Raw genomic sequence first — 70,020 nt, forward strand, 5'->3', positions numbered from 1 at the left:
TATCAGTGGCGGATTTACTACTCCGCACGCCACTGATAGCTGACCTGCGGGACTTAGGATTTTGGAAATTTTTGGTGACCTATCAGTGGCGGTTTCTAGAACGAAACCCGCCACTGATAGATCTCTGGGATTGTTTTGTTAAATTCATATTTAATTCTCTATTCACTCAAAAACTGAATGGACTGTACTTTTGTTTGAGTTTAGGCATGTTTCTATCCGAACCAAAAAATGAATCCAAAATTCCAAAAAAAACACATATTTGTATGATTTTGAGGGTTACTTTATAAAATTCATTTTTGATCAAAATATTCTGAAAATTGGCATGGAAACAATTATTACAGTAATGTAACTACACAAAAAAATTGGTGTGAAAATATGAAATGAAGCACATACTTCATTCAACTTTAGCTCTTATGAGTCAATATCTAGTATACTTTTAATCTGAGATTCCAATTTGAACATATTTTGTACTTAAATTTCTTATTATTTTCCAAAAATTTTTTGTGTATGTTCAAGTGGACAAATTGAGATTTCATACCAAATTTGAGCTATTTCTGATGTCAAATGAATTTTATAAATTTAAATTACTACAAAATGGCTCAGAAAATCATACAATTATGTGTTTATACTTTGAATTTGGGATTGATCTTTTGGTTGGGATAGAAACATGACTAAACACACCCAAAAGTACAATTCAATAATTTTTTGGATTAATAGAGAATATATTAGCAATTTAAGAAGGAAATGCAGAACATCTATCAGTGGCGTGTTTTCTGTAAACCACTGATAGCATGTTTACTATCAGTGGCGGGTTTTCCTTAGGAACCGACACTGATAGGCTGATAGTATAAAAGGGCGCGGGACTTAGCCAAAATTTCCACTCGTCGCCCACGCGTCTCATTCGAGACTAGCAACTGGCGCATCCTAACCCTAAGCGGCGTAGCCCTGCCGCCGCGCCGCCCCGACCGCCGCCCGTCTTCCGGCCCCGACCCTGCCCGTCTTCCCGGACCCCGTCCCCGACCGTCGCCGCCGTCCCCGACCCCACGCGTCTTCCCCGACCGCCGTCCCCGACCCCGCGCGTCTTCCCCGACCCCGTTCCCGACCGCCGCCGCCGTCCCCGACCCTGCGCGTCTTCCCTGACCCCGTCCCCGACCGCTCTGTGCTTCTGTGCCTCATTAATCCCTGGGATTGGCAGGTGAGGTGCTATTAGTTCATTTTTCGTTCGACATTGGGGGACTCTATGTGCTAATGTTTTCACTAATTTCCCTGTAGTTTTCTGGGTGTGGTTTCATGGGGATGTGTCTGCTAGTGTTACCTATTAGTTGCTAATGCTTTCACTAATTTCCCTGTAGTTTTCACGGTGTGGTTTCATGGGGATGTGTCTGCTAGTGTTACCTATTAGTTGCTAATGTTTCGGTTACTTTTGGGAAATTCATTGCATAGTTTTATGTATCCTGCATGTAGATGCATGAGTTGCTGGGCTTCATATAGGATATTGTCTAACTAGTTTAGATTGTGCCGAGGGGGTAATTAAATCTGAGGGTGGGGGCTTTCCAATGCAGGTACAAATTTCCGTAGTCTAAATCGCTAGTTTTATAGCATAGGTCATGCCGATTTTTTTCATTTTCCCAACTAAGTTATGCCCAAATTTTCCATATACTATATATGTTTACGTTGATGATATAGGTACTCAAAATGACTAGGAATAAACAAACCCATCGAAAACCAACCCCAATGGTTGAAGAACCAGTTGTTCAAGCATCACCCCCGCAAGATCACAGCCAAGAAGCACCTCTGCAAGATCACAGCCAAGAAGCACCTCCGCAAGATCACAGCTAGGAACCGGAAGAAGGTCTGAATGAGAGATATTCAAGTGGATATTCTTCTTCGGGCTCATCACTTAGTGGTGTTGGCTCTTCAAACCCAAGTGACGAAGCGCAACCCACTGATGGGGAAGTAGAACCTACTCTCTCGGCTAGTAAGGAAAAGAAGGTTACCAGGTGAGGGAGCCACATTTTGAAGGACGATGTCTATGTTGTCACTAGGATTTCTGCTAGAGGCTGGCCTTTGAGTCCTCAGAAGGCAGCTGATACCTTCAGCAACACCCTAGGAGCCATTGTCCGGCGAAATTGCCGTATAGTTCACAAGTGGACCACCGTTCCTAAGACGATAAAAGAACTTTGCTTCACGGATGTCTGGGCTAGGTTCAAGGTTAAGCCCGAGCATGTCAAAGAAGTTCATAGAGCCGCCAACCAAGTAATGCGTAGGGGCATAAGTAACTGGCAATCCACTGCTAGAAAGCATGGGCTCGATGTTCCCATCGAGAAGGTTAAGGAAAAATGGCCTTCCATTACCCCAAAAGATTGGGCATCTTTCAAGAAGGAAGCAAAGGACCCGGACTTCATTGCGAGGCAAGAGAAATATATTGAGATGCTCAAGAAGAAGAAGCACAACCACCATCTCGTAAGTCGTGGGAAAGAGGGCAAGAAGAAGGTTTGGGACAAGGAGGACGCGCAGATGGCCAAAGATGGCATAGTGCCTCCTTTGAAAGGGAAGCTTAAGCATCAACGCACTGAAGATTTCATGCGAATGCATATGAGAAAGGAACAGTGAGCGGGGCAAGAGGATATGCAAGAGGACCTCCAAGAAGTTTGGGTAAGGCAATGATGACAAGTGCTCATGTTATAGTGTAGCTTCCTATAACACCGTCAATACTCACTTTACCTTTGTCTTACTATTACAGGACCGAGCTATTGGTTACGAGCAGAGGAAGGAGAAGGAGATGTCAGATGGCTCCAACGACTCGGTCCATAGCAAGAGGTGGGAGTCGACTCTGATCTATAGCTTAAACATGCCCGAGCATATAGGCCATATACTTGGGGAGGGAGAAGGTGCACCATGGAAGAAATTTTTCGCCAAGGATGATTCCAAGTGCCGAAAAAGGAAGTGTTGAGACAACGATGATATACTCGAAAGGGCGGAGGAGGCCGGAGCAGTTGGCGCAGCGAAAGCTCTCTCTGTGCTACTCAATGGCTTACACGAAAGTGGCGTGGACGTTAATGCGGTGCTGCAAAAGTCCGGTGCGCAAGGCATTCAGGGTCTATTGCTTCAAGGTCTCCCCACACGCAGTCGGGGTCTGCAACGTCCGCCGAGGAGCAGTAGCGTTGCTTCCGGGTCTGCCACTACCGATGTTCCAATACCTAATCCGGGTCCAAGCGACAACATCACGGTAAGCATCTTTGCCTTACCTACTTCACTCATTTCATTGCTCAACATGCTTTCACACAATGTTACATTGTTACGCGCAGGATGGCATCCCTTGCCGCATTCTTGTGGACAAGGATGGCACGGTTTAGGTGGCCGCACACGGCATCTTGATGCCCAGACAAACACCGGCGCTTTTGCATGGAATAGTCATGCCTGATGACCACGTGAAGGTGTAGGTAAACTCCGTCGTCGAGCAACATGTTCACTACATAGTCCCTTATCCTCCAGAGGAAGACGTGGATACTCTAGGCGCATGCGAGAGCAACTTCATTGCATGGCCTAGGAGGTTGGTAGCGACACGGAGCATGCCTTCTCCTACTCCATCTCCATCAACGAGAAAAGGTGTGTCTCCAGCTCTTTCAAACAAGCGAGCTCCTTCTTCATTGCCTCTTGGCTATTCCCCAGGTATGCCGTCCCCTGTTGACTCCTCGGATTCCCAAGACCCTGAATTAAACTCGTGCCCTGCTGACGTCAATGGCGCAAAAAACACTCAAGTGTCGCCGCCATATGAGAGAGCACGCCTATCCTCTAGGCAACCAAGCCTCCCTCCACCTCAGATGGAATCACTGTTGGGGGCCGCAGAGTCAGCGTTTGGCCGCAAGATCCCCCAGGTCTACAAAGATGAGGAGATGAAAGTTTTCAAAAGCAGGCGAGGCAACAAAAAGAGAGGGAGTAGGGGAAAGGGCTGCAGATAGGACACCGAGGAGAAGGGCAAGGATCCATTTCATGTGCCAGAAGTCGATGAGAATTGGGAAACAAGGCCTGATATTTCAAGCTTGGACCGCTTCCCTCAATATGGGTCCAGATTGGATGATGGATCCTATCTCGTGAGTAGAATGGGGGACAAATATCTCATTTACTACCCTGGACGACCGATGGTAGGGCCCAATAACCTTCGTGGCTTGCCACGAGAGATGCAAGAACTTCACGAGTTTTATATGAGCCAATCGAGAGGTTCTGCACAACACGCCCAGCAACTAAACGTTCTAGTACCAGAGGACTATGGCTTCTTTAACCCAGTAGAGGGGGGCATGCAGAAAGGTTCCTTCACCTTCGCACTGGATTTCGTGGATATGTTTCACCTTTTCAACCGCCAGAAGCTTGACGACAGCTTGCTAAGGCTGTGGTGTGTGTACTACATAAGGGAGGCCATGCGGATAAAGAAGCACGATGTGGTCGTATTCGACCCATTACCATTTTCCTACCAAATGATCGGTCCTGGAGAGCATAAAGATGTTTCAAGAGATATGTCGCAATTGTGCCTTCAGTAAGCAATGCTGAAATACCAAGACCACGACTTCATCCTTTTAACCTACCATTTGGAGTAAGTTTATTTAATAACATATATCTATTTGTTGATCCACTACATTGTTATCCTTGCCTATAACTATTTGTTTCTTTTCAAAATTGGGAACATTGGATCCTAATAATCATTTGTGTACCGTGGGGCACGGTCGCATACTTCGATTCACTCTGAAAAGGCAAAGATGAAGCACAACGCCATTGGGGACCCATCAGAAATCTGATCGATTCGGCTTGGGATTCAGCAAAGAAAGACGGGTTTCCTCCCTTTGGCAGGCCTAGGTTCCAACACAATTATAGGTTCCCCTGCCTGCAATAGCCTCGAGGCACCGTGTACTGCGGCTACTACTGCGCCCACCACATCGAGAATTGGATCACCAACTTCAAGCCCGCATGGAGGATGTCATTGAAGGAGCTGCACAAGAAATGGAATGAGGAGATGCGGGATATACACGATTCAGGTTGGTTTGTCTACAACATCCAAAGGAACATGGCCAAGGTAATCAAGAGGGAGGTGATTGATGACGCGGGCGATTTCTACGCAGGACCTGTTGTTCGGTCATATCTTGCTTAAACTTTGTAATCCATTCATGTAATATGATGATTTGCTTTTGTTGTCTCTAAACCTTAACAATGTAGTGCTGCATGAAGGTTTTTATTATGCATATGGATGCTGTTCTGATATATATATATATATATATATATATATATATATATATATATATATATATATATATATATATATATATATATATATATATATATATATATATATATATATATATATATATGCTCTGGAATGAACTGTGTGATTTCTGTGTATAACTCTGGTATATTGCTATGTATATTAACCTGGGAATTAAATAAATTAAACAAACTTTTTTCAGTGCCGTAAATCTATCAATGTCGGGCACTGACCGCCACTAATACTCACACTGCAACCGCCACTGATAGACCATCTGGGCCTGTCGCGCGGCTCGTCGGGAATCTATCTCTGTTGGGCGTAGTGCCGATCAGTGTCGGTCAGGGAAACCCGACACTGATAGGTCTCCCTATTAGTGGCGTGTATTTCACCCGCCACTGATAGCTCACCTATCAGTGGCCAGAAGTCTGTGGTGTGCGGCGCACACGCCACTGATAGGCAATTTCGCACGACACTGATAGCCTGTTTTGTACTAGTGAAGTAAGATTTGTCGTTTATGTTCTCTGGGCCCGTTGCTTTCAAGGAAGGGCTAATCATAAAAAAACGTGCTTTTTTACCCGTCACCGTCAGCGATGACATTGCGTTTTTTTAAATAAAAGCAATGAAATTTTTTTATGAGGCCATGGCCACATGTTATAAATCAATGTTGCGACATAGTAAATCAGCCAACCATTACATGAGCATCCTTCAAATAAAAGAAAATAACGCACAACTCCTTGTAGGAAAATCACGCGGCGAGCGAACCGCCGGTTGGAGCCCGAAACGTCGGTGACGGTGATCTGAGAAACAGACTGTTGTCCTGAAGAAGAAGGCAAGGAAGAGATCAGCTAGATGACCACCCCAGATCCACCCAGACAGATCCAGGGAGACTTGCCCTGTCACTAGTTCCGCGAAGAAGTCAAAACTGCCCGAGCCTCTTGGACGAAGAAGAAGCATTAAGACACGAAAACCAACTACAAAACACGAAGGCAAAACCAGTACGTACCTATTGACCTTGACAACTCCGAAAGGAGATGACCGAAAGTCCATGCACGCGAGATCCGCTGGGCATGCGTGATCTAAAGTGTTTGAGGTTTGCCAAAATTTGTAAAGTTTTTTTTTCCAAGGGAAGCGCCCCATTTCCTCTCATTTGTTCATTTGGGGGTGTGGACAATAAAATGAAATCCAGTTAGGGGCAAATATTTGTCCAAAACTGTCCACACTCCCATTTCTTCCCAAAGTTGAGGTGAAATGGGTTTTTTTTTCGTTCATCGCGTCATCCATTTGTTCCTTTTCTACCACACTATTTTTTCCTCTCTCTCCTCACTGATATTTACCTTTAATTTCTTAATGTTGTTCAAATCATATATTACAAAATAGAAAATAGTGAATCGACAAATGGGGAGGACAAATGGAGGGCCATATTAGATAGCATGTCATCTAGTTCATTCTCATTTGTCCAGATAATCTTCAAATGGACAAACGGAAAATATGCCCTAATTAAGTCCGTTCGTCGTGCCTAAGGCATGCTCTCCAATTCCAAGGAAGAAGAACGTTGCGAGCGCCGGCTCGACCTGGTGTACTTGTATATGCATGATTCATTAGGTCGATCATCGTCCATGAACTCTCACGCGGCACTGGTGGAGGCTTAATACAAGGTTCCACCTCACTTAATTTTTGCGCACACGTTGATTTTTTTTTCTTTAGAGAGAAGTATATATTTCGTCCTCTAACTTGATACTCCCTCCGTTCTTTTAATCATTTTTATATTTTTCGTTTCTCAATTGTCAATTCTTACAACTCAATTGTCAAAAAACCGTACAACGATGGTACCTCATCTCATGTGAATTTTGATACTCCCTCCGTTCAATCAAAAATGTCTCAAATTTGTCAAAATTTGAATGTATCTAGATATGACTTACTGTGTAGATGCATTCAAATTTAGTCAAAGTTTAGACATCCTTTGTTGAACGGAGAAATATCAAAATTTCCATACTGACTCGGGCATTGTTATTTTTATTTTGGTTGCAGAAACAAATTGACTCACATAGGGCCCTTGTATTCCTAAGTTCCCAACCACATGGCTTTCTGTATCCTTTGGATAAAGAGACCGAAAAAGATGAACTCTTTCATTTGTCTTAGAACTCTAACACGTACAGGAGAGATCAGAAGACCATTGTACTCCATATTACTCCCTCCGTTCTTAAATACAACGACAATTATTTAAAAATGGACGGAGTACCTATTTTTGTACACAGGTTTAGCGAAGGAAGCATTGACCTGATTCTCCTCTGCATTTGGCAGCTACGTAGACATTGATTCTGTCGACGCTGCAGGCTAATTAAGCCCCCTTAATTATCCAAGCATGCCGGGGCCCGGAGTACCATGCCGCAGTCATGCAGTGTGGTAAGCTGGTAGCGTTGTCTGATGCAAGCCCACAGATATCAGCTCTGCATATCAGTCATTTCAACGTACTCCCTTCACCCACAAATAACACAAATAAGTTTTAACACAATATTTTTTGTCGTAAGTCAATTGTTTTTAGATTTACCAATTTTATTGAAGAGAGTATCAACACGATATGATATTAAATCGGTATATTGTGAAAGTGCATTTTAAAACGGATCTAATGATACGAATTTAGCGTCATAAATATTGCTATATTTTTCAATAAAATCATCAAACTTTAATATTTTTAACTTAGCACAAAACCTAAAACCAAGAAGTACAGATATTTGTGTACGAAGGGCTTTGCCGAGAGCTAAAACAAAAAAGACTCCAGCAAATTCATAGCACACTGTAAAATTACAAAAAAACCGTCAACAAAGAAAAGCCGAGGACAAAGATATGGGCCGAGGCCCACGACGAAGACACACTCTTGGCAGATATGGAGGTCACGTGTCCTTGCACGCCGCGGTTAACAACAAAGGAAACAGCTTCGATTCTATGCTGTAGCTAGGCCCAGTGGCGATTCTAGAACCTCAAATGAGTGTGGGCTCAAAATGACAAAACACTATACTAAATTGACTTCAAAAGAGAGACTATAGTCTAATGTGATTCAGATTCATACATCAATGTGTGATAGTATTGAAAAACACAAAAATACAATTAGATACCTTGCTAAGTTGCTAATATAACGAGAATTAGTCCCCACATAATAGTATGCATCGGCTATCAAGTGACCTGCACGTCAAAATAAGCAAAATCAGTGAATACTAGCTAGGCTCAAAATTATATTAAATTCAAAATAATTATGTATATCTCTAAGTTATTACGTTTCTTTCTTTCGGCAAATGTCCTCTGCGATCTTTCATCGATTGGAATCGCTTCGTAATTTTAGCATCATCAATACTTTTGAATATCTCCCGCTCGGTCATTGAGCCACCCATCTGATAGCTTGTTTCGCAAATCTGTCTTGATGATACTCATTGCTGAAAATATTCGCTCAACAGATGCCGTAGCCACAGGAAGGATCAATGTAAGCTCAATAAGCCGATAAACCAATGGGAATGTTTTATCTTTTTTTGTTTCAACCATCAATTGAGAAAGTTTGGAAATATCAGAACACCCATGGAATTTCTCACTTCTCCTGATATTAAGAATAAAGATTTGTAGCTGACTTCTTAACATTAACCGATTGGAGATGGTGAAATCCGCTTCATAGATCTCAGCAAGTCGAACAAGTTTATCAACATTAAACATAGCGAAGGAGTTGCTTGGATTAAGACAAGACATGCATACCAATAACTCTGAGGAAACTTCATTGAAGCGATGATTTATCTCAGTCATAGTCGCATCAATAGCAACATTGAATATATCGACCTTGTAATAATGGCGTAGAGTCACTTTATTCTTCGACCGAACAGATTCACCCATTGGTACAGTAAGATCATCCATATTTGGCACATTTATGCCATACTCCTCACAAAAACTTTTCACTTGGTCAAGTAATGGTTCCCACCCATTGTCCCTGACATCTTGCAAGCGTGTTTTCACATCTGAGATTAAACCCATAGCTTCAACAATATCTTGATCCTTCCTCTGCAAAGCTTGTGAGAGATCATTTGTGATGGTCAACAGGCCTATTAAAAAGTTCAGGATGAAAACAAATTCATAGCATTCCATCTTCTTTACCAAACCACCAGCTCCACCTACACTAGAGTGTTCACGAGCATCGGTACTTACAATTGTTAGCACATCTACTACCGACTCCCACATCTGATATATACGGAGCAAGGTTTTTAGGTGTGAGCCCCATCGAGTATCTCCAGGTCTTGCTAGGCCAGATTCCTGATGCAGCCCTTTTCCAGATGAGATCTTACCATTTTCTAACTTTTCCAACAAGACATCTTGGTGCTTTGCAATTAGTGTATCTTTTCTCTTGCAAGATGCACTCACTTGAGTAACTATCAATGGAACGTGGTTGAAGAAATCAGAAATACACTTACTGCACTTAGCAACGGTTACAACCACCAGTTGTAATTGATGAGCAAAGCAATGGACATAGAAGGCATGTGGACTATCGTCTCGAATCAGTTTTTGCAAACCATTAAATTCCCCCCTCATATTTGAAGCTCCGTCATATCCCTGTCCACGTAGCCTAGAAATAGGTAAATCATGTAATGCAAGAAGGTGTAGCAGAGCTTCCTTTAACGCAGCGGATGTACAATCTGAAATATGCTTCATTGCAAGAAACCTTTCCATGACCTTCCCTTGATTGTTCACGAACCTACATGTGCCACAAAATTTAAGTGTTACGAGAACTCATGGCATAATAATTTTATAAAAGATAGACAAAATATGTGAAGCTAACCTCACAATCACAGCCATTTGCTCTTTTATTGATGAATCTCTAGCCTCGTCAATAAGCACTGCAAAGTTCCTATCTCCAATTTCACTCTTAATTACAGATGTGACTTCTTGAGCGCAACATTTTGCAAGTTGCTTTTGAATATCTGAACAAACCATAAGTGCATTTCCTGGCCCCTTCTCAAATGCTTCCTTCACTTCACTATTCTTATCTTTGTACCACTCTAACAACTCTTTGAAATTTCCTTTGTTGATGGAAGTAGAAGATTCGTCATGTCCACGAAAAGCTTCCCCCTGTGCTATGAGATATCTTGCACAATCTAAAGAAGCCGTCAAACGGATTGTGTACGCTATTTCAGACTCTTTAGAGTAAGTATGTATTTTACTAGACACACTTGATCGTTGATTTATGAAATCTTCACATTTACCCCTTGCAATGTTATGGAAACTATTTGGACCACCAACATGTTTTTTAAAAGCAGCAGTGGCGGTCTTCCAACGACTATACCCATCTCTTGAGAACACATCATTTCCAAATGTGTTGGGTTGTGCTGTTTTCTTGAAAAGAAAGCAGTAGAAGCAAAAGGCGGCATTCTCTTTCACACTATATTCCAACCAATCATACTTACCAAGCCATGATCTTTGAAACGATCTCCATACTTTACCATCAAGTGTCTGCTCAAAGACATGCCCATTTGCTTCTGTTCGACCCTTCAATAAATATGCCCTCCTCACTTCATCTCTAATTTCATTAGCATAATCTTTGATGGGTATCCGAAGAGCGGGGTCAGGAATAATGTGATTAGGATCAAATTCCAGCCGAAGCCTCTTAGGTCGATGTGTGCTCTCATCAACTGTGGAATTTGTGCTCACATTGGTTGCAGGATTTGTGCTCTCGCTGATTGGTGGAATTGGATCGCTCTCATTTCTCGGGGGATTTGGAATTGTTCTCTCAGTCTCATCGGCGCCATCATCAGTTGGTGGAGCACTTGATTTTTTCGTCAAATACCGACGCAAATCGCCTGTACTGCGATCACCGGATGACACAGAACGTTTCTTCATTTGAAAATCTATTTCAAAAAATAAAAAATATACTACATCATTGATCAAACAAGCTAGTACGAAATAAACTGTAATTACATACACCAGGTCACCAGCAGACAGCAGTAGTCGCTAGTTTACTAGCGTTTGCATGCTTTTTGTACCACGACTTTTCCTGGAAGCTGGCCGTCGGCCGCCTCTGCCTTCAACTTCCGTTCAGGCTCACGATCTGACTGGCGAAGTGGCGAATTAGCGATCCTGGCTGGTGTGTGCCGCGGCGGCTGTGCGAGCGAGACCAGAGGAATCGATCGAATCTGTTGTTCGTCTGCGACTCGTAAATTGGGAATTGATCGATCTGACCACGATTCCTCCCGTAACCCCCCCTCTTGGGCCACTATAAGGCCTCAAGTTAACCTCCACAAGGCCCAGTTAAGTATATTAGTCGGTATTGTTTTTTTTACTGGAGTTCTCTTCTTCCCTTGGCTGATGAACTCCTTTGTTGAAGCGATCCTACATCCCTGCACCTATATTTGACATTTTTTTTACAAAAATGGAGGATAGGCTAGAGCCTGACGAAGCCCACCTGGTGAAACCGCCCCTGGCTAGGCCCATCTTATAACAAAGTTATTTTTCTCTTTCTTTGTTTTCATTTCACTCAAATTATGATGTGTTGAATTTTTCACCCTGGTTTCGTGAGTAATGCGAATTAAAACCACCATTTTTATTATTTTTTGGCGTGGTGCCATAAGCTTGGGATAAATAAGAAAAATCAATATACAAAATTGAAATGGCACGTGCTTCACAAAAATTAGTAGGAGGCCATGGCTTAGAGTATACTGAGTTAGCAAGCTCTTGAGGAAGTTGTCAGGATAAAAAGGATGTGTCTTTACACAGGCACGTATAATGACTTCTTTTGCAATGGTTGGTTTGTTGCGGTGAAACCAGTCCACACAGGTTCAAGTTTCAGACTTGACATGGGTACTCGCATTTTTCTGAATTTATTTCAGAGTTTAACCAGCGTTGTGCTTTCAGTGGAAGTGACGTACCCGTTAACCACAATACGCTTATGGTGATTTTGTCAATCTCAAGATGATCCGTCGGCGCCCTGTCTTTCGGAAGTGGTCATAAGAGTAGAGTGTGCGTTCGTGCGTTCATAGCGTGAGTGTACGTCGTGTGTGTCTGAGTGTTTCTTTTAAAAAAATACCGAATTTTTTTTGCCGGATTTTTAGGCCAATGTCAATTTCCAAGAAATCGACCGCGGGTTTACTGTTAGAACATGTAATTGTAAAGGGAGAGGGGTCTTTCAGGAATTTGGATCTTCAGAACAAAAACTCGAGATCCTCTTTCCCCAGCAGCCGGCGCCGCCTCCTCTCCCTACCGGCCGAGCACGAGCCTCGCCGCTCTTCGTCCCTAGGCTCCCGCCGGCCGCCTCCCAAGCTCCTCCGCTCCGAGTCCCGCCGTTGCCACCCCGATCTCCCCCCACCTGAAGCTGAACAGGCCCTCTAAATCCTCCGCCACGCTGACCCGCAAACCCGCATGCCTCGCTCCCCGGGCTCCGCAGGTATGTTCTTCCGGCCGTGGCGGCGCCTCTCCGACCAGGCCTCCTCAAAATCCTCGTCAATTGCCTGCGCCCACCATGAACCCCGACGACTTGGAATTGCGACTTGAGCTGCTCGATTCGTGTGTTCCTCTTCTTTTTATTCGCAGAAATCAACCGTGGCAGTGGACCGGAAGCCCTAAACGGAGCCGCAACCCGACGGCTCGAGCGCCGCCGGCGAGCGGAGGCAGCCAAACTTAACCCCAGCCCTGCTGCTCGTCTCCCTGTTCCGCCTCTGGACACCGGGATGCAGAACCCTAGCGGCCAACACCCCACCCCGGCCCCGGCAGGGGCGGGCAAGTCCAAATCCTCGGCGCAGGCCGCGGCAGCGGCGTCGAGCCACGATCGTCAGCCTTCTCCGGCCACGCCGGTGACTGCCAAGTCTAAGTCCTCGGCGCAGGTCGCGGCAGCGGCCTCGGGCCATGGCCATCACTCCTCCCCGGTCACGCCGGCCGCGACCAAGTCCAAGTCCTCGGCACATGCCGCGGCGTCAGGCCAACCATCCTCCTCCCACCACCACCACTCTGGTGGTGCCCCCGATGCAGCCGCCTCGAGCCTTAAGCGCAAGCGTGGAATGTTCCAGAAAGACTGTACGCCCTTGTCCCCTTTTACTAAAATTGTGTGATCATTTTCTGTTTATTACTCACTCAGTTCCATTCTTATGTTGTATTTTTCTTTTCCTGTTCTTGCAGTGCAGCACATGATGTATGGGTTTGGAGACGATCCAAATGTAAGTCAACCACCCCTGACCAATTCTCTTTGGTCCTTTCATAGTTCGGTTAGTAATTATGTGGAACAGAAATGCAATTACTGCCTACATGTAAAAACTTCAGATACAATGGACGGTAAGTGATAGTTTGCAGAAATGATGGCACTTGGCGTCGAGGAATGGATTTATTTTGCAAATATTGATTTGTGAACTATCTTTAAAAAGTAAAAGATACTTACACAAAAATGGTAAAACATCTTTGCAAAGACTGTTTATACATGGAGTTATGGTCATTGGTTAGCTCGTGGAACATCTTTACAATCAGACAACAAATGATCCTATCAATGTGTATTGGGATAGAGGTCGCTTGCAAACCGAATAAGGATTTCAGAAAAATCCTGCAGGATTTTTGTCTATGTTATTTTGAATGTGCGGAAGGAATTAATCGCCGGATTTTACCTCACAAGGAGCTACAGACCATTGAGATGCCAGTTCTTATCCAGGAAGAGCTAAGCTGGATGTCTTTCTTTTGGGCTTGTCCTGGAGGACCCCTTGGCTTTTTTGCCGGCTAGGAAGGCATGCCTTGTAATAATTTAGTTTCATTCATAGTAAACATGTGGTGCTCTTGCCAGGCTTCTTAAAACTGAAAAATATATGTAAAGGAGACATGCTGCTCCCCGTTTAAAGCCTAGATCTTCTGGACAGGGATGTAAATGATTTTTTATCTGTTGGTTTTGCAGCCACTTCCAGAAACAGTTACACTTGTGGAGGACATTGTCGTGGAATATGTCACTGATCTTGTAAGTTTTTCTCGCTTTTGTAAAACTATGAATTTTATGTTTGGTCTGCTGAGAGTGCACACTATTCACAGAGGGAGGTTTATGTTTACTGCGATCGTGTTGTGGATTTTGGGTGTACCCGTTGAGTATTTGACCAAGTATTTATCTTTTGTATAGTCCATTAAGTACATTTTAGAAAGTTTAGGCTAGGTTCGTTCATATACAAAGACTTCATTATGTTCTCACTTAGTCTGCGATGGTACTTAGCAATTCTGACCACTATGCTCTTCCCAGGCACATATAACCTTCCATTATCATAATTAATAAAACACCGGTACATGTTGTTAGTTCTGTCCCGCTTAAAAACTTTGAAACAAGTCACTACTGTGACTGACATCAGTCTTCTTTCTTGCGTGATATGGAGCCTTGAGCTTGAGCAGATTATAGATTTAAATTGCACTTGTGTGACATGGGTGGTGATTACTGATTTGCTTGATTGTAATTGTATATTGTATCTCATTTGTCCATGTATGATTTGTGAATACGGCAATGTAATTTTTTGGGTTTGTTTGATTGACAACCATACTCTGCCCAAGTGTGGTGGATAAGAGATATTGTGTTCCGTCCCTCATCTATAGTGCAAACTTTGTCCCTCGACAATTTTTTGGTGCGAATTTGCAATAGTTGAGGGACAAAGTTCGCACTTCTGCAATGATGAGGGACGAAAAATGCACATGTCTAGGTGGATAATCATTTTGTCAAATATAGAATTGTATGCCCAGTGTGATGGATATTCAAATATGTGTAGTTTAGACAAATCACAAGTGAATGCTCCCCTACCTTGCACACATTAAAGCTAACGATTTAGATATACAATTGTTGTTTTTGAAGTGAAAGATCACTCAGATGAACTCGGGGCACTCCTTGGTCTGTTCATGTGGAATGCAGTAGCTAGTTTCTGTGCAAGCTTGTTACAATTTCATGTCTGCTTATGGTTCCTTAGTCGAATAGCTCCATAATGTGCCATTTCTCAGGTCCACAAGGCCCAGAATGTCGCATCAAAGCGGGGAAAGCTGTTGACAGAGGATTTTCTTTACCTCATTCGTAAGGTATGTTCCTGAAACTCCAATTGTGATTATGTGATTGCCTCGTTGCTTGCAATGCATGTCCAGAGTCCTAAAAAAGCTAATATTCCGCACTTCATTTCCTTGTAGGATATGCGAAAATTGCATCGTGCTACTGAGCTACTCTCCATGAATGAAGAGCTGAAGCAAGCAAGGAAAGCTTTTGATGTGAATGAAGAAACACTAGTTGTAACTAACGAGTGATACCTCGACGACAAGCTCTAGAGACACTAAAATTATCTGCAATATTTCATTAACTGATCGTACGATGCATATTGCTTCCAGTGGACACTAAAATTCAGCATCCATTTGTGTACTGGAAGGTTGTTTCCTGTAAAGTTGGCTTCAAGTAGCACTTTCCAATTGAAGAATGGATAATGTTGCGCTTTGCTGGGAATGACTCTGGTTTCTGATCTGATCTGATGTGATGCTTAATTGGCAAAATCAAATGTGGTATTGTAAGATATGGTTCGAGTACAATCTTCTGTGTTCTCAGCCACTGTAGTATTTGTTGCATGCGGCTTTATCATATCGGCATTGTGATGCAATCAGGGCATCAGGCCCTTGTTATCAACTGTCATGTTCTGAGCACTCAAATGAGGATATGAAATACAAACTCTCTTGCAGTACTCGACATGGAGGGTCTGGCGACTGGCCATCCAATGAACCTATACCTGATGATCTACATCAATCCGTGCATATTACTACTGCCAAAGCAAATAGCAATCACCAAAAAGGAGTATTGGAGAAGAAATCAAATCTGTACAGGAAATCCACAAAGGTATCATGAGGATTCTTTTGGTTTATCCTGTCTGGAGTGGGCAATAAACCAATTCCCGTGAATTTATTTTTTTCGGTTCGCAAGTCACAAGAACTGTTTTTAACCAGGAAGAACTGCCACTCAAATCACAACACGATGGATCTCGATGAACAAAATGATTTTGATCCAGCTCACGGTATACATTATAATCAGCCCCTTTGTTGTTGGGGAAAGGCGCATCTATACAGGACACGGACAAACAAACAAAATTATAGCTTAGCCATCTAAAAGAATCGACCGGTGTGGCAGCCCTTTTGTATATATGTAAATGTTTGTTGCCATTTCATTAGGAACATTACATGATTTTGGACACAGAGGTGAAACAGTATCGGACTTAGCTTTTGGATTGTGTGTTGTCATCGCTTGGGATGCCAGCTGCAAGTTTGGCTCTCAGGTCCTTCCTGAGGATCTTGCCGGAAGGACTCTTCGGAATCGAATCCGCAAAGAAAACTTTATGGATCCTCTTGTAGAAAACAACCTGCAACTCACAATTTGTTGGGTTAGAACTGTTTCACCTCTGTTTCTTGCACCATAAATTGAGTACTTCTGAAAACTGGACGACTCGGTAGTACCTCTTTTGCAACGAACTGCTTGATATCGTTCTCGCTGATCTCAGAACCTTGCGTTCGCACAACGAATGCAACTGGAACTTCACCCGCAAGTTCGTCTTGCATCCTGCAACAGTTTAAGATCAATTAGTTTTTTTTTATCGTCAAATCTAATTTGAGATGCACCAAATGGACCCTGAGTTCCTTCCTTTAAATAATCATGATTCATTGAACTTACGATACGACAGCAGCATCCTTGATTTCAGGATGTGTAATCAGAAGGGCTTCAAGTTCCGCTGGAGGTACTTGGAATCCCTTATATTTGATAATCTCCTTGAGCCTGTCGACAATGAAGATCTCCTCGTCATCATCAACATAACCAATGTCTCCAGTATGCAGCCAACTGTCCTTGTCAATGGTGTTCTTTGTGGCTTCTGGATCATTTAGATAACCTGCAATCATAGGCTTGGTCATTTGCATGAACTGTTACCTTTAAGTATTCTGGTGCATATTAAGAAAAAAAAATCTCACTTAATCTACTTCATATCAATGCCTAATCACACGTGACTGGTACGGTTTACATGGATAAAACACAAATGCTGTCCAAGTTAAGAGCTAGATTTTTTGTTAGAATGAATGGCAGATTTCAGGTCTGAAATTTTGGTAGACATGTGCTACATGGTGATAATTACTCTGCCAAGTGCAGCCTAGAGTAAGAAGTGTGTGTTTGTTTGCGAGGAAAAGGAAATGTGGAATATTTATTCGATGTCCTAGTCATTGAGCGCGTAGACAGCTGTCGGTGAAAGCAACATTGTTTTCTGAAATCATATCCAAATTCACATACGAAGTATATATTTTATACTTCTTTTTGGGCTTAGGAGGGTCTTTTGTTTGTGTGTCTAGTTTTCGAATAGAAGAGTTAGCACTCCTTTTTACTGAAGGTACAAAGAAGTCAACAATCCAATAGAACCTCTCGGAAAAAAAAAACAATGCAATAGAAGAATTGGCACTCATTTTTTGGGCTTAGTCCAGTTGATGTTTGCAAACTGTCAAACAAACTTAGACGGTGCTTATGCCCTTATAAAAATAATAATATGTAACGAACAGAAATAGAACCTATATATGGATATTCCTATCAAGTAATTTGCACATGGGTGATCGAAGTACAGCCTGTTGCCATCATGTACACAATCATACTACTACATGGTAGTGATAAATAAGTGACAACAAGCTTAAAATGTCCACATCACCGGACGTCAGGATTAAACATTTAATTTTTATGATTAACATGATTAAACTTAAGTTATTACTCCAAAAAGGATAAACAAAGCTAACTTGCCAATGCATGGGAATTTGTAATTAAAGTCCCTAGAATAATGTTTTCACATGGCCAGCACGCCGCATCAATGAATGCAAGCTAAAATATGGTCCACCACTCCACCTAGATGACGCCCAGCTTGATTCTTCGTACTCAGGGTTGCCGTGCTGGATTGGAGTAAACTTTTAATTTGGAGCTCTCCATATATTTGGGCTATTTGGTTTAAAACTAGACGCTGGACCGCCGCACTGTTCACTTGGTCAGTCAGATTAGGTAGCACTTCGAAAAATATCTCTCTTTTTTTTGTCAACCTTTTCTAGTCCAGTCTGATGATGGGTCACGGTCTCATGTGGGTCGGATTGATGGGTCACAGACTCGAAGTGCTTGATAGCTCAACATACCAAGCAAGAAGAAAAAACTTCATCTGCTTGGTTTTGAACACATAGAAAAAAGAAAAAGAAAAGAACTATCGTCTGAATGCTAGGCGAAATTGGTGGTTGACGCGCTGGACACATCACGCAAGCATGCCAAAGTCTGGTTGGAAAATACGTATATATTCACGAAAATGTCGGCTTTGTTTTCTTCTCGGCACTGCATTTATGCACATGCGTACATGCGCCTGTGTACAAAGCGGCGCGTCTCTGCATCTGACATGCATATGGCTTCACACTCTTCAGCCAGCCAAGACCCCATAAAGCTTGTGCAGGGTGATGTCACACCAAGTCAGGATGTATGTGCTGCCAATGGAGACTGTACAGGATAACGATTGCTCGCTGGGTATCTTGCTCCTGGTTCTGCTGCCGTCGTCATCGATCATGAGCTGCTTAATTGTAAAGCTGGTGATGGTTTGGTATAACGACTTAACTAAGAAGGCTCACCAGCTACCTAAAAGCTAACTGGATATGCACCGGACGTTTGGACAGCAGAAAGGGGGGAAAACTTTGGTGCAATGCAACTACACAGATTATTTAGACTATACTCTATCGTTTGCTAGCATGTGGCCAAACAGAGACAGAACATGAGCACACATGGCTGTGAGGATTATATATGACGCATCTCTTTCGAACTGCTGGATGAGATGGGAACCCCAGGATATGTTCTGTTGTCTGAAGAAAAAATCCAGAAAAAGGGAAGGGTTCACTTCACACAGACTAATGAAGTAATGATTGCGTGCAGAGAGAGCACTCCTAACCAATCGCCCAACTACCCATCTAGGCCTAATTGCAAACTAGTCACCTAAATTAGCTGCAGGCTAGTGGACTACTCAATCAACCCAGGGAGGTTTCCCGGTCATCAATATCATCACCCTGGCAGCCAGAGTCCGGTGACTAATTTCCTCTGCCAAGTCTTATAAGACGACTAATTAAGAAAGTATAAATTTAGTTTTCTTTTATCATGGACTAAGCAAGTTTTTTTTAATCTTGTCGGATAGCGATGGCTGGAACTGGATCCAGAGGAAAGGGACTCAATTAAAGGGCTATACACCGACATGTCTCAGCACTGATAAACCGGATTGCATAATAAATTAGCGGAAGTGACTAAGTGAGCAGAGGTGATAGTACTTGTAATTATATGGTGCAAGCGACGGATGAGCTAGCTAGCGGCGTACCTTTCATGATCTGTTGGCCGCGGATGCAGATCTCCCCCGGCTGGTTCCGGCCAAGGGACGCGCCGGTGTCGGGGTCGACGATCTTGAGCTCCGCGTTCCTGACGACGGTGCCGCAGGAGCCGGACTTGACCTCGAACGGCTCCTTGGCGAAGGCCAGGCACATGGCCAGCACGGGCCCTGCCTCGGTCATCCCATACCCCTGCAGAGAGAACGAGAGAGGTCCCTCAGCAAATCCCCCAAAAATTCAGTCACCAACAGGACTCTGTATTTCCCTCGTTGTTCCAAAATTTTGTACTAACAGTTTTGCCAATTCTCAGTTGACCAATGTTTTCTGTACATCAAAATCGATTACTGAAAAACTGCACATGATTTGATTTCGATTGAAAATTAATTGCAGCGCTAAAAACGTCCATCCGCGACCAGTAGTTGTCCAGGAAAGAACAAAGAATCTGACGACAGGCAGTTGGCAATAATAATTGGAAATGCTTTCTTGCGGACACGGCAACCAGCCGGCCGGCCTGGATCATGGGGGTGGCGTGCGCTTCCGGCCTTTGACGTCGGTCCCGTGGCAGCCATCTCGATGCGTTAAGGCAAGCAGAGAGCATCCATCAATCCATCCGATCCCCCCGTGGTTGAGATGTCGCCGTTGTTGACATACACATCCCAAGCAACTGAAGCAAGCAACAGACACACCACCTCTAGCCAAAGGGGCCAAAAGCTGGACACCACCATGCCACCCACCAACTGGTATTCCCCTTAACTTGCGCGCCCACTAGCACACTAGCCAATCAATCACCAATCCATCCTAGTAGTCCTGCTACGTAGCAGCTCCTCCAGACAGCAGTGAAGAAACGGGAACTGAAGAAGAACTGTACTACTCCAGTTAATTACCTGTCCGAGGACGGCGTTGGGGAGCTTGGCCATGAAGGAGTCCTGGAGGTCCTTGCCCATGGGCGCGGCCCCGGACATGACCATGCGGATGGAGGCCAGGTCGCCGGCGGTGACGCGGTCGCTCTTGGTGATCTCGACGACGATGGGCGGCACGAAGGGCGCCACGGTGACCCCGTGCGCGCGCACCGCCGCCGCCAGCGCGCCGTGGTCGAACTTGCGCATCACCACGATGGCGCACCCGGCCCGGAGCCCCGCCAGCAGCACCGAGTTGAGCGAGTAGATGTGGAACAGCGGCAGCAGGCACAGCACCACGTCCTCCTTCCTGAAGTAAAGGTTCGGGTTCTCCCCGTCCACCTGAAATCCGACATTCCGAACAACAAACAACATTCAGAATTCTCAAATTCAGAAAACCCCGGTTCGGAAATTTCGAAATGTTAATTTAAAAGTTCGGCGCGAATCTCGAGGCGGGCCGGGACGATGGGCTACAGCTGGCGGGTGCTTTCGCTGACTTGTGGGCCCGGTGTGGGCCGTGGGTGGATCGGGATCGTGGATACAATTAATGATGCGGCGTTTAAGAAGGATGGATTCGAAGTGGATTGGGGGCAATTTTGGGCGCCGACAAAAAAAAAAGAAACGCGTTTGAGGATCTTACAGCGTTTTGCCGAGTTCCAAGCTGGAAAGCGTAAAACGGCACCCTGGGAACGCGGAAAGGAATCGGAGCTAGTGGATCGGCGCCGGCGGTGGTAGTAAGGGAGGAGCGGAAGCATGGGAAGAAGAAGAAGCTCACCTGCTGCGCGACGCTGGTGACGAGGCTGCGGTGCGTGAGCATGACGCCCTTGGGGAGCCCCGTGGTGCCGGAGGAGTACGGCAGCGCCACCACGTCGTCGGGGTCCACCACCGCCTCCTCCTCCTCCTCTTCCTCGCCGGCGCCGCAATCCTCCCCCAGAATCGCGTCCTTGAACTCGAGGCAGCCGTCAGGCGCCGCGCCGTCTCCCTCAACGACGACGACCACGGCGACCCCGCGCTCGGCGGCGAACGCGCGGACCTTCTCTGCGGCGCAGGGCTCGGTGACGATCACCTTGGCCCCCGCCGCGCTCGCCTGGCGGTGGATCTCGTGGGGCGTGCAGAAGGGGTTTGCCGTGGTGGCGGCGGCGCCGAGCCGCGCGGCGCCGAGGAAGACGAAGGCGAACTCGGCGCAGTTGCGGAGGAGGAGCATGACCACGTCGCCCTTGCCCACGCCCAGCCGCCGCCGCAGCCCTGCCGCGGCCCGCCGCGAGAGCGCGTCCACCTCGCCGTAGGTGTGGACGGCGCCGCTCTGCGCGTCGATGAGGCACGGGCGGGCGGAGACCTCGGCGAGCCGCTCGAAGCAGTAGGCCTGCAGGGTCAGGTGGGCCGGGATCTCGATGTCGGGAAGCTTCGACCGGAACACCGTCTCCGCCGCCGCCGGGGTCGGCACCGGCGCCGGGAACTCCTCAGCCGCGACAGAACCCATGGTCCTCGCCGATCGGTCTCCGGGGAATCGGACGGGGAAATGGGGGGCCGGGGAATTCGTCGCTTGTGTTCTCTTGCTGCTGCTGGGAGCAGAGGATTTGGGGGCGGGGTTAAATATACCGGCGCGGCGAGGAAGGGAAAGAGGTTGGTGGGGAACAGGTAAGTGAGTCTAGTCTGACTTGTGGGACCAGCGTGGAAGTGGGACGGGGTAAGTTCTCCGGTGCGGGGGAGCGGCTGGGTTGGCGAGGCTGGCTTGGACAGCGGCAGAAGAGGGTGGGGTGTGGGGTTGACTGTGACGTGGGGTCTCATGTCATCGGGTTACGACCTTGTTTTGACTTCTTAACCTGAGCCCGCGCCTGTTGTCACGGAGTGTTAGCTGTGGCTGCTTTTTTTTTTCTGAATTAGGAATGTGGCTGTGGCGAAGAACTGTCCTGTGTGGTGTGGGCTTTTGAATATTGGGTTGCGCTCGAGGCTTGGATGAGTCGATGGGTGGGCCGTCGTGGCATTTTTCTTTCCTGGACCCTCCTTGCGTTCGTTGTATTTTCAAGCCTGGAGTGGTTTCGTGTTTCATCGACTTTCTTACAACTTACAAGAGAAAAAGAAAAACATTCTCAAAGAACAATTTGGTAGAGAAATATCCAACCTACATTCTCGAATTAAATATACAGCGTAACAAGAAAAGTTGTAAATTTGATAGTGCCGGTTATTTAAATTCAAAAAATATGACAAGATTTCTTCGCAAATTTTTTTACAAGACTATCTCTTAGAAGAGACTAAAAGCGGAGCGAATGTTAGAGGGCGTGCTTAAGAACCATTTATAAACCTTATAATTTTTTCCTTTGAGAAACACAGTACAAATGCAGACGTTTACAAACACGCGCATATACTCACTCTATGAACGCACACACGCACATCCTACCCCTATAAGTTTCGCTTGACTTGGGCGGAAGAATAGGCGCCTTAACCAATGTGACGAAAACCACAACTTTTTAGACTATGACGGATATGGGATCATAACTTTCATGTTGTTGTTTCTAGAACAATGACATGTCTTTATTTAAAAACAGATCCATAGAGGCGTAGATCATGGTCCTTATGAATCAACGTCACTAGATCCGTCCTCCACATCGTCTTGATAGTTCTCCAGGTATTAGGTGAAGAAATTGCAGAATATCATTCATCCTCGTGCATGCTAGACTAACCTCGTAGGTTTTGAGTAGACGCATGAGAGCCGCCCAATTCAAATAGTTGAACGCACCATGACTGAGGGCGCACCCCATGCAAGACAAACTGTGAAACCGCTGCTTCCTCGATGAATGGACAAGGAAAAAGACGAAAAACATCGAAAGATGAGTTCTGAGAACCACTAACTCCATGAAGTAGGCCGGAACGCGTACACCAGAACGAGAAAGCAGGCAGGACACCAACCTTCGATATGACATCATCTCCAAAGTCAAGATGTCACCACGGAGAACCTACAACCTAATAAAAAAAATAGCAAAACTAGATGTCAGACATAGATCCGTGGTTCCCCGTCTCTCAGCGCTAGATCGGCTATCCGAGACGAGAGAAACCATTGGAGATGCAATCAAAACTTTCTTCAAGGACGGCGGCTAGGGTTTATCTTCTCTCTCGAAGTGGAGCATGCGAAACTTTGTTTGTAGTAACTGCTATTGTTTGTTATACGTGCTAGCTTGTCCCCGTTTCTTTTCCGATGGTGCACAACTTTCATATTCCATTACAATGCGAAGTCTCGAATCATAAAATGGGTACATCGTCCTACAATTAACTTTACGCTACAATTTTCACCATACGTTAGCCACACTCGATGGCATCTGCCGTGAATATACCACGGCACGTGTCCTGCTTGCAAATCTATCACCTCCTATTGGGGAGTTATGTATGTTCTCCCGTTTAGCAACTCGTCTTAGATGACCGCTTGTACGTAATTATGGTAATGCTAGCTTGGTCTCCGTAAACTTTTATTTTCTTTTTGGTTACTTTTACCAGCCGTATTTTTCTTCAAGAAAGAAGAAGATATCCTAGTGTCCAGTTTAATGTCCTGAAAATTTGAAGAACCTGAGCGGGCTCTGGCCGTCTTGCCGCGCGTCCGCCGTCCGGCCACGAAGGATTGCACGTGTAATTGGTAACTTCGGTTAGAGCTAGGGGCTGCCAGTATGCGTAGAGTAAAAAGTTTCCTTCGATTTGGAGACCTTCTACATCTCAAAGGCCAGCCGTGGGAATCACGTGTATCCTCCTATATTTGAGATATTTACACGTTTTATATATACTCTAGAGTATATTTGATGGAAACCATTCAATGCCTACATAAAAAGATGGCAGGCTTCCGCAAATGGAACCGCTAGCGGGCACTTGTTGGCATATTTCAAATACTTAGACACAACTGGCTCTTTAGAATCTCTTGCCGGCACATGGCGAGTAAAGAGTTTCCTTTCGATGCAAATCTTCTATAACCAGAAGGCTAATTTGTTGAATCGTGCATATCACTGTATATTATTTAGGGATTTATATTTTGGAATGTGAGGTCATAAATATTTGATGGTGGTAACTCATTACCTAAGAAAGACATGGTAGCCCTTCCACCAGGGGCGGTTTCACCAGGTGGGCTTCGTCAGGCTCTAGCCTATCCTCCATTTTTGCAAAAAAAATGTCAAATATAGGTGCAGGGATGTAGGATCGCTTCAACAAAGGAGTTCATTAGCCAAGGGAAGAAGAGAACTCCCGTAAAAAAAACAATACCGACTAATATACTTAACTGGGCCTTGTGGAGGTTAACTTGAGGCCTTATAGTGGCCCAAGAGGGGGGGTTACGGGAGGAATCGTGGTCAGATCGATCAATTCCCAATTTACGAGCCGCAGACGAACAACAGATTCGATCGATTCCTCTGGTCTCGCTCGCACAGCCGCCGCGGCACACACCAGCCAGGATCGCTAATTCGCCACTTCGCCAGTCAGATCGTGAGCCTGAACGGAAGTTGAAGGCAGAGGCGGCCGACGGCCAGCTTCCAGGAAAAGTCGTGGTACAAAAAGCATGCAAACGCTAGTAAACTAGCGACTACTGCTGTCTGCTGGTGACCTGGTGTATGTAATTACAGTTTATTTCGTACTAGCTTGTTTGATCAATGATGTAGTATATTTTTTATTTTTTGAAATAGATTTTCAAATGAAGAAACGTTCTGTGTCATCCGGTGATCGCAGTACAGGCGATTTGCGTCGGTATTTGACGAAAAAATCAAGTGCTCCACCAACTGATGATGGCGCCGATGAGACTGAGAGAACAATTCCAAATCCCCCGAGAAATGAGAGCGATCCAATTCCACCAATCAGTGAGAGCACAAATCCTGCAACCAATGTGAGCACAAATTCCACAGTTGATGAGAGCACACATCGACCTAAGAGGCTTCGGCTGGAATTTGATCCTAATCACATTATTCCTGACCCCGCTCTTCGGATACCCATCGAAGATTATGCTAATGAAATTAGAGATGAAGTGAGGAGGGCATATTTATTGAAGGGTCGAACAGAAGCAAATGGGCATGTCTTTGAGCAGACACTTGATGGTAAAGTATGGAGATCGTTTCAAAGATCATGGCTTGGTAAGTATGATTGGTTGGAATATAGTGTGAAAGAGAATGCCGCCTTTTGCTTCTACTGCTTTCTTTTCAAGAAAACAGCACAACCCAACACATTTGGAAATGATGTGTTCTCAAGAGATGGGTATAGTCGTTGGAAGACCGCCACTGCTGCTTTTAAAAAACATGTTGGTGGTCCAAATAGTTTCCATAACATTGCAAGGGGTAAATGTGAAGATTTCATAAATCAACGATCAAGTGTGTCTAGTAAAATACATACTTACTCTAAAGAGTCTGAAATAGCGTACACAATCCGTTTGACGGCTTCTTTAGATTGTGCAAGATATCTCATAGCACAGGGGGAAGCTTTTCGTGGACATGACGAATCTTCTACTTCCATCAACAAAGGAAATTTCAAAGAGTTGTTAGAGTGGTACAAAGATAAGAATAGTGAAGTGAAGGAAGCATTTGAGAAGGGGCCAGGAAATGCACTTATGGTTTGTTCAGATATTCAAAAGCAACTTGCAAAATGTTGCGCTCAAGAAGTCACATCTGTAATTAAGAGTGAAATTGGAGATAGGAACTTTGCAGTGCTTATTGACGAGGCTAGAGATTCATCAATAAAAGAGCAAATGGCTGTGATTGTGAGGTTAGCTTCACATATTTTGTCTATCTTTTATAAAATTATTATGCCATGAGTTCTCATAACACTTAAATTTTGTGGCACATGTAGGTTCGTGAACAATCAAGGGAAGGTCATGGAAAGGTTTCTTGCAATGAAGCATATTTCAGATTGTACATCCGCTGCGTTAAAGGAAGCTCTGCTACACCTTCTTGCATTACATGATTTACCTATTTCTAGGCTACGTGGACAGGGATATGACGGAGCTTCAAATATGAGGGGGGAATTTAATGGTTTGCAAAAACTGATTCGAGACGATAGTCCACATGCCTTCTATGTCCATTGCTTTGCTCATCAATTACAACTGGTGGTTGTAACCGTTGCTAAGTGCAGTAAGTGTATTTCTGATTTCTTCAACCACGTTCCATTGATAGTTACTCAAGTGAGTGCATCTTGCAAGAGAAAAGATACACTAATTGCAAAGCACCAAGATGTCTTGTTGGAAAAGTTAGAAAATGGTAAGATCTCATCTGGAAAAGGGCTGCATCAGGAATCTGGCCTAGCAAGACCTGGAGATACTCGATGGGGCTCACACCTAAAAACCTTGCTCCGTATATATCAGATGTGGGAGTCGGTAGTAGATGTGCTAACAATTGTAAGTACCGATGCTCGTGAACACTCTAGTGTAGGTGGAGCTGGTGGTTTGGTAAAGAAGATGGAATGCTATGAATTTGTTTTCATCCTGAACTTTTTAATAGGCCTGTTGACCATCACAAATGATCTCTCACAAGCTTTGCAGAGGAAGGATCAAGATATTGTTAAAGCTATGGGTTTAATCTCAGATGTGAAAACACGCTTGCAAGATGTCAGGGACAATGGGTGGGAACCATTACTTGACCAAGTGAAAAGTTTTTGTGAGGAGTATGGCATAAATGTGCCAAATATGGATGATCTTACTGTACCAATGGGTGAATCTGTTCGGTCGAAGAATAAAGTGACTCTACGCCATTATTACAAGGTCGATATATTCAATGTTGCTATTGATGCGACTATGACTGAGATAAATCATCGCTTCAATGAAGTTTCCTCAGAGTTATTGGTATGCATGTCTTGTCTTAATCCAAGCAACTCCTTCGCTATGTTTAATGTTGATAAACTTGTTCGACTTGCTGAGATCTATGAAGCGGATTTCACCATCTCCGATCGGTTAATGTTAAGAAGTCAGCTACAAATCTTTATTCTTAATATCAGGAGAAGTGAGAAATTCCATGGGTGTTCTGATATTTCCAAACTTTCTCAATTGATGGTTGAAACAAAAAAAGATAAAACATTCCCATTGGTTTATCGGCTTATTAGCTTACATTGATCCTTCCTGTGGCTACGGCATCTGTTGAGCGAATATTTTCAGCAATGAGTATCATCAAGACAGATTTGCGAAACAAGCTATCAGATGGGTGGCTCAATGACTTGATGGTGTGCTACACCGAGCGGGAGATATTCAAAAGTATTGATGATGCTAAAATTACGAAGCGATTCCAATCGATGAAAGATCGCAGAGGACATTTGCCGAAAGAAAGAAACGTAATAACTTAGAGATATACATAATTATTTTGAATTTAATATAATTTTGAGCCTAGCTAGTATTCACTGATTTTGCTTATTTTGACGTGCAGGTCACTTGATAGCCGATGCATACTATTATGTGGGGACTAATTCTCGTTATATTAGCAACTTAGCAAGGTATCTAATTGTATTTTTGTGTTTTTCAATACTATCACACATTGATGTATGAATCTGAATCACATTAGACTATAGTCCCTCTTTTGAAGTCAATTTAGTATAGTGTTTTGTCATTTTGAGCCCACCCTCATTTGAGGTTCTAGAATCGCCACTGCCTTCCACTAATGGAATCTTTGGTGGGAACTTCCTCATCTATTTGAAATACTTAAACAATTGCCACTCTGGAATTCGCTGGGCCATTGCATGGCGAGTAAAGAGTTTCCTTTGATTCCAATTCTTCTATAACTAGAAGGCGTAACCTTGTATATTTCAAATACTTACATGATAAGAACGTGGATGCATATATATTTGACAGGAGTCGTTCATTACCTAGCTAAAAGAAAATATGATCCTTTAATTTGGTAAATGGAACTGGTGGTGTGAACATTCTCTCATATTTGCAATATTAACACAATGACCACTCTAGAATGTGTAGCAGAGTCGAAACAGGTTTTCGCGCCATATGGGGCACAATTGTAAAGCAGCACATGAATGTGAGCCGAATCTACGATTGACATGATATTATTTGAACCGTTATCAAACTAACTAAGTTGGATATATTGCTTTTCAAGCCTTACGTGTGCATTGAAATAAATGTTGTTGCAATATTTCAACGAACCCTAATGATCAATGCAATGATAGCCTCCCGCCTTAAAGATGATGTAATATTAGAATTGTTTTTGGCGCCTGAAGTCCAAGCGTTTTTCATGAATCTATAATCTTTCCATCTGTTTAACACCAATGATCATACTAGCGCTAAATGCTTTTCACGCCATACTAACCACACAACAGATAGTCAAATACTGCAGTAAGACAATGATCATCGCGTTTTCACACCATATTACCACAAAGCAGATGCTATCACAAGGTGGCCTCTCGATAGTGGATGACTAATCCTTATTTACGTGAGTATACCGATTTGAACTACAGAATTATAGATGGCCACTCCCATTTCTTCATATATCCAGTAATCGTGCGTATTTCTTTCTTTTTTTCATTGAGTCACCTCCTCCCAGTAAAATACAAAAAAAAAAAATACAACGACATCCCCTCTCATTTTCAAATTTCAAGAACCCGCCTAGCATTCACTTTGCCCTTTTCCACCAACTCTATCCTACGCGGTTGGATATATCTAGTTTGGCAATTAACAGCCCCCTCGTTAAGTTGGACCCAAAACCAAACCACGACACTATATATGGAGCACCTGCCCCCAAGCATTTCCACCACCTCCCTCCATCTCGCGTCTTGTCGTCCTCCTCCCCATCCTCCTCCTCTTCTGCCTGACGGCCGGGGACTGCTCTCCGCTGCTCTTGGGCCAATCTGAAGTCGGAGACATGGCTCTGCAGCAACGTTTTGCTAAGGTGCGTGATTCCAGAATTAATCCAGAGTTGCCGGTGTTTTGGGGATCTGGGGCTTCGGGGAGGGGACAGCGTTGTGTTTGTTGTCGTGTCTTCTCTCGCTGTGTTTCATTTTTTCGCCGGTATTTTCACTTTTTTTTGCTCTGATCCCTGTGGTGAATTTGGCCTGGAAGTGTGGTGTGGTTTTGTTTGGATCGAAATATTGAATTTTGCCGGTATATTTTGCGTGAACCTTGGCTTTTGGTATCTAACTATCGATATCTGATTATGTTATGTGTCGTGGACCAAAGCCACAGGATTTGGGTGCCCGTCAGGTTAATTGGGCTGTTTTGGAGTACATGGTTGGATCAGGTTCACGTTTTATGAGCTTTGCGACCATGTGATCGATTTCCATTCCATTTTCCTCGTGAACTTTGGTTTGGTATTTTGTGTGTTGGATGTGCAGTGGATTGCTTGTCTAATCCTAGGATGCCAGGCAATTAGTACTTTGGACTTCGCTTGAGTTGCATAATTTTTTTATTGGGTATAGCTCATATTCTGCCTCTGATGTCGTGGAAACAGAAGGTATAGTATAGTACTAGTTGATTAATTCAAGAGGTCTCTTCGATTCAATTTTGCTGTAACAACCGATCAGGCTCTTCAATTTTGCTGTAACTTGGCTGTAGAATAAGTTCGTTTTGAAAGACGTCCATACCCCTGGCCCTGGGGCTGCAATTGGCAAACATTTTGTTGTTAGAAAGGTGCCTTCTGTTTTGCCCCTATTATCGGAACACTCTCAGGCTTTTGGTGCTGTCTTGATTATTTTTTTCATGAGCTGTTCAATAAGAAAAATTTCATGAGCCCAAAGCTCTATTGTTACAAATTAAGGGTACCAAGAGCGGCAGGAGGGCAATTCCTCTTCAAAGAAGCGAGCTAAAGAAGGTTTTTCACTTATGATTTTTTCTGTTTTCTCTTCTCCCTTGAAGCAAATGCGACTGACCAAGACTAGTACAACTAACCATGAAGGCAGGTGTGATGTAGCTTCTGTTGGTAAGTTCGGTTTTATCAAAAAAAAAAAGTTTTCCATGCGCACCAAGTCCTTTTTGCTTCCAAAATTACAATAGTCATTATAATAATTTACTTATTTCAAACAGAGAATAAAAATGGTGCCTCCTTACCAATGGACATCTTCTCCGATATCCTCTCACGGCTACCGGCCAAGTGCCTGCTCCGATTCCGGGGCGTGTCCCAGCCATGGCGTGCCCTCATGTCTGATAGGGCATTTCTCACCCGCGCCGAACCGTTCCTCGTTGCTGTGTCCGGAGACCGCTCCACCGGAGGCCTCCAGCTGCAGCTGATGGATATGGAAGGCAACGTCGTGCCAAAGGATGGGCTATGGAATGTGTTTGGGGAGTTCCAAGAAGACTTCAGCTCCGATGGGGAATTCTGCACGAGCTTTGACAACCTCGTCTGCCTCTATCGCCCTTCTGCCACATGCTTGGTCGATCTAGCCACGGGGGAAATCGGAATGTTTGTGGATGAACCATCCGACCACCCTCGCTCCTACATAGGCTTTGGAGTTGGACGTGCCGCTGAGTCCGGCGCTCGCAAGATCATCCGGGACAATTACTTGACCTGGGAGATCCTCACGTTAGGGGACAACAAATGGAGGCCAATGCAATTGCCCCCATTCGATGTCTCGTATGCGTATGACTACTATAACGGCACCACCATCAATGGCGTCGTGTACTACTTGTCTCTCTTCGAAGGCAAGATACTATGCTTCGACCTCGAGAGAGAGGAGTGGACGATGATCCATGGAGGACCCCAAGCTGACGGAGAACCGTGGCGATTTAGCCTGGCCGAGCTCAATGGCTCCTTGTGCTTGATGGAAAGAACCAGGATCTTCGGTTTAGAAAACCAAGAAACAACCACGGTTCACTTGTGGCTCTTGCAGGCTGATTCTACCAAGGGAACCTGGGCCAAGGCATACACGCTCCACCTGGAGAGTTTGGACTCCCGCCATATTGTCATGCCTTTGAGAGTGATACATCCCGGTGGGAAGCTGCTCTTCTACAAGTATTGCAGCTGGCCTTATTCCAGATCAACGCCATTGTTTCAAGTATATGACCCTCTTTCCGGGAAATGCACACGCGTGGAGAAGGCGCCCACCAACGTCGTTGGCAGAATCGGTCTGTGCAGCCTCAGCTTGGATCCTAGATTTCGTGCCAAGCCCTAGTTCAACCATCTCTCTGCATGTTTTTCAATGTACTCCAATATCTTTTTTGCTTGGATTTTGATGTATTTCTTTGGTGGATCAAACGAATGAATAATATGGCATCGAGTCTTATATATATATATATATATATAGAGTGGCGCTATTTGACTCCCTGGGTGCAGAATATTATTCTGCACCCGCGCCAGGTTTGCTGGAGCGACCGCCCCGCACCGCGCCACACGACCCCGCCGCACGGACCATGAATATTAATCTGCATGCGACGTAACAAATTTACGTCGAGGAGTAGTAGCACCGAGCGCACGTCTCGTCTCGGTATCTGCATGCGACGTAACAAATTTACGCCGGAGTAGTAGCAGCGAGCGCACGTTTGAGGCAGCAGCAGCGAGCTCACGTCTCGTTCGGTATCTGCATGCACCGTAATAAGTTTACGTTGAGGCAGCAGGGGGCATAATTTGTGAGGAGTGTCCACTGTGTTTGGATGAGACATAAGAAAGTTACGTTGCAGCTTATAACAACGTAGGATGCTAGTCAGCTAGTACGACCTTAAATTACGGCAAGCGATCGAGTGGTTCAGAAGGCTCTGTTGCTTGGTCACGTTGATTCATAAATCACCGGATTGCTATTTTTTGAGTGGTTAAAAAAATTACGTCGCTGGGGTGCTCGCTCGGTCGGGTGGCCAGGTTGGTCCGGTCGTCCGGCTAGTCAGAACGACCAGGGTGAAGAATAGTTATTCTACACCCTGGGTATCTAATAGAGTTTCTATATATATATATATATATATATATTTATATATATATATATATATATATTACAAAATATACTGATCACTTTTTGACCGGCCTAGATTAATTAGCTCAGCATGAATCTACCGGTCCACCATTTTGTCCCTTTCCCAATCTCTTCATGTACTAGTTGATTTCCATCCCATTTGACACATCAATTTTAGGTTCTATCAATTTTATAACAACTATCTTCAACATGCGTGGACCTCTAGTGATAGCATTCCTAATTTTATTATCACTTTTGGTACTAGCGGGGGCTATTACAATGTTATTAACCGATCGAAACTTATCGACGAATTAGTAGAGATGTCAACCGGCAACCGTATCTGGAAACAACGATCGGTGGATATTGGCACTGTCACTGCACATCAAGCAAAGGATTGGGGATTCAGTGGTGTAATGTTAAGAGGTCGCACTGCTACAAAACGGTCTATATGCAACGGCACATCAGTGTCAGTCGCAGCTGCGACTGTTATTGATGAACAGAGCGGGGTCTGTCCGTCCCCGCCCAGCCATACATCAGTGGCGGTCGCGCGAGGCGACCGCCACTGATGAACCATTATACCTGGCGAGATACATCAGTGACGGTCGGTTAAGAGGAGACCGCCACTGATGAACCATGCATCAATAACGGTCGCCCTAGCGCGATCGTTACTGATGTACCCCCTACTATCAGTAACGGTCGTCCAAGTCCCGACCACCACTAATGAGTGTCGCGGTTTAAATAAACTGGACAGAGCCGCAGCTGGTCGTGCTGCGCGTCTTCACCGAGACCAACTGCGGCCCCTTCTCCTCCAAATCCGGCGGAGCCCTTCCGAATTTCGCCATGGCGGCCGACGGGACAAGCTGCAGGTATTCCCTCCCTCCCTCTCCCTTCTTCCTCTCTCCCCCGGCCGGCCCCCATCTCCATATCCGGCCGTCAGCCTCCGGCGAGCTCCATTATTGGAGCTCCGGCCGCCGGCCGCCGGTGAGCTCCATTTTTCGAGCCCCAAGCTTTCCTCTCACTTGCGAGCTCTCTCTCCCTCCCGATCTTTCTCGTCGGCCTCCAATTTCACTCCGAAGTTCCCCAATTTCAAATTTTCGAGCTCCGGCCGCCGGCCAAAATGCGGCCTCCTCGTCGTCACCCCGAGCTTCCCTCTCCCTTGCGAGCTATCTCTCACTCCTGATCTTTCTCTCCGGCCTCCAATTTCTCTCCGAATGTGCCCAATTTCCAACTCCCTCTAACTTCAAATTTCAAATTTTTAGTAAACCCCTTAATCCCCTTGTCAATGATTAGGCTAACTATTTTGCTTTGTTTGTTTTATTGTGTATTGTGTTGTAGATCGAAGGATCGTTCTTGGATGTACGCCAAGAAAAGAATTAATGCTTGATGGGTGACCGAATGGACGGTCTTTTTTGGAGTCGCGAAAGGTGATATGGAATGAAAAGGACTTGTGATGATGCGTTGTCGATGTCGCAAATGTGAAAACACATGCATGATGAAGCCTGAAGATGTACAGATGCACGTGCTGGCATCGGGTTTTGTGGAAGGTTATTCTCGCTGGACTTGTCACGGGGAGGATGCGGTTGATGTCGGTAGCGGTAGCGAAGATGATGATGTCCTGCAGTATGATCTGGCGAATGATTCCGAGAAAGAAACAAGGGTCGATGAGGAGGCTGATGTGGAAGGTGAAGGAGCTCCACGTGGCAGGATTGCCGAAATGCTAGATGACCCGTACCTACGAGACCAGCTGGAGGACCCTGAAGATGAGGCAGAGTCTACTCAGTTCGAAAAATTGTTGGAGGACGCAAACACACCCTTGTATGATGAAGCTGGCGAAGAAAACAACGTGCTCGAAGTGACGCTCGAGCTTTTGTGGCTGAAGACAGCATCATGCTGGTCCGATAAGGGCTTCACGAACTTGTTGAGTTACCTTGCTTCGGTTTTTCCACAGCCAAACAAGTTGCCCAAGAGCACATAAGAGGCGAAGAAGATTACATGCCCACTTGGATTAGATTGCGTGAAACATCATTCACGTCCAAACGACTGCATGGTATACATTGGAGAGTACGAGAACCATGAGAGCTGCCACATATGCGGTGCATCGAGATACAAGAAGAAAAACACCAGAGCTGGCGAAGACGATGGGGAAGAAGTGATGAAGGGCAGGCCGGCAAAAACTGTCTGGTATCTTACGGCAGGTGGCCGAGTTGAGCATTGGATGCAGAACGTTAAGGACACGAGGTATCTCGTCTATCATGATCCGGCGCAGGCTGCATTCGATCCTGACGGACACTACCGTGTGGAGGAAACTGGGGTCCTAAGACACCCTGCCGATGGGACTCAGTGGAGGAACTTCGACACGGCATTTCCAAATTTCGGGGCAGAGCCCAGAAATCTGAGGCTCGGTCTCAGCACTGACGGGATAAATCATTTCGGAAACATGAACAACAAGCACAGCACATGGCCAGTGATCTTGTTTGTCTATAATCTTCCTCCATGGTTAATCATGAAGAGAAAGTACATCCACATGTGCATGCTCATACAGGGTCCAAAGCAGCCGGGAGCTGACCTAAATGTGTATCTGCAGCTAGTGAAGGATGAGCTGAAACAGCTTTGAAACCCTGGCAGAGTAGTTTGGGACGCAAACAGGAGGGAGTACTTCACGATGAGAGCAACGCTTCTGACCTGTGTGCATGACTACCCCCCGAATGGAAATACTTCATGCCAGGTGACACATGGCTACAAGGCCTGTACAAAGTGCAGGGAAAACACGACATCGGAGAAGTTGCCCGTCTCATCCAAAATTGTTTACATGGGCCACCGAAAGTGGTCGGATGCTAAAGACCCTTGCAGGGATGACAAGGAAAGGTTTAATGGGAAGACGGAGCACGGGACAGCGTCGAAGGAGAAGTCTGGTATGCAAATCCTCGAAATTGTGAACGATCTTGAGATTGTCACCGGAAAGATTGATGCGAAGAAATATAAGGAACCTGAAGGCGTCGTGTGGAAAAGGAGGTCCGTATTCTGGGACCTGGAGTACTGGGCACATTTAGAATGCCGACACAACATAGATGTCATGCACGTGGAGAAAAATGTATGCGACAGCGTGCTGGGGTTGCTAATGAACATTCCAGAGAAGACGAAAGATGGACCCAATGCATGGAAGAACCTGGAACTCATGTCTATCAGAAAAGAGTTGTGGGGCAAAGATCAAGTGTCGGCAGCCGACAAGAATGGTTTCGTGACAGTGACCACGCGGTGTCGTCTTGCATGTTACAACTTGTACAAAGACGAGTTGAATAGGATGCGGCAGTGCCTGCAGGGCATTAAAGTCCCATCGAACTACTCGTCGAGCATCAAGCATCTAGTTGACATGAAGAGTCACAAGCTATCTGGCATGAAGTCTCACGACAACCATGTCATACTCACTCATTTACTTCCAGTCGCAATCAGAGGTATCATGGAGCCGCGCGTAAGGGAGACAATCATGAAGCTTTCTGACTTCTTTGACGGCATCTCGCAGAAGTCAATCACCGTTAGACGATTCCAGATACTGAAGGATAGTATGATACGGATTCTGTGCGAGCTCGAGATGTTCTTCCCTCCATTATTCTTCGATATCATGGTCCATCTAATGATCAACATATGTGATGAGATCTTGTCCCTAGGGCCCTCGTTCCTGCAGAACATGTATGGCCCTGAACAATACAACGGGGTTCTGAAGCGGTACGTTCGTAACAGATCGCGTCCGGAAGGTAGCATCGTGGAGGGCTTTAGGGCAGAAGAGTGCATCGAGTTCTGCACGGATTGGTTAGCCGATCAGAAATCAATAGGTGTTCCCGAATCACGGCACAAGGGCAAGCTTGATGGCGAAGGTGGCCTTGGACATACATACGTTAATGTCTATGGAAGAGGAAGGGAAGATCACTTTGAAAAGAGCACATTTGGTTGTGTTGCAAACTGTCGATTGCTACAGGCCTTATCAGGAAATGCATATGAAATAACTGCGAAATGAAAACCCTAAAAGAGGAGAAGTCTGGATCCACTGGGAGCACAATAAAACATTCGCAGCGTGGCTGAAGAATTATTGGTACGGCAGGGAGACGACCAATGTATCAAAAGAGACAGTTGCATGTTTGTCACGGGAACCTACTTACCACGTCTCTACTTGACAATCATATGCGATCAACGGCTATAACTTCTACACTGCGTCTCAGGACCGTAAAAGCACGTACCAAAATAGTGGTGTAGTCATGACTTCTGAGACTGCGGCCGATGACAACAGCAAAACCAAAGAGTTCTTCGGCGTTATCGAGGAGATCTGGGAATTGGAGTACTCGAACACAAAGATCCCAATGTTTCGTGTAAGATGGACCAAAGGTGACAAAGAAGAAAGTCACAGGTTCACGACGATGGTGCTACCTCCTGAGATCCCTCGTGAACAAGTTGACGTGAGAAAAATCCCAGCAAGAGAGGAACCATAGGTCTTTGCAAAAACAATGCAAGCAGGTATTCTACATAGACGACCCGACAAATAAAGGCCGCATCGTAGTAAGAAGAGAAAAAAGAAGCATTGTTGGAGTGGACGGAGTTACTTCACAAGAAGACTACGAAGGTTTCCATGATCCGACGACCGCCACAGATGACGAAGAAGCGGAACGCACGATATTAACGAGGAAAAGTAGAGGGAAAAGAAGAAGTGATGGGAGCGAGAGCGAGAAAATACCACAAAACCCTGCCTTAGAAGCAGTTCTACGAAGAGTCAAGTTATGACTTACCGAAAGAAGGAGAAGCACTAGTAGTCACATTGTAATGTACTCGTACTGAATCTTAATGCAAACTTTGTACTAAGTGAAATTATGTGTGATCCATGTACTTTTGTGTATGCATGTTAGTACATGGCTTTATGTGATGACTTTTTTAAATTAAATTTAGCACAAATACTAGACAAAATGCATGAATTTATTCATCAAACTTTCACTTTTTTGTTTCATCTATTAAATGTGACAAGTACGTGTCCTAAAACACTCAAAAGGATAGGTTTTAAAATTTTTAAACATTCCTATAATTTAAATTGGTACAAAGCTCAACAAGTATAGATGCACATCAGTAACGGTCGGCTAGTTAATTGCCCATTACTGATGTGCATCTTTACATCAGTAACGGACGCATTCTTACCGGACCCTTACTGATATACATATCATCAGTAACGGTCGCACCGCGGCTCGTCCGTTACTGATGTGCATCTATACATCAGTAACGGTCGCGTGTCACTGCGACCGTTACTGATGTGCTTGGGCATATAAAAGGAAGCGCCGAAACCCTAGCCCGTTACTTCTCGCCTGGACGTCGCTTTCCTCTAGCAGACCAGCAGTGGGCACTCCTCCTCCCCAGGCGAAGCCCTGCCGGATTTCCGCGCCGCCGCCGCCGTCAACCTCCTCTGCGCCGAGCCCGACGCCGCTGTCTCCCCCGAGCCCGTCGACCCCGAGCCCGACGCCTCCTCCCCCGAGCCCGTCGACCTCCGCCGCCGTCGACCCCGAGCCCGTCGACCCCGACCGTCGCCACCCCAAGCGCCGTCGACCCCGAGCGCCGCCACCCCGCGCCGCCTTCTCCCTCCTCCCCGAGCGCCGCCACCCCGCGTCGCCGGCTCCCTCCTCACCGAGCCCGCGCCGTCTCCGTCCTCCCCGAGCCACAGGTGCGCGCCTCCTCTGCCTCCTTCTCCTCTGCCTCCCTCCCTCTCCTCTGATTTAGCTTGATTTAGGGTTAGGGTTAGGGTTTGTTGCTGTTAATTTAGGGTTAGGATTTAGGAAAAGAAGCATGTTAATTTAGGATTAGCATTGTAGTTTGTAGTAGTGGATAATTGAGTTAGATGGGCACACATATTGTGAATTTGATATAGGGTTAGTACATTGTAGGGTTAGTACATTTCCCACCACACACTAGGGCATGTATACATTGTGAATTTGATATAGTATTGAGTTAGATGGGCACACATATTGTAATAGCTAATTTGTAACATGGATACATTTTATTTACCACACATGAGTATATGCATTTGATAATATATAGCACACATGAGTATATGCATTGTAGTTTTTTATATGCTATATACATGATGTTTTATAAGCTATATACACATGAGTATATAGCGGTTTTATATGCTATTTTGGAGAATTGAGTAATGAATTGTGGGCCCGACCATCGTGTCGGGTCATTGGAGAAGGGGCCGGCCATCGTGCCGAGCGGGTACATATGCGGGTGGGTTTTTTATGCAGGTTTCAAGCTCCTAGTAGAGAAAATTTGCTAGTTTTTTTAGCATAGGTCATGCCAAAATTTTCGGCCGATATATATTTGATGGTTTTGATGGCATAGGTACGAAATGGGCAAGAGTAGCCAGAAACCAGTTCTTGATCGGGAGGAGGTAAATCGTATCGATGAAGAGTCTTCATCGGGAGAGCAAATTGCCAGCTCTGGCTCAGGTAGCTCTCGTTCAGAAGAGCGCGACAACGAGCGACGGGTGGAAGAGAGTAACCCGCAGCATTCTGAAACTCCCGCTAAGAAGCCAAGGAAGAAGACGCCGAGGGGGAGCCACAACTTGAAGGAGTTATGTTATGTGGTCACCCGGCACTCTGAGAGAGGCCGCTCGGAGTCGCCTGAGAGGGCACAGAAGGCCTTCGCAACGACCTGTGGAGCCGTTGCACGTAAGTATTGCAAGATCACCGATGAGTGGAGTGACATCTCCGAAGTCGTTAGAAACACGTGCATCGCGGACGTTGCAAGGAGGTTCCAAGTCACTGACGAGTAGCGCGAGCGATTCCTAATGGCCGTCAACATAGCAGTGCGCAATGGACTTGCTAATTGGAAAACCACCGCTAGAAAGTGGATGGACAAACCCTACGAGATCATCAAGAAGAAATGGCCGTCGGTAACTGATGAGGCCGAATGGGAAAAATTCAAGAAGGAATCGTCTGACCCTGCCTTCATTGCGAAGAGTGAACATATCAGGGCGTTGCGCGCGAGGAAGCCCTTGAACCACAGGCTAGGGAGTGCAAGGAAAGAGGGGAAGAAGAAGGTCTGGCGCAAGAAGGACCGAATTCTCGAGGCGGCAGGCAGGGTGCCTCTAGTGCATGACATGCTCGAGGACCAACGTGCTAGAGAATATGCACGTCAGCACATGACACCAAAGGAGTGGGCGGGCATTGAGCCAATGCAGTCGCCTGTTAAAAATCTTACGGTAAGGGTTCACATGCATTTATTTCTTTTCGGCGTTAATTATGACACTCCTGATCCATATAGATTCACGTCCTGTCTTATATGATAACAGGAAAATGCCCACAATTGGGAGGAGAGCAAGAGGTCAGAAACCTCCGACAACTCCGTGCAGAGCAAGAGATGAGAGTCGGCTGTGACCGCCAGCTTGCAAAAGGTGGAGCACACGGGCCGTGTTCTAGGGGAAGGCGAAGGGGCCTGCTGGGATGATTATTTCCCGCCTGCTCCGAAGCGAAGCAGGGTCCAGAAAAAGCTCCTCGCTTCTGCTGAAATAATAGAACAATCTAAGGCGGAGGCACGAGAGCAGGCATCTATCGTGTCTCAAGAGGTGTCGCGGGAATATGCAGTGCAAGCCGTCCATCATTTGGTGTCGGCATTGGCCAAAGACCACCCCGCCCTTGACGCCATACTCGGGGGAGGAGTGGAAGGTTTGAGGAACCTCCTTCCTCCTCTTCCCCCGCGAAAGAGGACCCCGCTGAAGAGCAGCGCCGCCTCCGACACACGTATGAACGATGAAGACACTTACTCCCCAGGTTACAGCCCGGCTCCTAGCATGGACAACCCCCCCCCCCCCTAGCCAACCGGACCCAAGCGAGGACATCCGGGATAACGATTCGGGTCTGAGTGACAACATTCTTGTAAGCATACTTTTCAAACTCTTTTTCACTCCTTACATTCATGAATAAAGATCTTACACACATATGCCTTCTTCTTGTTACGCACAGGAACCAGTGAAGTGTCGTATCCACGTAGACAAGCCTGGGAAGCCTGTAGGTGCCATTGGCCGCCTGATGCCCAGACAATCACCACCATTGGTGCACGGCACTCTTATGAACGACGCACAAGTGAGTGTGATGGTGGACTCCGTTGTCGACGACCATCGTGATTATGCTATCCCGCTACCTCCGGAGGAAGGCGTGGATATCTAGGCGGTTGTCCAAACTACCGCATTATGTGGCCTAGGATCTTGGTATCTCTCTACAACCAGCGTCGGCCCTCTATGACTCCATCTCCCTCCGCCCACAAAGGTACTTCTCAATCGCCGCTCGACCTTTCCCCTAGGATACTTCCTCCCGTCGATGCCGGCGGAGATGAAGAGCGGGTAATGTCGATGCCTCCATAGCTCAAAGATAGCCAGACCACATGGTCGGCACAGGCTGGAAGCGTCCCTCCTACCTTCTCTCTCTTGGGTGCCGTTGAGTCCATGGGTGGCCGCAAGATCGATGACAAGTACAAGGCAGAGGAGCAGAAGGCATGGGACAATAAGAGGAGGCATAAAAAGAGGGGGCGCGGCGGCAAGACCATCAATGAGTCTTCCAATGTCACTCAAGATGAGATGCACTATGTGCCTGACATAACTGGAGTCTGGGAGGACAATAGGCGTGACATTCTCATCAAGAACCCCCGTCAAGGCCAGAGATTCGAAGACGGATCCTATTTCGTGGCTAGGAAGTTTGACCGGGTGCTTATTTACTATCCTGGAAGACCGATGGTCCCCGAAGATTCCCTGCGTGACGTGTCCAGAGAGATGCAAGAGCTTTATCAGTTCTACATGCAAGCATCAGCTGGTTCTCAACAGCATGCCCAACAGATCAATGTTCGAATCCCAAAAGACTATGGCTTCTTTGACCAAGAAACCGGGAACATTCAGGAACGTCCTATCACCTTTGGTGTGGAGTTCAACGAACTGTTCCACCTCTTGAACCACCAAAAGCTTGATATCAACCTCTTAAGACTGTGGTCTGCCTACCAAATAAGAGAACCGCGGCAAATGGAGGTAAAAAAAATAGCCATTCTATACCCCGCGATGTTCAACTACGGTGACATCGATCTTGAGCCAGAAAAGGCTGCCTCATGAAACCTTGCATCTAAATACTTGGTGGCATGTCTCGAGAAATACGCGGACCACGACTTTATCCTCTTCTTCCTTAATTTGGAGTAAGTTCAATTTTATATATGGAACCGTTTGTTTTTTCTAATTCAGTCTTTCTTATACACACCCTTAGATACTAAAGTTTGTTTGTTTTTTAAAACAGAGACCATTGGGTCACACTACTCATTTGTTTGTCTTGGTCCGTGGTGTACTACTTCGATTCACTACTTTCGGAGAAGGGTGTTCAAGGTAGGTTCTAGAAACCCATCAAATCACTCATTAACACTGCTTGGAAAGTGGCGACCAAGGGAAAACTAGCTGGTAAAGGCTATAAAGACGAGCCTCACCACAACCACAGGTTCCCTTGCTAGCAACAGCCGCCAGGTAGTGTGTTCTGTGGCTACTACTGCTGTAACATCCTTATGGAGAATGCCAGCATGTTCAAGCCTAAGTGGAAGGGGTCAGTCGCCGCGATGGAAGAGTACTGGCGGCCCCGAATGACAATGGGACACCGACCTAAATGGGTCGTTTATAACATTCAAAGGAAATTCGCCCATCTCATAAACAATGAGGTCATCAAGCCTAGTGGGGACTTCTTCGAACGCGTGGAACAAGTCGTGTCTAGGGTTCACCCACGACAATAGATTCATTTGTATTCTTTATATGCTTCTATGAAATTTTGACATTTTGTAATTATGTTTTTATGAAATTTTGACACTTTGTAATCAATGTCATGAAGTGAGATACTTTTGTATTCTTTATATGCTTTAAATGATGCGGCTTTATATACAGTTGTATGGCTTAAATGATGTGATGTGATGTGTTGTGCTATGATGTGATGCGGCTTTATATGTATTTTTATGTGCTGTGCTTTATATACAATCTGTGCTGTGCTGTATATACAATTCTGTGTATTTCCTGTCTTTGGTTTTAATTATTTTTTTAAATACCGAAAATGTATCAGTGTCGGTCGCTCGACCGACACTGATGTGGCAACGTGACCGTTACTGATGATATATACATCAGTAACGGTCGCGTCGGCCCGCCCACCACTGATGTATATATACATCAGTAATGGTCACTGCGACCGTTACTTAACGGTCAGAGCGACCGTTACTGATGATACCCATCATCAGTAACACGAAGTTAGCAACGGCGGCCCCGACCGTTACTGATGTTGTTTTCCGACCGTTACTGATAATTCTTTCTGTAGTAGCGTCGTGCGACATGAAGACATTGATAGCAACATGGGGGAAGTTCCCATCAGGCAACAGCTAGCAGTTATGCCTGACCTTACAAAAGCATGCATATGTTGTCAGTGAAGAGGATCTGGATTGGATACTGATGATAGGCCAATTCGGTAGCTTTTGGGACGAGCACCACCTTGTGAAGACAGTATCAATCGGTTATTTTTGTGATAAGTCGCTATTAGAAAAGAAATAGCTGCGCCCAGGGCTGATTAATTAGCTGGAGGTCTCTTTATATATATCTCTATCTCTATCTCTATCACCACGTCGATTTGTTCATGCTGGACTTTTTTTCCTGCATGGTGTATTCTATATATGTATTCCATAACTTAAACCTGATATTTTATGTTGCCATCGTGTAATCCGTCGTCCTTCCACGAAGTAGGTTTTGACTTAGAATTTTCCGAATACCTAGGACTTGCATCTGAGGGTACGTACCTAAATTAAGTTCTAGCTAATACAACGTTGAATTTTGAATTAACGGACAGGAATCAATCCCGAATATATACCTAGCTAGGACTTTCATCTGAGGGTACATGCATTGCCTAGAGTTCTAATACGTCGTCGTTGAACTTTGAATTAACAGACCGGAATCGATATATCCATAGTTGTACACTTACACCTCATCTGTCCGTTAATCTAAGGGGATCCTTGATACAATGGGCTTAATTTGCACTGATCAAACAAAGAGTGCGCCGTCAAGTTTACAGGAGAAACATCCACTTGCGAGAAGCAATATTTGACATTTTTAGAGGAGGGGGCACATCATCCTAAGTATTGTTGCAAGTAAGAGCGGTGAATTCCTTGACCATAGCAGCGTGTCTGTTGGGATATCCTAGAGCACACTACAGAAACCATGAGACCGAAGATGCGTTTGCGCTGAAATGCCCTGAATTTGAGAGCAGTAAATTACATAAAACCGTAACTATCGATCTTGGTAATTTTCTAAAAAAATCACTGGCACGAAGAAAATGTCGTTGCAAACCATACGTGAGGGCTGACATGGCAAAAGGCTCGAGTCAAAATTATGCCTGGTAGGCGTCAGTAATGCTTCACCTAATGCTTCACCTACGGACGATTACGGACGTTTTATGCGCTAACGGTGGAATTGATCCAACGTGGTCGCTGAACGAGTAAAAGAAGGGCATGCCGCTAATTACGCAAGGGAAACAGGAACTGCCCACGTTCGGAACTTCAGATCGACCACGATTCCGAGCTGCCTCCACCGCCGTCGTGAACGGCCGGGCCGCGCAGGTCGCTCACATTCTTCCTCAATCAGCAGCTTGACTGCCCCGTCGTGCCGCCGGCCTAGGTGCTTGCCATCAACAGCCCCGTCGTTCATGATCTTTTCTCGTGTCAGGGTATATTTGTACGCCCGTGATAAAACTGTACTAGGAAAGGATGATCAAACAAAAGAATTGGACACACGATGATCATTTTGCAAGATGCGAACAACCACAAGCTAGAGGAAACGTGAATCTTGGCAACTAGTAGTATCAGAAGCCGGAGGCAAACGGAGCAGCTCAACATCCGTCAAGGGGAAAGTTGCCTAGCAGGATGCAATTTCTAATGTCAGTATCCGCCGAAAAGGAAGAGTTCGCCGTGCCGCTTCCGATTTCCAACGAGGCGAGCTCGCCGCGCGGCAGATAACAAGGGGGAGGTCACCGCCCAGTTTCCAAAGAGGGGCAGCTCGCCGCGTTACTTCCGCTGAGGGCGGGGTTAGGTCGCCGCGTCACTGTTGACGACAAGTAGATGGTCGTGGCGCCGCCGAAGAGGTGGAGCTCGCTGCCCTACCGTCCATCGCCTGGGTGAGAAGAGAGATGGAGATATTTTAGTTAAGAGCATTTTTACAGTACCCTGGTACTCCAAAAGCATACCTGGGAGTACCAAACGTATCCCACCTTTTGATAACAAAAGGGTAATTTAGTCTTTTCCCCTCGTATCATCCAATCGTATGCCCACGTCCAGCCCAGCCCGACCCAGACTGTTCTCCATCAAGCCGCAGCCGGAAACGATTGCTTCGTCATCCCAACGTGATCTCCAGGAGCGCCGACCCCGCTGTTTTCCCTATCAAGCCACAGCGCCGCCTCCCTGCTGCCGTCCGCTCACCGCTCAGATCCTCGACAATGGCTGCTCTCTCAGTGCCAAAGACGACAGGGGGGACGTCGCCCTCTTTTATTTCTACTTTTCTTGTGTCTTTCAACTGTTGCCGATCGATTCTGGTGTTGATGTGCCATGGTTTGGGGTTGACAAATTGGAGAAATTTGGACCATGATTTGATCTACTTTTCTTGAGGCTTTGATCTATTGGACCATGATTTGATCTAGCGTTAGAAAATAAAAGAGGTAACCATCTTCATACTGTAAAACATATCCGGCTGGGAACAGACTGCAACCTGATTGCTCCGTGATTTGATCTAGCATTAGAAAATCAAAAGGAAGTCCTTCTCCGGCGCAGCGCACGGCTGCCCAATCGAGCGGCGCGGCGGCCCCGACCCCTCCGCCGGCACGGCGGCCCAATCGAGCGGAGCGGCGGGCTTGTCCCCCCGCCGGCGCGGCCAAGCTTTTGTATTTTTCTTTTAATTGCAAACCAAAATCCATGGGAAAGGACCAAACTACTCATGCAATTACGATTTTGCCCTGCAACTTGAGGTAATCCGGTAGCTTTCGACTCGGTACTCCGTAGAACCGATGATGGAGTGCCAAATAATACCAACCACTAGATCGGAACAAATAAACGGTTCATATTAAATCCAGAGTACCTTAAAAGAGCTCTTCATTAAAGTTTGATCGCTGATTTTCTTTAAAGGACGGGACAAATTATGCTCCCCACGTCCGTCACCTTATCAGCGCATACAGTTTCCCTAGCGTGATTCCTCCATAGCAATATACGTTAGGCGTGGGACTGGGACTCACATGTGCTCAATTTCGCAACGAACATCAGGCCTAACCCAACCCGGGCGGTAGCAGGGCCGGAAGCGGCCTATGGGCCTTGTGCACAGAGCAATTAATAATCCTGGGCTTGGAGCTGATCAGCCGACTTACGCCACCGGCCAGCCCAGCCCACCTCCTTCTCTTAGAACCCTAGACTAGACTCGCTCACATCCCCTTCCGCACGAACCTCACGGCTGTTCCTCCTGCTTCCCCTCGTCGCCTTCGTCTCCGCCTCCAGCCCGCCGCGCCAGCTCGTCTTCTCCGATGGCGGTACGATTTCTCCCCCCCCCCCCCCCATCTCCCTCCTATAGACCACCGCCGTTAAGTCGCCATAGGACATAAGGAGCAGACAGTAGGTAGACAAGGACGGGCTGCCGGGCTGAGAGAACGCGCAGCGGGAGATTTCGAGCTCGAAGTAGGGGTTCTCCCCCGAGCTCCGAGTTGACAATAGCCTGTTGGATTTGCTGTCCTGATGCTGCGTGTCGCGGTGGTTGCAAACGTGGCAGCTTCACAGCGTGGAGATCACGGATTATTATCGAAAGTGTAGCCGTTTTCGTCAGTTTTCGGGGGATATCCGCTTAGTTTTTAACTAGATGGGTCGAATTTTGAGGTTTATGAACTAGTGTAGCCACGACGAAATTTGGGCCAATTTTGTCAACCTTTTTGCTGCAGTGCTATGTCCCTGTCTGGATTTGTCAATCACCAGTTGCTGAATTCTGTATATGCTACTTCAAGGCGTTGCAGTTAGTCAGGATAATCCTGTTGAGAATGCAAAATTGTAAAATCTTTTTTCTAAACCGATTTGTCCTTTAAAGCAGAGGATTGGATGTGTATCACAGTAATCTGCTGAAATTCAACGTCTTGCTGTATGAATACTAGCATGTTGGCATAGTTCTTGTTATGGCAGCCGATTCTGATATTTTTCATGAGTGATTACGTGTGGAGATATTTTTCCAGCTTCGCTGTGTACTAGCTGGCCCTAATTATCAGTTTTTTGTGATGAATCTTCCTGTTAATCGTTGGTTTAGTGGTGCAAGGCTAGCGAGAACAACTCCCTTGCCAGGAAATTATTTTTGGTTAGGGTAGTTTAAGCTGTAGAATTCACATGTCATGTAGCAAAATACCAGTATGTGTCTCCATGCTTAGTTGCTAAACTACCCAATTGTCTTGAGTTTATCCAAAACCTCAAAAGCCACAAATGAATACCTTCTTACACATCTTCGCAAAAATTATTTGTTAATTTCTCTTGTTTTTCATTACTCTGCTGCAGACTGTGCCAGTTAACCCAAAGCCATTCTTAAACAACTTAACCGGGAAGCCCGTCATCGTCAAGCTTAAGTGGGGCATGGAGTACAAAGGTACTTTTGTTTGTTCTCCTAACTTGTTCTGTACATCCATTATATTTAAATGTTTCATTCTCGTACATCAGTACTTGCCTTTAATTGTACTCACGCATAAATGTTTCCTTTTCTACCCCAGGATATCTTGTTTCGGTGGATTCCTACATGAATCTGCAGGTAGAGTTCCTATTATTTATGATTAACAACTTCATAGGGACACCCACACTATTTCATCATTTCACGTCACTGTTATAATTCTAGATCCATCTCCATATAGCAAGAAACTTTGTTACTTACACTTCCTACTGATTGCAGCTTGCTAATACTGAGGAATACATCGATGGGCAGTTCTCTGGAAATCTCGGGGAGATACTGATAAGGTAATCCATCTGCGAATCTGTTATCGTAGTTAGAATGAGTCAGTAGTATATGGTTATATATTTGGTGAAATTTCACAGGAAAACAATATCCCCTCTTATGAAGTTTGTATCATACATTTTGATTCTGTGAATTTACGACTCGTAGGACTCCTATAGTCTTACAAGTGAACAAGCTGTATCAGCTGTGGCAGTGCCATATTCTTCGAAATTAGTTTTTACGTCACATGAGTTGTTTGTTATCTATGGAATCCAATGGATCGATGACCACTATTCTGATTTGCTGCTCAATCTGCAGATGCAACAATGTTATGTACCTCCGAGGCGTTCCAGAGGACACAGAGATAGAAGATGCAGAGTGAAGAGTACATGGACTGTTCTTAGGTTGATGCATGTTGTCCGCTACTGTAAAACAGTCATAGCTCGTCTCCGATTGCACTTTGCGGGCACCGAGCCATGTTAACTCGAGTTCTGTATCCCGAATGAATGAATGATCAACTTGCATGTTTTAAACGGCTGATTGGTGATTGCTGATTCCTTCTGTAGCGATACGTTGTGATGCTAGGAATGTACCGTTTTAACTGTGTATGCTGAGTTTCTGACCAACAAATCTAAGCCAGTGGTGATCAATCCCATCTCAAACTCAATTGTCAGCAAATCACTCGTACGATACGACAATAGGGCACGGTAACAAATCTAGTTTTTTTTTTTTTTTTGCAAGTGTGAGGATATATGTTCATGCTCAGTTTGCAAGTTAATTTACCGTCGTCGTACTGAAGACATCGTAGACATTGTCTCTTGTACTTGCCACATAAATTTTGTAATGGCATAAAAACACAACAACGCACATTTAGTTTGAAACATTTAAATCTCACATAAACCTTGCGTACGTGAACTTTGTTGGAAAAAACAATTCAATTCAATCCTTGTTCGAACCTAAGCAAAATCTCCTCCTACTAAATTATATAAGATCAAACAAAATTTGCAAATATCTCGATCACCTCTCCCATCAGCTGCTGCGCCCTACAAACCCGTCACCAACACGCAAGCCAACGCCATGACCACTCCAGCACCAAACCACAACCTCATCGCCTCCACCGCCCGATTCCCATCCGACGGCTCCGGCGCAGCGACCGGGATCGTCTCCGTCGTGCCTTCCTCCACGGGCATCGTCACGGGCGGCACCGCCGGAAGCACCGGGGCCGGCGCCGGGCTGGGCGCGACGGCCATGGAACGGATCCTCCTGGGCGGCGGTGGGCCGAACCTGGGCCTTGAAATCACCCCAGGCGGCACAACAAAGTTACTAATCTGCAACACAGATATATTATACGGCTTAGCCGTAACAGCCTTCTTAAACGGGGCGTTCACTAACGCTCCCGGCGCCGCCGAAGCAAACACGGCGCCGCCGTTCCCCGTCGGCGTGATCGTCAGGAACCCGGATCTATCCCCGGCGGGGGCCACCCCCATGGTCTGGTACAGCGTTGTGGCCACGACGGGCGGGGCCCCCGGGCGGCCACGTGGCAGGGCCGCCAGCTTGGCGGCGTCGATGTAGTCGAGGATGACGTGGACGGCGAGCAGCTCCACGAGGGCGGCGCGTGGCAGCCGCGAGCTCCGGCGCAGGAGCCAGTCCACGTCGGCGTTGACCGGCGCCAGGATGGTCACCGTGCCACGGCGGTTGATCTGGGCGGACACCTTGGTCTTGGTTAGGAGGTAGTTGAAGAGCGTGAAGTCCGGGAACCGGCCCAGGATCTCCGTCACGTTGAACAGTGCCGGCGGCGCCGCCGCGGCTACCGTGTCGGCGGGGTCTGCGGCGGCGGCGGCGGCGGCGGCATTGCCGGCTGCCGGGAAGAGGAGGAAGAGGAGCGCGAGGAGGGAGAGCTTGGGAGGCGCCATTGCCGGCCCGTGCACACGTATAGAACCCAGGTAGTAGCTAGATCAGTGCTTAGTGGTGCTAATTAATTTGCTAGTGTTGGCTTGGGTGATTGGGTTGTGGTTATATAGGAGAGGGAGGAGAAAGTGCGTGGCGGGGGGAGAGTGATCAGAGGGGGGTTAAGCAGTTGGAGGTGTGGTTAATCAGTCTTCACTCTGACCACTTCTCAAGCGGCGAGCTTGCATGGTGCATCTCGGGGTTGAATGTATGCAGGAGTGAGATCCACTGTCTGATCGGCATCCAGTGCTCGTGATCGCATCGGATCCACCGTGCTCTAGCTTCTCTTGGGCCTGGCATCTTGGGCCTTAGCATGCAAAAGGCCCTCTTGGGCCTGGCTGGCCCTGCACAATGGAGGAAGGAAACTTGAAGCCCAGATGAAAAAAAAAGATATCTCAAAACCAGACACATGGTGGTCTGGATTCAACTTTATGCCCTCCTCGCCCATTGTTTCCACTTCTGCTAACATGTCAGAGAGACAATACGTATATATATGTCCGATCCAGTCAAAACGTGCAGCAAGCATGCATGCATGGCCCTGAATATTCACACACATGCCATTAATCATGCATGCACAAGACTCACAGGATCGATCGATCGATCTAATCAATCTAGCCGGCCGGACTCCAAAGATTCATTATTCCACCTCCAAACTAATATAACATCAATCATACACACACCACATAGGCGCCATGCGCGTATTAATATATAGATGGAGATATATACCACCACGCAATAATCCCAAAAAGTGCAACCGGTGTGAGATATTAGAAATATATAGCATGTGTGTCCAAGCCAAGCCGACATGCATGTACACAATACGTCGCGTCCAGACATGTACATGTCCTTAAAACCTCGCACGTGTAGTCAGTCAGTCCTCTCAGGTCCAAGCAGCAGAGATCAGGCCGGGAGCACATGCACGCACGCACAGCCTTAAAAATCAGCCTTTGCTAGCCAGCTATTTTGTCTGTATATATCTCCCCTTAAAATGTCTGTACATATCTATGTGAGTCTAGAAACGTCCCGTCGTAACATGCAAGATAATGTTATCTGCATATATAATATCGACCTGTCAATCTGGTTGTATTTGCTTCTGATGGTAAGAGAAAGAGATACTAGTAGTAGATAAGAGATAACGTAGTTTATGCGTGGATAAGGGGAAAATCCTGGCGATGATAATTTGATTAAGCTCAGGGGAGGAGTGAGATGTCCGGACGTGGCACGACGTGCTCCGCAGGTTAATGATTTCCCTCGCCAGCAATGTGTTGCTGCTGCATCAACGGCGACAGCGCTCGTAAATAAAAAGGGGCAGATTATTTTATTTTTCTGAGATAGAACAAGGTTTAATTAGAAGTTCGAGCAACAGTGAGGTGCATGCATGCATGCACATACGTGTGTCACCGTCGCTCTAAAGTTCTTCGTCGTTTGGGCCATTTGTTAATTAATTTGTTCCCTCCGTTTCTAAATACTCACTCAGTTCCTAAGTACTTGCCACTGTTTTAGTTAAAATATTTGTCGCTGTTTTAGTTAAAACTTGCACTAAAACAGCGACAAGTATTTAGGAACGGAGGGAGTACAAGAAATTCAGTTGGTAATATGAATTCCAAGAGTACGTTGGAGATGCGTTGCTGCTGTTGTAAACATTTGACATTTTGACATAGACCCTCTCCATGATCCACAACCTCGTATGTTCTGCAAAAATCAATATGTAAACGCTTCAGCTTAGAGAAAATGTAGCTAATTAATCATGCATGGATTGGATGGCCAAGTAATTAACGATGACGCAAGCAATGATCAAAACATGCTTCTGCCATGCATGAGCATGATGCATGTGTATGCGCATGTCCCCTGCTAGCCCGTCTTGCTTCCCAACACAACACCGGGCGCACTACTGACCAGCCAGCTAGCCAGCAAGCATGCATCAATCTGGCTTACTCATTCCAACCTGCAGGCGAACCCAAGAGAGAATTCAGGAATAGATATGCGTAATCTGTGAAGTGACATTGTTAATTGGGCAGTGCAAAATGATGCACATTATTTAGTAATGGGCGCGCACTATCTATCATGTGGTAGAACAAGAATGTTACTCCACTATAATAGGAGTATTTATGTGTTCTTAATTATTCTATTTAGCAAGAAACATTCTCAATCATTCTGACTTTATTTTATCGCGCTGTTTTCATCATATTAAGACACGAGATTGCAATGGAATTAATAAGGAGATAGCTTACACGTCGACCATCGCCACAAGTCACATACCGCACTCAGAAAAGTGTCCCCGGCGCCATCGAAAGGCATCTCGACATTGAAACCTTGCAAATGGCACAACACCATTGCCTAGTGGTCACTGAAGCATATGCACGCCGACGAGTGTCTTCGTCTCACAAAAGCATATTGCTCATGCTACAAAAAGCGACCGTAGGGTTTTATTAGACATTTTTCAATAAAGAAAAGGAGGTGCATTAGTTAGACACGGTGAATTATTTAAAAATAATACTCCCTCTGCCTAAATATAATTTGTTCTAGATTTATCCAGCCAACTTTATGGAAGATTGTACTAATGTCTACAATATCAGTAACTACACTACGAAGGACGATGACAAATTCAATAAAACTGATTCAGAGTTATAGATGTTGGTAAATTTTACTATGAATTCGTCAAATTTTGTGAAGTTTCACTAGGACAACTTTAAAATAGAGCATCTTATATTTAGGAGTGGAGGGAGTAACGATCAGTCAGGGTGCAGGAGTACATATCAAACCTGGATTTTTTTTTTGACTGAACAGACGTAGATTTTTTGCAAGATGCATGCTTGATTATGCATACTTATCTTGTTCTTTTTAAAGACCTATTTGGTGTACGTTTTCAGAAGCACCTCAGTGACAATAGTAGCAAGATTGTACAAGATCACACTGAAACTAGATTAATCTATGCGTCAGTGAGAGTGAAACACCCACTCGGGTGAAAAGCAATGGCCACACCACGTACGTAGGAGTAATTCAGATCCTCCCGAATATATTAATTACTCTCGTCCTGCAGCAGCTAGCTACTAGTAGTAGCATGCAGCTCCACGGGTTTAGCGTAGAGAGCAAACAAAAAGGTGGCTAGATAGGGCTGCACGCGAGGGAACAGCGGCCTCCATTCCGGTCAAAGGAGACCGCCCATACCACCCCATGGAACGCCTCCACGTTGTCGCCCCCACATTACTCTCCCTCCCCGCCCCGGCCAAGCCTCTTTGGATTCTCACCACGCTTAAACATTAAACTAGTCCCCAAATCACTCTCTCTCTAATTAATACCCTTCTTGGCCCTTGCGCTCTCTCTTTCGTTTCTTGGACGCATTCACATTTGAGAATGTGAACACTGTGCATTTCAAACAAAGCCATGAACTGATGAGACTAGCGATACACGCGTGTATGTAAATGCACCTTCAATTCTCTATATATATACCAGGCTTGACTATTCTCTCCTAACTCTCCCGTTCCCCTTCCCCAAACTCTCAGCCTGTCACATTCTTTGCTTACACTCGTCTCAAGGCACACACTGCACGGCCGGCCGGACGCCATGGACATGGACATGAGCTCGACGACTCACCCTCATCACTGGCTCTCCTTTTCCCTCTCCAACAACTACCACCACGGCCTCCTCGAGGCCCTGTCCAGCTCCTCCTCTGCGCATCAACTTGGTAAAAACCAAACACCTAATTCATGATGAGTATCATGTTCTTATGATCTAAGTATCGATCCTTGTTGCTAACGGTACAATATTTTGGTGTGATTGTTGTGTAGGAGATCAAGAGGGGACAGTGGATGAGACGCCTAAGATGGAGGACTTTCTAGGTGGTGTGGGCAGCGGCGCTGCTGGAACGACCGCGGTGGATCAGATCGGCTGCGGCGAGCTTGGTAGCATCGCTGCCGGGTTCTTGCACCAGTATTCGGCGCCTGGGATGCCGGAGAATCATGGCGCGGTTACCGTTGCGGCGGCGACGACCGACCTGGTGGAATCCGATCAGGCCAGGAGGCCCGCAGAGACGTTTGGCCAGCGGACCTCCATCTACCGCGGCGTCACCAGGTACGCTAATCGATCACATGCACCAATATCATCACGGCTAAAAGACTAGTCACATGATACTCTATCTAACCAAGGCCTCTTGTTGCATGAATGCATGAGTTTATATATTGGAGTACTAATTAATCACTCCATATATAGTGAAAATTACTTTTGGTTCATACGGTGTTTGAGTACTAGATCGACATGCATCTATGGCATGCAGTGCAGTTGGTTACATGTTTTGTTCAAAGTTTTTGTTAATCTTGGTGTGGGGAAATGCATCTACAGGCACCGGTGGACGGGGAGATACGAGGCACACCTGTGGGACAACAGCTGCCGCCGGGAAGGTCAAAGCCGCAAAGGCCGCCAAGGTACACAATACATTCGATCATGCATACTTTGTCCAAGAAACCTGCAAAAATACACATAAATTCTGATCACTAACATCATTCGCTGCCATTTCCCCCCCACAACTTTCTCAACTTGACTGTGCATTGGTGATAATCCATCAGTCTACTTAGGTATGTCAAATGCTTGCCACATCCAGCTAATAAATTCACTTCCATTGATATATGCCTCATGATTTGGAAATTATAAATCTTTGATGCTTAAAGAATATTTTTGGGGAAATGCAGGAGGTTATGATAAGGAGGACAAGGCCGCACGAGCTTATGACCTCGCGGCGCTCAAGTATTGGGGCCCGACCACCACCACCAACTTCCCGGTAAGCAATCGGTTATCAACTCCGGCAACATTTTGACTAGCACTCTACATGCATACAGTTCATAGCATTCCTCCTATATAACTATGCTGATCGTACCTGTGTTGTGGCGCGCCACGCACAGGTGACCAACTATGAGACGGAGTTGGAGGAGATGCAATCGATGACGAGGCAGGAGTTCATCGCGTCGCTTCGCAGGTGAGAGAGCACTCATGAGCAGCAATGGCCGGCCGGCCAGCTGCTGGCGCGTTCTGTTCATTTTCTCCACGTACGCACCATGCCGTACTCGTGCGCATGTGCTCTGCTTGTCTGCTTTACCTTGGTTCTCACACATGCATGCATGCGTGCTGACCTCTTTGTGTGTTCCTACTCTTTTGCCAGGAAGAGCAGCGGCTTCTCACGAGGGGCATCCATCTACAGAGGAGTAACAAGGTACATTAATTATGAATATTTTCACTGGAATGAGCTTTCCAAAAGAAAATGTAGCAGTGGACTTCGAGATATGAAGAAATCAAGAAATAACATGCTTACAGGCACTTTCTTGTCAAATCTTGTAACAATGGATATTTAATAATTGTATAAATATTTGACAGGCATCATCAGCATGGCCGGTGGCAGGCAAGGATCGGCAGGGTGGCCGGAAACAAGGACCTGTACCTGGGCACTTTCAGTGAGTCTTCCGGGTTCCAAAATATTTCGTTGGGCACCACAATTCTTATTGTATATATTTCTGGTCTCAAATCTAATCTTCTCTGCACCGCAGGTACGCAGGAGGAGGCAGCGGAGGCGTATGACATTGCGGCGATCAAGTTCCGTGGCCTCAACGCTGTTACCAACTTCGACATGAGCCGCTATGATGTCGAGAGCATCCTCAGCAGTGACCTGCCAGTCGGGGGTGGGGCAGCTACCCGTGCTTCCAAATTCCAGGCAGACCCATCACTGCCACCGCAGAATGCTGGCGTGGTGTCACCAGACATGCTGCCGCCGTTGGAGAAGGACTACTGGTCCCAGCTCGCCCTGCACTACCAGCAGCAGCAGCAGCAGCAACATCAACAACAGCAACAGCAACATCAGCAACAGTTTCATGCCTCTGCATTTCAGACCTATGGCTCCGGCGTGAACGTAGACTTCACAATGGGCACAAGCAGCCACAGCAGCAGCAACGGTGGTGCCATGTGGGGTGCAACTGGGCAGCAGGACGACGGCAACAGGCAGAGCAACAGCTATTCCAGCGACATTCCTTATGCTGCTGCTGCTGCCATGGTGTCTGGATCAGCAGCTGTGTATGAGGGCTCCACTGGCAACAATGGCACCTGGGTCACGAGCAACCCAAGCACAGCTCCTCAATTCTACAACTATCTCTTCGGAATGGAGTAGGTCACTAGTCACTGACTGTCTAGCTAGCTGCTAGCTGAAATTGAGTGATAGGCCTAGGACTAACATGGAACTGATCAAAATTTTGGCTGCTGCTGCATGCATTGCATGTGTATGAATGCAATGCATTATTCTGCTATTCCTTTTCATTCCTGACACACTCTTGTAGCAGCAAACTCGTGTATCAGCAGAATTTCTAATTCAAGTTATTCTTCTAGTTCTGTGGTCACCTACAGTATGTGTACTTTACAACATATATGCATCTCTATAAAAACATTTTAAACTTGCATACGGTCAATTACCATCAATGAACTTGAAAATAAAGGGTGGAGTATTGTACATACTTGGACTACAATCATGGATGGGGCAGACAAAATGTCTCCGTTGGGATTTGGAGAGAAGTACGGTTTACCATTACGAGTTACTACCTGCATAGAAACAAGGAGTGAGAGATGTCTTGAAGAAAACAAGATCGTCAGACGTATGGATTTCCAAAGAGAACGAATGGAAGATCAAGAAACATATTTTCTTGTATAAAAAAACAGGATGGTGAGAACCATGTTTTCATGCAGTCAACAGGAATGATCCGCATGAATGCACAGCATAGTTGGAATTATTAAGGAGAATAATCATGCTGCTGCATCAGGTGAAGTATCTTCTGCACTAGCAGAGACATCTGATCTTATCAAATGCCAGATGATAGCATCTTCTGCAACATCAAAGAATATGACTCATATGTCTTATCCGACTCAGGTGTATATAATGCCAAATTGCCCATATTTATTAGTGTAGTTTATGATTTTAGTTGCAACAGCTAGTGACACGGTGGCAGTATGATCACGCGTGTCTTCAGAGAAAAGTATGACTGTACGACTGTATGCCACACTACTTTACTTGTGTACAAAAAACAATCCAACTACAGAAGAACTTCCAGAATTTGGTGAAAAATGCAAAAGAGACACCGGGTTTCACGTACGCTTTTCCTTTTTGTCGAGAATGTACAAAGCACATACACAAAATAGCAGATAGTTAGCTGCAGGAGATTAAGGCTGGTGATCTCGTGTCCTCTCTAAACGTACAGTAATTAGTAGTGCATGGAATAAAGTGAAGAGCTTCACATGGGATCAAGGACAAACAGTCTACAACTTAAGCTATCCTTCAAGATTCTTACTGGGGACACTGTGCACACATTTCTAGACTATCTAGCCCATGAGGGGCCTAAAACTACTACTTAATTCACTCCTTTTCATAAGCATGCTGGGGGCGGCTACTGCACGGAGACGCAACACCGGGCTTAATTACCTCTCCTGTCTCTCTCTAAGCAGTTGACCAGTCAAAAAATGAGGCAGTGAGTGAGAAACGAACTATTACTACAGGTAAGAACAGTTACTTGATCCTTGTTTCCCCTATTGTCCCCATTGGACCAAACTATCTTCCTCACATCTATCTATGAACTGGAACCACGTTGCCGCGCGCATGCATGGCTGTAGGTTTCCTTTTCCTTCTTTTCTATACTTGTCCCCCCCCTGAGTCTCACAAATCCTAGCATATCCCTCTTAGTTTAGTACTACAAGATCCTAGAGCTCTTTCAATGGATTCACAGAGACAAGAAGATGATCCATTGACTAGATGCCATGCATACTTCAAGCAGTGGTTTCCAGACGTAAAGTGAAGCCTAAGAAAAGGGAATTTAATTACTAGCAACTTCATAATGAGTGAAGTGAACCAAAATGGAGTACAACTATTAAATCTCCTCACATACGACTACTACTAGTGTGCATTCCAACTTGCAAGGTAGTATCAGTGTGCTGATGGAATTATTAATTTACAGATTGGCGTAAATCCAAAGGCTAGGTCTAGTTTATAACAACTTAGCGACCACGACTAGGCACTTGTTACAAGGATATTTGGAGAATGATATCAGTGACATAGTGTGGGCCATGGTTCAAGACTAGGGTAGTTATTAGAATGCCGGAAAATTCAACGTTTCTTGATTTGAATTGAATCTTCATGTACACTAAGATATGTGAGTTCCAAGTAACTATCAGCAGTTGCAAGATATGTCATCCCCATACAATAAGAAAACATCTGTCCTGAAAGATTAAATACCCCTCGCGTGATGTTTCACATAATAGTAGTATAACTCACTCAAAACAAACCTTTTCTAGCAGAAAATTAATATGGAAACCAGGCATTACATTGTTCAGAAAAGCTAAGTTTGACCAACTGGCAGCAGGCAACAAGACAACACTAAAACGGCTATTTGCCAATGATACTTTATGATGTCTTTTTCCCACATAAGCAGATTCACACCCAGCAGATTCTCAGTCATGAGCGCTTTTACTCCATAAATTAAGGCAGGAGAACCCTTTTTAGCTAAGAAAAAGATGATTGGCAAAGTGGGTCATTAGTCAAATACAGCACTGTAAAAAGGTGTCTCATTTGGCAGTACTGTGGGGAGCCTTTCCCTTGGTTTTAGAAAGAGTTTGTTTGGTTGCTGCTTTTGTCATGTTTCACATCGGAAGTTATGTCGGGCCAGGCATGTCATTTGAGCTGCTCTCCAACCCAAGCTATACCCCAAGAAAGCACTGATGCATCAAACTTCAGAAGGTTGAAAAAAGAGGGACTACGTACAGTGTTAATATGCCCAAACAAATTGCAATGTTTTCATCTAATAGCTTCATGGATACTCTGCAGGATCGAATGGACATGAACAAATCAAAAACAAATGCAAGTATGAAGTATGAGCCTATTATGAAGTGGAACAGAAATTAGTTGTATCTACAGAATGAAATGGAACAGAAAAGTTTGTCACTGTCTTAACTATTAGAAACAGCATGTAAGATGGAGACCAAGGACATTACATGGAATAAAAATAATCATTTACAGTAGGGACAAGTAGAGAAGCCAAAACCAGTGCATTTCTATACCATCTGAAGCCTTAAAATGAGATCAATAAATATGCTTACTTTTACCTTTCCGCACTGGGACCAGGAAGTGAATGAAAGATATACGGCTTGTAAATGGGCCTTAATCATGGACCAGGGCCTGCCTTGTGAAGACAAATCATTATATTATAGATTAAGCAGCTAATAATCTATACGGTCAGATCCGGTAGAAGAATCCCAGACAAGGGCGTGATGCTGCTTGATTGCTGTTAATTAACTGTGCAGCCCGTGTGACAGCGCAAGCCTACAAAATGAAAATGGTCAACATGGAAGTATGAAACTAAAAATTGGTAGCAGATGTTGCGACAGGCTAAATGAAGGTTCTACACATGCTAATGATGTTATGGATCTGGATCAATTGGAAAAAAAAAGTGTGTCGTGTGTGTGTACAAAGCTGTAGGCCATTCTCTTGCGAAATTATAGTAGCCCAAACTGACAAGGGAACCAAAGCCGCTCCTACACAATAACGGTTTCACAAATTGCTAAGAACCTAGCCCCATCCCCGATGTCAACAACATTATGTCCATCACTGTGAGCAGCTAAGCAGAGACATTCTGTGAGAAAGGGGTTATATTGAACACCAAGAAGTGCTACAACAAAAGGAGCACCACAAATACATAAACTATCCTCTAATGTACAACTGAGGGGCTTTAAAACAGAAGGCCTTGTTGTCTACACATACAAATAAAAGAATCATAATGGCCTGAATTTAGTTTGATAGATTGCTCTGGTACTGTTCAACTATGACCATGGCTTGCTGACTCAACAACTCAGCATGAGGATAGTTGGTATAGGAAGTTTATAGCATCACTCTATAAGATTTAGATCACTTTCTAGATGAGATGAAAAATCACAGTTTGCCTGAAAAGAAACCTCAGGTGGCTCAGTCATATACATCTTTACACAAACAGATAGCTCAATCACGTAATCTGAAACTTTGGACAGTCTTTTCCAGTTTCTGATAGACATATCCACATATGTGTTCTGGAAAAGAATCTTCTCTATCTAAATTTAGGAAATGCTTGTCTGCATCCAGCAAAGCAAAGCAAACTAGTTACCAAAGGACATAAGACAGATGCAGACATGAAGATGATCTAACAACAAAACAATACAAGATTGATTTTATAGTTTTGTTAATTCCATTAACTAAACTTGAATCTCCAGAACCATTTGCGATGGTTCAAAACATCAAACGTGGTAAAATTTATTGCGTTAAAGATTTTAAAATAAAAAAACACACACAGAAAAGCGCTGACTAACCCAAAACCATAGCCATGCATATGTAAATGTAAATGGTGCCTTCAGTTAACAAGATAGAAGAATTGGCAAGATGAATAAATATCGCAAAGATGTGCAAAAGTAAAATAAAACTCAAAATGTGTAAAACTATCATCTCTTTTCAAAGAGAAATAAATAAAGGCTTGCCACATTACAATTTGTAAACTTATGGAAAACTGTCCCTGATTAAGTTAGTAGTAAGCTTTAATAGTGCTGCTTTGAAGCAAATAATATGTGGGCCATGTGGTTAAGCATAAACGTAAGCAGCAACAAGCAGATATACATCTGAAGAAGTGTAGGCTACAGCACCATCTGTAGTGATGCATATTGATATTTGATAAATTATCTATACTAGGGTAAAGACAACCCATTGCTATGAAATGTATTTTCACAGATACTAACTAAGTTTAGTGGATGTTCTTATTAATATATGCATATTTGAAAAATACAAGAGATCCATCTACTAAATTGTAAGCATCACTAAGGCTCAGACATAAGTGAAAGAACTGACTCTTAGGAAATGAAACAACTGACAACATGTCACATGAAGGCACTACTTCAACAGTTAAAGGAATTATCTGTTTTGATATTATATTACTCCCTCCGATCCATATTAATTGTCTCAAATTTGCCCCAATATGGATGTATCTATATGCCTAAGAAGTGTCTAGATACATGTAATATTTCGACAACTAATATGGATCAGTGGGAGTAACTAAGTAAATCCTCATTAGCCATTATCCTGTGGTAAACTAGAACAAGCCTTTGTGATATAACATGATTTTCTGATTAACCAGGGACGCCAGAGAATACTACACAAGTTATACCATGCTAACTGCTCGAATAATATTCTGCTGCCACCGTGATACCTATGAGAGTGAAAACACCACAATAAACTTAACAGATGATGAAAATGTCTCGAAATGCTCTCTTAAGAGTCTAGTGGAGATCAAGGGATCAACTGAAAGTAAAGCATGAGAACCGGCACGAATGGATAAACAATGATCGAAAACATAAACCCTATTTCTATATAAAAAGGAACATGTCTGGACAAGAACACCACAACGAATTCATGTTTATGCCCCCACATGTGTAATTCCTGATAGGATACACATGATGCAGGCTATACGATTCATTTGTTGTGCATGTACTGCAGATAATGGATGCTGACTTACACAATTTTGGAAGCTATTGCTCTAGTTTGATAAGACACCATCAAGCCTTGTAAGACATGGATTTGCAATGGAGGAATACTAGTTTCTCCACACTGAACTGGTCGAACCAAATCATGGTACTGCACTGAAGATAGATACTGAAGGATGATAATAATACAGCAGGGAGTACTAGATAGTATCGTCATGGAGTGGGTGACTCCAACCTATACCGTACCCCAATTGGAAATCTTAACAACTATGCAATTGCAATGCCCAACGTCCAATTTCCCAAACAGAGCAGTTATCTACATCCATCTCCCTGAAAAGGAGTTGCAGCTACATCGAGCCAAGCACACCGAATCGATTCCAAACTTCACCGTCCGTTCAACTGAACACCGAGGCCGTTCATGGTAGCGAAAACATAAGGTTCCCACAGTCTCCATGATTAGTAGAACGCTGGAACTGAGAAGCGTAAACAAACACCTATACACCACCTAAACCCTAAACCACACCGCAATCCCAGCCGCATTCCGCAGAAATTGGAACCCCCCGCTCCCTCCTCGACCACCAACTCATCGTTGCGGAGCACCATTGGGGTTTTCCGGGCCGCGATCGAAGTTTGACAGAGAAAAACCCAATGCATTCCCCAGCTACCTCCGCTCGGTTCCGCCTGTTCGCCGTAAGAAAGACGTGCAGGGAAGGATGGATTCGTGCGAACCTTGACGAATTTGGGGGCGATTGTTTCCGCGCGCGGGGTTCTGGAGATTGGAGGCGGGGCTGCGGGACGAAAGCGCGCGCTCGCTGCGGTCCGGTGGCGAGAGGTAGCGGAAGCCCGAAGCGAAGGCGAGAGAGGGAGAGTGCTCTGAACGTTGAAGCAGCGGCCGAAGCAGTTCGCCATCGGGCACGATGTCTTGGGCCGCGTATGGGCCGAACCACGAAGACACGGTGACAACAGCCCACCAGCACGTTCCACCTCATCACAGGCCCAGAGAACTTCGAAGCCAACTTTAACTTTGCTCTGCTTTCTAAAAGAACGAAAAAAATAAGCATAACTATGGTGTCATGTACAGGCCTTCCAGTGGAACCCTAGCCGCGAGGAGCCTTCCGATCAGCGATTTTTTTCCGGTTCCCCTCGTCTCTGACAGCCGATTCGGAATCGGGTGACCAGGGAAATCATAGATCAACGTCTGACTGCAGTTTGTGTACCTTCTTTGTGAGGTTTTGTGTCCTCGCGACGGCGTCTTGGTGGAGGAGACGACGGCGTATGGAATAATAGTCTCCTAGGTCCATCCTCTTCCTGGCGTAGTCAACACGGTCTACTCCATGGAGCTAGCGGATCTCGCGGTTTGTTTTTTTGTTATTTTAGTCTTCTTTCTAGTCAGTTCAGTGACGAATCAGCAGATCGACAACCTGCCTTGTCAAGGGGTGTGTCCCCGGCCAGAGTTCATTCAACGATATTAGGTTCTCATCGGTCGTGGTGAGTGACTCATGCTGCTATTCAAAACCCATAAGGTTAGTCCAGCTTGTGCAGTTTTTGTTTTCTGCAATTTTATCACCGAAGACATGAAGAATTTTCAAGATACAGATGGCGAATCAAGAGTTGTTTACTTCAAAGAATCTTGACGTAACTTTTAGTTTCATTAGGATTTTTTGTTGTTGGTTTTCGTTTCAATTTCGATCACTTGTACTTTGTTTATCGAATCAATAAAGCCAAATGTTTCTAAAAAAAAAGGCCTTCCAGTGTACTTCTCCAAGCCAACCTCTTTTGAGGGAAACGTCGAATGTTACTTAACTTTGAGATCAGTACCTTTGTTCATTGCCTAATACGGTTGTTTAAATATTTAAGCACATCACCTCTGCGATTCAAGCGCAACAGGCTAAGCCCAAAAGGGAAAAATGTCAAGCACTCAAACACTTGCAAAGGTTTATTTTATAAATGGAGTGTTTATTTGTATATTTTTCAGTCGCCTAAGAAATAGTTATTGCTCGGTCAACAATCGTAGCCATCCAATGAAGATTTTCTTATCCATCGGACCCACATTAATCTTACAAAAATCTCAATGATTGAATCAAAAGGTTGGTATCATCGTTTAAGAAATAGTTATTCTCACTCGCCTAAGAAATATCAAAACCGTTTTATAAAACAACCAAAGATACCGGCATGTCACCCTCACGCAGATGTCGCTACTCGCTACTCACTATGGGTAGTCTTCCCGAGGACAGAATAGATTCATTCTCCGCGTCTCTCCTTGTTTCTTGCGATGTGAGGCATAGGCAACTCCAGTTGAAATTCCGGTACTTTGGCTGCAAAGGTACACCAAAGTCCATCGAGGAACAGCAAACAAGTATACTAAGTACTAACCTGGAAAATAAACAATTAACCTGTCACAACTTGAGTTTTTACCTGGAAACTTACGGGTTGACCATTGGCACCACAGTTAAGAAGCAAAGCTGAGAACAAGGAGAGGCCTATATAAGAGTAAGCGTAAGAGTAATGGGATGTGATTCTCAACAATCAGCACAAATGAACTGTAAACCTTCCAGGCTCCAAGTAATGGAGAAAGCACCTCGAGCCATCCTCTTCCTGTTACTCATTGTCGGTTTTGGCGTAGCCCAAAATACCACCAGCAAAGGAGATGAATTCCATGTCGGAGTGATCCTCGACCTGGGCACGCTGGCAGGAAAAGTGGCACGAACAAGCATTTCATTGGCCGTTGAAGATTTCTACTCGGTCCACCGAAACCACCGCACAAAGCTCGTTCTGCACATTAGGGACTCCATGGGCAGCGATGTTCAGGCTGCCTCTGCAGGTATGTCATATGTGCTCTGCCTCTGCAGTATGAAACCAAAGAACCATTTTTGCTATTTCCTATTTATAAACTATATAGATAAAGCATACTTCGCATTTGACATCTTAACTAGAGGCATACATAGACTAGCGGCTGGGCAGTTTCTTATATGTAGTTGGAAAAAAAAGTTACTATGTCCTGTTATGATAATGTTTCTACACTATAACACCGGCACTATCTAACCGAAGTTTTCTTGTGCAATTTCAAAAGCTATTGAATTACTGGAGAATTACAAAGTGCAAGCCATCGTTGGTCCCCAGAAATCATCAGAAGTTCTATTCATATCTAATATTGGAAATATAACCCAAGTCCCCATAGTATCCTTCACAGCAACAAGCCCCTCTCTTACTTCAGATAGTATGCCATATTTTGTGCGTGCAACACTGAATGACTCAGCTCAGGTCAATAGCATTGCCTTGCTTATAAAAGCCTATGGATGGAGAGAAGTGGTGCCAGTATATGAAGATACTGACTATGGGAGAGGCATTCTACCATCCCTCATTGAAGCACTACAAGAAATTGATGCCCGTGTTCCGTATCGCAGTGTCACCCCTTCATCAGCAACAAGTGAAATCATTACCCAAGAACTCTATAAGTTGAAGGCAATGCAGACAAGAGTATTTATTGTTCATATGTCACCCACTATGACTTCTCTTTTTTTTACAAAAGCCAAAGAGGCAGGGATGATGAACAAAGGATTTGTGTGGATTACCACAGATGGAGTAGCAAACATCATCGACTCACTCGACCCAAGTGTCATTGAGGCAATGAATGGTGTACTAGGAGTGAGGTATTATGTTCCCAAATCACAAGAACTTGATAGCTTCACCATAAGATGGAACAGAATGTACCAACGGGATAATCCAGATGAATCACCCTTTAATAAATTAAGCATTGTTGGACTATGGGGCTATGATATGATCAGGGCATTAGCACAAGCAGCGGAAAAGGCTGGGATCTCCAGTGTTACAAATAAGCAACCACAGTCCATTAAAAACTCCACATGTTTGGACTCCATGGTTATTTCCACAAATGGCCCTGATCTCTTAACAGCAATTGTACAAAATAAGTTCAGAGGTATAAGTGGAGACTTCGACCTTACAAACAGACAGCTTACAGTTTCTGTGTTCCAAATAATAAATGTGGTTGGGAGAGGTTGGAGAGAAATCGGGTTTTGGACTGTGAATAGTGGACTTTCACGGCAGTTCAATCAAACTGGCTTGAAAATAACAGGACCAGCCTTAATGATTGATCTAAATCCAGTAATCTGGCCAGGAGAGTCAACCGAAATACCAAGAGGCTGGGAAATTCCTACAATTGGTAAGAAGCTTAGAGTCGGTGTGCGCACAAGCATCTATCCAGAGTTTATAGAGACATTCAGAGATCATGCCACAGGTGAAACAAGAGCGAGCGGCCTTTCAGTTGAAATATTTGAGGAGGCAGTAAAGAGGCTACCTTTTGCACTTACTTATGAGTACCTAGCATTTGACACAGCTGATCCACGTAGTAAGGGGAGCTACGATGATTTTGTTAACCAAGTTTATCTTCAGGTAAGACATACTTTATCAAACATATAGCTTCCAATATCTCAATCTGCCATCTACGGAAATTAAACATGCACTCTTAAGAAAAATAACTCTTAGTTCAAACATACCAGATATTTGTAAGTTCCGCATTTCCATCCAGTGTTCTATTCTGCTTTCAACTGAAAGCAAGCTGCTTTTTTATTTTATACAAAACGATGTTAGCCAGAAAATCAAAAGTCTGTTGCATGCTACATATGTCCTTTCATTAAACAATTGAGATTCTAGTGTACAATCAATCTTAAAAAGTAGCTCTTCTTTTTTATTATTTCTCAAATAGATAAAGCTGACTGCTGCCTTTGCAGAAATATGACATAGCAGTTGCAGATACTACTATAAGATGCAACAGATCATTGTTTGTCGACTTCACTGTACCATACACAGAATCTGGAGTAGGGATGATTGTTCCAGTCAAGGAAAACATGATCAAGAATATGTGGATTTTCTTGAAACCATTGAGTGCTGGAATGTGGTTTGGCAGCATCATATTCTTTATGTACACAGGAGTTGTTGTCTGGCTTCTGGAGTATCTAGATGGCAATGAACATGTACATGGTCCCTTTTCACTCAAACAACTGGGGATTACAATGTTTTTCTCCATTTCTGAAGAGAGTTGAGTAAACATTACGATTTCCAAGATCTTTGCAAAATATTTATCCAAGTATTTCATTTGCATAGAGCAGATATATGTTGCACTACATCTAAAGGAAATGCATCATCGAAAGATTCCTGCAAGAAAGATTACTACATTGATCTGACTAAACTGCACCTCTATAAAATTTAGGAAAGAAAAGGACTCTCCAGGACTCTATTTAAGTTAAATGTATCTTAAATTTTCCAAAATAAGAACTTAGATTTCGCTAATTAATAATTCTTAACAAACGCAATATGAAGAATAAGAAGGGGCAAATGAACTAATGCTAGCTGTATCTGCTAAAAAACGCGTGCCTGTTCTTCATAATTGCACTTCACTAAAGAGGAAATATATCTTGAAATTTGTGCTCTGTTTGCATCAGTTGAAAAACTGATGGTAAGACTTGCATCTATCATTCAAAGAATAGATATCACACACCAATTCCTGAAATAGCGTGCATTGCAGCATCCCAGCTTTCAAATGTCTTTAGTATCTTAATAATAACTTTACTGTTATCTGTTATTTCTGTAGACGAGAAGCTGGAACGCTTTCTATCAAGAATTGTTCTACGTGTATGGATGTTTGTTCTTCTGGTACTTACATCAAGTTATACAGCAAGCTTTGCATCAATGCTTACTGTAGAGCAGCTTTCACCGACAGTGACTGATGTTCATGAACTCCAGAAAAAGGGAGAATATGTAGGATTCCACAATGGGTCCTATATAGAGGGTCTATTGCTGGATATTGGTTTTGACAGATCAAAGATCAGGCCCTATGATACACCTGAAGATCTCTATGATGCTCTTTCTAATGGAAGCAAAAATGGTGGCATTGCTGCGCTTGTACTTGAGGTCCCATACATCAAACTGTTTCTCGCAAAGTACAACAAAGGTTACACAATGGTGGGGCCTATTTATAAGAGTGCGGGTTTTGCATTTGTAAGTTCGACTACACTCACTAGGACGTTTAGATTTTTTATCATGAAAAATTACACACACAAAAATTGATCTGCCTTTCAAGTTTGCTAGTCTTGTAATTGTTATGCTCATGGCTTTTCCTTCAATTCTACATCCATGTCAACAATAAGATTGCTACTTTAAAAAAACTTGACATACATAATTACGTTTTAAAAACAAAAAAAATGGAGTGTGGCTATCTAATAGCAAAAGGTAAACAACGTATCTTCGAGTGGACTGATGCAATATTGGGACGAGAAATTCCTGCAAACTAGCTACGGTGGCAATGCAAGACCAGTAAATAAATAGCAAAGTGAACAAAAGTATCCATTTTTATAAGTTTAACCACCATAAACGACAGCATACAAGTAATATGCTAGGAGCAACCATCACGTAACAACATAGATCCATAGGTTTACTATCAGAAACTGTAAGTGGGCTAATATTTGCAACTGATCATACTGAGGCTGTGTTCGGCATTCCAGTGGATTATGTTAAAAAAATCTCGGTTGGTTGGATTGCTTTTAGATATCTGGGATTTTGGCTAACTGTTTTTCTAAATCAAATTGCACAATTTGCATTTTGCGAACACATGAAACATCAGATGGGAGGTAAACCATCAATAATACTTCATCTAACTCTAACAGATTTCTGAAACGTCAGATGGGAAGTAAACCATCAATAATACTTCATCTAACTCTAACAGATTTCTGAAACAGACCTTTCACTACTTCCTTTTTACAACAACTATTAAAATAAGTACTCCCTCCGTCCAACAAAGGATGTCTCAACTTTGACTAAATTGAATGCATCTATACACTAAGTCATGTCTAGATACATCCAAATTTTGACAAACTTGAGACATCTTTTGTTGAACGGAGGGAGTACATTATAATGTACCACTAACAATGAACTAGGCCTGCAAGCAAGCCCTATGGTCAGTTTACTGGATCTTTGTAGTATTCGAGCAACTTTTGGTATGATTTTCTGAAGGTATATTGGACTGCTAAATAACACCATCACTGACCATCCGCCATAATGTCATTTCAGCCAAAAAATGTTTAGCCAATTGGAAATTTTACTTTTCAGGCTTTTATTGATTCAGATATTACAATGAAGAATTCTTATATGTTAGCATGTGCAGCTTTTAACAACTATCTATTTTTTATTAGGTGCTGCCCAAGAATTCTCCGCTACGTGCTGAAATATCAAGGGCAATACTCAACATAACAGAGAGCGCTAAAATTATCCAAATCGAAAAGAAATGGGTTGATAGTAATAGCCATCAAAATGATGACAAAACTGATGGTTCGGACGCTATCACTTTTGAAAGTTTTGGGGGATTGTTCCTCCTAACTGGAATTGTGACAGCATGTTCCCTTTTCGTAGCCGTGCTGATGAACGGCTACAAAAAGTATCAGCAAAATGGAGGGAGCAAAGGAGATAACCAAAATGAATGTGGACATGAGAAAAAAGGAGAAGATGGAGATTCACAAGGAGAACAAAGAGATCCAAATATCAATGATATGGAGAAACAAGCAACACTGCCAGTGTCCCACAGTTTGAACACAAACGGTGACCAGCTACCAGACAGCAAGGACAACGATATATGCTGTAGATGCACACAGAATAACAAGGCAACATCACTGACTCATATTGGTTCACAAATCATTCATAGGGGAGACAAAAGTACGAGGTCATCAAGTGGCTCAAAGTTAGTACCAACCTGAGCAAAGTTCACCTTTCAATCTCAACGATCAACAACCAACTGCCGGGGAAGCCTGGCTGAAGTAACTTGGGATTCAGCCTCAGGTATCGCTCACTCGGCCGTTGAAGAGCTAACCAGTCTTATAGCATGTGCATTTCCTGTAAACAAACAAAGTTCACTGTGAACACGGTGTCCTTAAATACTTTACATTACAGGTGCAAGTGGAACTTCTTTTAACTAGCTGGAAAAATGTAGGTGCATTCTAACGAACACCTTGGCCGCACTGTCCGTCTATCCCCATTAGTTCCACCATACCAAACTGGAGTAGTCCAGTGTCCCGCCACACCCGCGCAGCACATATGAGAGCATATACAGTAGGGCATCAGACGAAGCTGCACACAAAGCAAGTATTCGCTTTGGAGGTTTGCAGGACTGATCGAGTCTCGCCGTACCTCGCCGGTTCCTGCCAGGCTCCCCGCACGCCCGCTGGTTTCCTCCCATCCATCGCGACGGAGAGTGGCCGTGGCCCGTAAGGGAGGGCCTGGAAGCCCTCGATTTGTTCCGCCTTCGGCATGCCGGCCGCCGAGGAGTAGTTGTGGTCGCCCGCCGAGCTCGAAAATAGAAAAAGAGCAGGGTGGCTGACATATGACAGGTGGGCCATGGAGAAAACGTCGAGCACAAGGATCACCCGAGCGGCAACGTCCTCGGGGAGCCCCGAAATTTTGGAACGTTTTTAAAAACCGGTTGGGACGGTTGCGGCGGCCAGTCCTTCGTTGCGGACGTGGTGGAGGCAAATCATTTCAGGACCAAAATCTGCTTCTAAAGACAAGAAGATTGCAATGGCAGCTCTTATTGCCTGGCATCTGTGGAAAGAGAGGAATAGTAAAGTTTTTCAACAGAAAGAAATAAATGCGGCTGCTCTCTATCGAATGATTGAGGATGAATATGGTCTCTTGGTGGAGGCAAGGTAGAGATAGTTAAATTGTGAAGTGTTGCCCCTTTTGATCTTTGTACTAGGTGATTTCTATTTCAGGTGATGGTGTGCTCTTAGTTTGTAGTAGGTGAACTTTTGTTCTCTTTTTCTAATTGAAAAGGCAGTGCAACTGCCAGGCCCCTCCAAAAAAAAACCGGACCGCCCAAATTTCACCACTTTCCAAAGAAACCAACGTGCGACCCAGGAACCGCCGGCGGTCTATTTCCGGTCTCGTTTTTTATTTCCCTCCAACTTCCCCCGCCCTCCTCCCCTCCTCCCATGGAGTCATCCGCCGCGGGCGGCGAGCGGCCCCAGCGGTCCGGAGGCGGCGCCTCCTCCCCGCCCCCGCCGCCTCCCCCGCCGAGCGGCTGGCTCGCGGGCCTCGTCTCCGGCGCCGGCCGGCTCCTCGCCGCCGTGCTCGGCCCCGACTCCCCCTCCGTCTCCGCCTCCGCCTCCGGCTCCGTCGCGTCGGACGACGGGTCCGCCTCCTCCTCCCCGAGCTCC

General features: G+C 45.0%; 8 protein-coding genes and 2 pseudogenes across 11 annotated transcripts in view; 7 read left to right on the forward strand and 3 right to left on the reverse strand.

Annotated features, from left to right (window-relative positions):
• Positions 1–7,519: 7,519 nt before the first annotated feature.
• On the reverse strand, positions 7,520–10,174 carry LOC112269744 (annotated as a pseudogene).
• A 2,223-nt stretch (positions 10,175–12,397) lies between these two features.
• Positions 12,398–15,790, forward strand: LOC100824647 (transcription initiation protein SPT3 homolog). The gene is made up of 6 exons (XM_003560338.4): positions 12,398–12,662; positions 12,809–13,288; positions 13,391–13,428; positions 14,148–14,207; positions 15,221–15,295; positions 15,401–15,790. Exons 1-6 carry the CDS (start codon positions 12,638–12,640, stop codon positions 15,512–15,514), a joined length of 792 nt encoding a protein of 263 aa, XP_003560386.2. The 5' UTR covers positions 12,398–12,637; the 3' UTR covers positions 15,515–15,790.
• Positions 15,791–16,135: 345 nt separating this feature from the next.
• LOC100842528 (probable 4-coumarate--CoA ligase 4) lies at positions 16,136–22,087 on the reverse strand. Its single transcript, XM_003563290.4, has 6 exons — positions 21,284–22,087; positions 20,497–20,850; positions 19,606–19,804; positions 16,917–17,130; positions 16,703–16,805; positions 16,136–16,608 (listed from the first exon to the last, which is right to left on the reverse strand). The coding sequence occupies exons 1-6, from the start codon at positions 21,986–21,988 to the stop codon at positions 16,465–16,467; spliced, it is 1,719 nt and encodes a 572-aa protein (XP_003563338.1). The 5' UTR covers positions 21,989–22,087; the 3' UTR covers positions 16,136–16,464.
• Positions 22,088–25,171: 3,084 nt separating this feature from the next.
• LOC112269926 lies at positions 25,172–28,030 on the forward strand (annotated as a pseudogene).
• Positions 28,031–30,498: 2,468 nt separating this feature from the next.
• On the forward strand, positions 30,499–31,557 carry LOC104582092 (F-box/kelch-repeat protein At2g43445). The gene has a single exon (XM_010231422.1). It carries the CDS (start codon positions 30,499–30,501, stop codon positions 31,555–31,557), a length of 1,059 nt encoding a protein of 352 aa, XP_010229724.1.
• Positions 31,558–45,765: 14,208 nt separating this feature from the next.
• On the forward strand, positions 45,766–47,949 carry LOC100825892 (probable small nuclear ribonucleoprotein F). The gene is made up of 5 exons (XM_003563321.4): positions 45,766–45,914; positions 46,915–47,002; positions 47,124–47,161; positions 47,300–47,364; positions 47,660–47,949. Exons 1-5 carry the CDS (start codon positions 45,909–45,911, stop codon positions 47,721–47,723), a joined length of 261 nt encoding a protein of 86 aa, XP_003563369.1. The 5' UTR covers positions 45,766–45,908; the 3' UTR covers positions 47,724–47,949.
• A 261-nt stretch (positions 47,950–48,210) lies between these two features.
• On the reverse strand, positions 48,211–49,300 carry LOC100825875 (fasciclin-like arabinogalactan protein 3). The gene has a single exon (XM_003560340.3). It carries the CDS (start codon positions 49,252–49,254, stop codon positions 48,385–48,387), a length of 870 nt encoding a protein of 289 aa, XP_003560388.1. The 5' UTR covers positions 49,255–49,300; the 3' UTR covers positions 48,211–48,384.
• A 3,552-nt stretch (positions 49,301–52,852) lies between these two features.
• LOC100845569 (AP2-like ethylene-responsive transcription factor AIL5) lies at positions 52,853–55,662 on the forward strand. Its single transcript, XM_003563300.4, has 9 exons — positions 52,853–52,973; positions 53,077–53,359; positions 53,627–53,709; positions 53,851–53,859; positions 53,974–54,062; positions 54,184–54,257; positions 54,441–54,491; positions 54,653–54,729; positions 54,823–55,662. Exons 1-9 carry the CDS (start codon positions 52,853–52,855, stop codon positions 55,434–55,436), a joined length of 1,401 nt encoding a protein of 466 aa, XP_003563348.3. The 3' UTR covers positions 55,437–55,662.
• Positions 55,663–63,206: 7,544 nt separating this feature from the next.
• LOC100826189 (glutamate receptor 2.2) lies at positions 63,207–68,624 on the forward strand. Its single transcript, XM_024457447.1, has 6 exons — positions 63,207–63,623; positions 63,873–65,212; positions 65,551–65,857; positions 66,411–66,817; positions 68,008–68,472; positions 68,514–68,624. The coding sequence occupies exons 1-6, from the start codon at positions 63,308–63,310 to the stop codon at positions 68,622–68,624; spliced, it is 2,946 nt and encodes a 981-aa protein (XP_024313215.1). The 5' UTR covers positions 63,207–63,307.
• A 1,156-nt stretch (positions 68,625–69,780) lies between these two features.
• LOC100826502 overlaps positions 69,781–70,020 on the forward strand; it is a 3,838-nt gene continuing 3,598 nt past the window's right edge. For all 4 annotated transcript variants that reach the window (XM_010241852.3, XM_014901461.2, XM_010241854.3 and 1 more), the window contains exon 1: positions 69,781–70,020. This exon is cut by the window's right edge and continues 37 nt beyond it. In XM_010241852.3, coding sequence (XP_010240154.1) covers positions 69,796–70,020 — 225 coding nt within the window. In that variant the 5' untranslated portion in view covers positions 69,781–69,795.

Source organism: Brachypodium distachyon, chromosome 1 (assembly GCF_000005505.3).
Source record: "Brachypodium distachyon strain Bd21 chromosome 1, Brachypodium_distachyon_v3.0, whole genome shotgun sequence".
Lineage (NCBI taxonomy): Eukaryota > Viridiplantae > Streptophyta > Magnoliopsida > Poales > Poaceae > Brachypodium > Brachypodium distachyon.

Bases quoted from the DNA above. Each gene is read 5' to 3' on its own strand.
- LOC100824647 (XM_003560338.4), top strand. From the start codon at position 12,638: ATGCCTCGCTCCCCGGGCTCCGCAG. The intron at 12,663-12,808 runs GTATGTTCTTCC...TTTTATTCGCAG, and splicing joins TCGCTCCCCGGGCTCCGCAG to AAATCAACCGTGGCAGTGGA. The intron at 13,289-13,390 runs GTACGCCCTTGT...CTGTTCTTGCAG, and splicing joins TGGAATGTTCCAGAAAGACT to TGCAGCACATGATGTATGGG.
- LOC104582092 (XM_010231422.1), top strand. From the start codon at position 30,499: ATGGACATCTTCTCCGATATCCTCTCACGGCTACCGGCCAAGTGCCTG.
- LOC100825875 (XM_003560340.3), bottom strand. From the start codon at position 49,254: ATGGCGCCTCCCAAGCTCTCCCTCCTCGCGCTCCTCTTCCTCCTCTTC.
- LOC100825892 (XM_003563321.4), top strand. The intron at 47,003-47,123 runs GTACTTTTGTTT...TTTCTACCCCAG, and splicing joins GTGGGGCATGGAGTACAAAG to GATATCTTGTTTCGGTGGAT. The intron at 47,162-47,299 runs GTAGAGTTCCTA...TACTGATTGCAG, and splicing joins ATTCCTACATGAATCTGCAG to CTTGCTAATACTGAGGAATA.
- LOC100845569 (XM_003563300.4), top strand. From the start codon at position 52,853: ATGGACATGGACATGAGCTCGACGACTCACCCTCATCACTGGCTCTCC. The intron at 54,063-54,183 runs GTAAGCAATCGG...CGCCACGCACAG, and splicing joins CCACCACCACCAACTTCCCG to GTGACCAACTATGAGACGGA. The intron at 54,492-54,652 runs GTACATTAATTA...AATATTTGACAG, and splicing joins ATCTACAGAGGAGTAACAAG to GCATCATCAGCATGGCCGGT.
- LOC100842528 (XM_003563290.4), bottom strand. From the start codon at position 21,988: ATGGGTTCTGTCGCGGCTGAGGAGTTCCCGGCGCCGGTGCCGACCCCG. The intron at 20,851-21,283 runs GTGAGCTTCTTC...GTCGGATTTCAG, and splicing joins TCACCAGCGTCGCGCAGCAG to GTGGACGGGGAGAACCCGAA. The intron at 16,806-16,916 runs GTAAGTTCAATG...AAACTGTTGCAG, and splicing joins AAGGATGCTGCTGTCGTATC to GATGCAAGACGAACTTGCGG.
- LOC100826189 (XM_024457447.1), top strand. From the start codon at position 63,308: ATGGGATGTGATTCTCAACAATCAGCACAAATGAACTGTAAACCTTCC. The intron at 63,624-63,872 runs GTATGTCATATG...CAATTTCAAAAG, and splicing joins TGTTCAGGCTGCCTCTGCAG to CTATTGAATTACTGGAGAAT. The intron at 66,818-68,007 runs GTAAGTTCGACT...ATTTTTTATTAG, and splicing joins AGAGTGCGGGTTTTGCATTT to GTGCTGCCCAAGAATTCTCC.